Raw genomic sequence first — 72,089 nt, forward strand, 5'->3', positions numbered from 1 at the left:
AATATTGACAGAGAGAAATTTTTCTCTCTTTCTCACAATACTAGAACCAGGGGGAATTCGTTGAAAATGCTGGGGGGAAGAATTAGGACTAATAAAAGGAAACACTTCTTCACGCAACGTGTGATTGGTGTTTGGAAGATGCTTCCACAGGAGGTGGTGATGGCCACTAACCTGGAGAGCTTTAAAAGGGGCTTGGACAGATTTATGGAGGTGAAGTCGATCTATGGCTACCAATCTTGATCCTCCTTGATCTGAGATTGCAAATTCCTTAACAGTCCAGGTGCTCGGGAGCAACAGCCACAGAAGGCCATTGCTTTCACATCCTGCATGTGAGCTCCCAAAGGCACCTGGTGGGCCACTGCGAGTAGCAGAGAGCTGGACTAGATGGACTCTGGTCTGATCCATCTGGCTTCTTCTTACGTTCTTATGTGACATGAGAGCCTTCTCTCTCTTTTCAAGTGGGACCTGGAAATCTCCCAAATCTGATCTTTGGACGACCCAGCCGTTTCCACTGCCGTGCGGAAATGGCCTCTGTTAATGTAACCTCTAACTGTGGGTTCTGTGGGGCAGAACTTGGAAACAATATCCAATAACATCAACATTTAACATCACACTTCAAGGTCCTGCTCAGGTTGCATTTCAAGTCCTTCTAGTTACAGTCTTGTAATGCCAAGTCCATTTCTTCTTTGCAAGTGGGTTGGCTCCTGAAGACTCCAAGGGCTTGGTGTACAGGATTCAACATGGTGAAGGTTTCCAGGAGAACTCTCACCCATTACAAACATAAAAAACCCTTAACAAGGTGTTAAGGGCTTATACAACCAAGGTCCGAGTCTGGTAGCCTTGTCTCCTCCAAACTACATGAGGTCTGCTGCAGCCTCTTGCTGCTTTGGGTCTCCACCCCTTTCTGGGTCAACCCATTCTGAGCATGGGGGTTACATTAACTTTTTTTTTTGTAATCTTTTGTTGACAAAAGAAAAAATATATTTTTAAAAAATCTAATGGAAGCTCCTTTCACATAAAATTCCCCTAATGTTCTTGGAAAGACGGAATACAAATATTTTGTACAGGGTATAACCAACCCGCAAACCAATGCCGTGGATAGACATTCCTTGCATAGCAAAGCAGACTGACAACCCAGAGGGGTGCCTCTTGAGGGGCTTCCCCCTGACGTGACATCCTGTTTGAGCAGCAAAATCCATCAACTTGGAGTCACTTCAGATCGGCTTGTTCGTGTTTGTTCAAATGTCAGACGCTTGTCAGCAATGCAACCTGCGGGTGGTTCGGGAGGAGGGAATTGAGTGTCTTAATCACCCCGAAGCATCCTGACATTCCCTTAATTAAGGCAAATAGGATAAGGGCCAGCTGATTAAATGAAACGCTCCCCAGATATGGGAGGAGGCAGGGTGTTTTGCAAAGAGCGAAGTTTAGATGCTGCCCTTCCCCCATTCATTATTTTAAAAAAAACTATGCAAAGGCCTGTCTGAAGCCACTGCAAATCATCCTGGACTTGAGATTGCAGATAGATTGGGAGATTGCAGAGAAGCTGAATGAATTCTTTGCATCTGTCTTCACCCAAGAGGAGGTGAGGAACATTCCTGCACTTGAACCAAGCTTCTTAGGAGGCGAATCCGAGGAACTAGCGAAGATAGTGGTAGACAAGGAAGAAGTTCTGGCAGCCATTGATAAACTAAATGTTACCAAATCCCCTGGCCCAGATTGCATTCACCCAAGAGTTCTTAAAGAGCTCAAGCATGAAATTGCTGATCTTCTCACTTTAATATGCAACTTATCCCTGAAATCAGGCTCCATTCCTGAAGACTGGAAGATGGCCAATGTCACACCAATCTTTAAGAAAGGATCTAGGGAGCATTGGAAATTTTTGGAAATTTTTGACTTGGAAATTTTTATCGCTGCTTTTATATGTTATCATTTTATATTGTATTTTATATGTTGTGCACCGCCCAGAGCCCTTTGGGGATGGGGCGGTATAAAAGTTTAATAAAATAAATAAATAAATAATAGGGGGGACCCGGGAAATTACAGGCCATTCAGTTTGACATCTGTTCCTGGTAAATTAGTAGAATCTATCATTAAAGATAAAATTATAAAACATGTAGAAAAGCAAGACCTGCTGAGAAAGAGTCAGCATGGCTTTTGCAGAGGCAAATCCTGTCTTACAAACTTACTAGAGTTCTTTGAGGGTGTAAACAGGCATGTGGACAGGGGTGAACCGGTGGACATTGTCTACTTGGATTTCCAAAAGGCTTTTGACAAAGTTCCTCACCAGAGACTGTTGAGAAAACTCAGCAATGAAGGAATAAGAGGGGAAGTCCTCCTATGCATTAAAAACTGGTTGAGAAACAGGAAACAAAGAGTGGGTATAAATGGGAAGTTCTCACAATGGAGAGATGTCGGGAGTGGTGTCCCCCAAGGATCCGTTTTGGGACCAGTGCTCTTTAACTTATTCATAAATGACCTGGACAGCGGTAGGGAGGTAAGGGTAAGCGTGGTGGCCAAGTTTGCAGATGATACCAGAATTATGTAGAATTGGTGGTGGAGAACCACAAAGGATTAAGCTAAGAGCTCCAAGCTGACCTTGATAAATTAGGTGAGTGGGCTCCAGAAATGGCAAATGCAGTTCAATGTAGCAAAATGTAAAGTGATGCAATATAGGGGCAAAAAAATCCAAACTTCTCACATGTAACCACGCTACAGGGGTCGAGTGCTATCAGCTCACAGACCAGGAAAGGGATTTAGGCTGTCTTAGCTGATAGTTCCATGGGAATGTCAACCTCCAATGCATGGCAGCTGTAAAAAAAGAGCAAGAGCTCTATGCTGGGGATCATTAGAAAAGGAATTGATAATAAAACTGGCAAAGATTGCTCATGCCCTTATATAAAAGCAGTGGTGCGACTCACACTTGGAGTAATTGTGTCCAGTTCTGGTCAGCCACATCTCAAAAAAGGATATTGAGGAGATAGAAAAAGTGCAGAGAAAGGGCAACAAGGATGATTGAGGGACTGGAGCACCTTCCCTATGAGGAGAGGCTGCAGCTGTTTGGGACTCTTTAGTTTGGAGAGGAGCGCTGAGGGGGGGATATGATTTGAAGCTCTACAAAATTATGCATGGGGTAGAAAATGTTGACAGAGAGACATTTTTCTCTCTCTTCTCTCACCATACTAGAACCAGGGGCATTCATTGAAAATGCTGGGGGGAAGAATTAGGACTAATAAAAGGAAACACTTCTTCACGCAACGTGTGATTGGTGTTTGGAATATGCTGCCACAGGAGGTGGTGATGGCCACTAACCTGGATAGCTTTAAAAGGGGCTCGGACAGGTTTATGGAGGAGAAGTCGATTTATGGCTACCAATCTTGATCCTCCTTGATCTGAGATTGCAAATGCCTTAACAGACCAGGTGATCAGGAGCAACAGCCACAGAAGGCCATTGCTTTCACATCCTACATGTGAGCTCCCAAAGGCACCTGGTGGGCCACTGCGAGTAGCAGAGAGCTGGACTAGATGGACTTTGGTCTGATCCAGCTGGCTTGTTCTTATGTTCTTATGTTCTTATGATTCCTTTTTTATCTTTTCATTTTTAAATGCATCATTCTTATTCATATTGGGAGGAGGAGGAGGAGGAGGAGGAGGAGGAGGAGGAGTTTGGACTTATACCCCACCTTTTTCTCCAAGGGTGACCTTTGAGATAGGTGGTGCTGAGAGAGTTCAGAGAGAATCAGGACTGGCCCAAGGTCACCCATCCCTCAATAGGGATGCACTGGTTCATACAAATTAATATCACTTTCCTTCATGTCTGTCAGGTCAGGAGAGCCAGCGGGTGTAGTGGTTATGAGTGGCTAATCTGGAGAACAGGGTTTGATTCCCCACTCCTCTCGGTGAGTGGTGGACTCTAAGAAGAAGAAGAAGAAGAGTTTGGATTTATATCCCCCCTTTCTCTCCTGCAGGAGACTCAAAGGGGCTGACAATCTCCTTGCCCTTCCCCACTCACAACAAACACCCTGACGTGGGTGGGGCTGAGAGAGCTCCAAGGAGCTGTGACTAGCCCAAGGTCACCCAGCTGGCGTGTGTGGGAGTGCACAGGCTAATCTGAATTCCCCAGATAAGCCTCCACAGCTCAGGCGGCAGAGCTGGGAATCAAACCCGGTTCCTCCAGATTCGATACACGAGCTCTTAACCTCCTTCGCTACTGCTGCTCCTCCTACGCCACTGCTAATCTGAAGAACTGGGTTTGAATTCCCACTCGTCCACATCTGGTAACCAGATTTGTTTCCCCACTCCTACATTCCTGCTGGGTGACCTTGGACTAGTGATAAAACACCAATCTAGGCCTCCTATCCCAGCCAGTGTGGTGTAGTGGTTAAGAGCAGGTGGATTCTAATCTGGAGAACCGGGTTTGATTCCCCACTCCTCCACCTGGGGTGGCTTATCTGGTGAACCAGATGTGTTTCCACACTCCTAGGTTCCTGCTGGGTGACCTTGGGCTAGTCCAGGGGTAGGGAACCTGCGGCTCTCCAGATGTTCAGGAACTACAATTCCCATCAGCCTCTGTCAGCATGGCCAATTGGCCATGCTGGTAGGGGCTGATGGGAATTGTAGTTCCTGAACATCTGGAGAGCCGCAGGTTCCCTACCCCTGGGCTAGTCACAGTCCCCTTCGAACTCTCTCAGCCACACCTACCTCACAAGGGGTCTGTTGTGGGGAGAGGAAGGGAAAGGAGTTTATAAGCCACCTTGAGTCTCCTTACAGGAGAGAAAGGTGTGGTAAAAATCCAAAACTCTTCTTCACTCATTTTCTTATTGTAAGATCCACCCAACCCCAATCGGTGTCCAGGAGAGACCGGGCAACTCTAATTTCTTACAAAGCTTTTTTGTATGTGCTCAATGCCCCTCCCCCCCCCAAAAAGAAAACCTCTCTGCACATAGAAAATAATGTCGTCAAGGAGAAAAGCTCACACTAGCTTTTCCTATGACATGCTCATTTTCTAGGGCCAATGATTTTGCTTTCCACAGGCCAGGTTTCAAACAGATAAACTATATTTTCATGCAGTTTGGGCAGTTCAGGAAAAATAGAACCATTAGTTTCTCCTGGTTGCAGAAATTAGCTTATAGATGAGAGCCCCATGTACATTTGAGAAAAAAAATCAAGTCAATGTCTCTTGCACTGGAAAGAATGCTAATTGCCTGCCTCTTTAAAAAGTTCCAAGAAAATGTGTATAATCTGCATTCTGTAACCACTCTATCAATAAGGGGTTTTAAGCCTGTCGCCTTAGCTGGTGAATAATTTGCTCTCGTTTAATCGGAAAAAATGATTGATATGAAACGGAGCTTTCGCTTAGATGTTCACTGATCTCTTGGATTTGAATTATGTGATCTGGAAACTATTACATTGATATTTACTTATTATCATGTCAGAGGGCCCCTCGTCTCGCTGGCGGTACGACTGAGTAATCTGATAAACGTTAGAAGTTTTGATTTAGCGCTGTATTTTGTTTTAACTAGCCATTGATAATGGCCTTTTTTAAAAAATTCAAATTATTAAATTTGAAGTCCATTTGGGTACTATAAAGCCTAAGTCCATTTGGGTACTGTAAAGGAGAGACTGTTATCACTTCAGGTAAAAACAGTAACCCAGAAGAAGCTGTTTGATTACCGCTTATAAGAACATATGAAGCTGTCTTATGTTGAATCAGACCATCAAGAAGAAAAAGAAGAGTTTGGATTTATACCCCACCTTTCTCTCCTGTAAGGAGACTCAAGGTGGGTTACAAGCTCCTTTCCCTTCTTCTCCCCACAACAGACACTTTGTGAGGTAGGTGGGGCTGAGAGAGTTCAGAGAGAACTGTGACTAGCCCAAGGTCACCCAGCAGGAATGTAGGGCCCTTTCTGCACGGGCGCTGAGCGGGGGTGCATCGGCATAAATTATGCTGATGCATCCCCTGGGACCATTTGCACAGATGGTCCCATTAGGGGTGCAAAGGAAGGCATAGCCTTCACACAGGCTGTACCTTCCCCAACCAGCTTACCTGCTCCTGCTGGCTGCCTTCGCATTGTGGAGACCAGGGGGCATACCCCCCTGGCCATATGGAGGCCGTGGAGGCATGTCCCCTGGCCTCCACAACATGATGGCAGCCAGCAAGAGCAGGTAAGCTGGTTGGGGAAGGTGAGAGGTAAATGCCGCCTTCTATCCGCTGCTGTTCGCACGGCAGCGGGTGGAAGGTGCCACTTTTGAAAAACCTCGTTCATGGAGCAAGGTTCAAAAGTGGCGTTTCTGCACTGCTTGGGCGGCATGAGCATGGTGCTGCTGCATTGCAGAATCGCCTGCTGTGCGAATGCCTCCCCAGGGACAGCTTTTTTTGCTGTCCCTGGGGCGCTGTATTCCGCCCATGCGGAAACAGCCCAGGAGTGCGGAAACAGATCTGGTTCACTAGATAAGCCTCCACCATCCAGGGGGAGAAGTGGGGAATCAAACCTGGCTCTCCAGATTAGAATCCACCTGCTCTTAACCACTACACCATGCGGGTCTATAGAGATCAGTATTGTCTACTCAGGCTGGCAGCTGCTCTCCGGGGTCTCAGGGAAAGGTCTTTCACATTACCTACCATCAAATTCCAGTGCTAAGGATTGAACCTTGCACCTTTTGGATGCCAAGCAGATACTCTAACCCTGAGTCACTGCTCCTGCACAGATCACAATGGTCCAAAAAACAAGCAGGCACATCAAGGGACAGGTAAAATATTTTGGGAAAGCTGACCTACAGTTGACCTCTGCTGAACAGTCCAAACCCAGCAACTGGGATGAAGGGGTCAGAGTAGTATCAGTTCCCATTGTTGCCACCAGGAGAGCAAATGGAGTGAAATATGCAAAAATGACTCCAGTATATACAAAGTTTCAAGTATACCTCAACACAAAACGTAGAGTTCCCAATCTTGCCCCAGGATATGCCAGAACATAAGAACATAAGAACAAGCCAGCTGGATCAGACCAGAGTCCATCTAGTCCAGCTCTCTGCTACTCGCAGTGGCCCACCAGGTGCCTTTGGGAGCTCTCATGCAGGATGTGAAAGCAATGGCCTTCTGCGGCTGTTGCTCCCGAGCACCTGGACTGTTAAGGCATTTGCAATCTCAGATCAAAGAGGATCAGGATTGGTAGCCATAAATCGACTTCTCCTCCATAAATCTGTCCAAGCCCATAAGAACATAAGAACAAGCCAGCTGGATCAGACCAGAGTCCATCTAGTCCAGCTCTCTGCTACTCGCAGTGGCCCACCAGGTGCCTTTGGGAGCTCACCTGCAGGAGGTGAAAGCAATGGCCTTCTGCTGCTGCTGCTCCTGAGCACCTGGTCTGCTAAGGCATTTGCAATCTCAGATCAAGGAGGATCAAGATTGGTAGCCATAAATCGACTTCTCCTCCATAAATCTGTCCAAGCCCTTTTTAAAGCTATCCAGATTAGTGGCCATCACCACCTCCTGTGGCAGCATATTCCAAACAACCATCACACATTGCGTGAAGAAGTGTTTCCTTTTATTAGTCCTAATTCTTCCCCCCAGCATTTTCAATGTATGCCCCCTGGTTCTAGTATTGTGAGAAAGAGAGAAAAATTTCTCTCTGTCAATATTTTCTACCCAATGCATAATTTTATAGACTTCAATCATATCCCCCCTCAGCCGTCTCCTCTCCAAACTAAGAGTCCCCAAACGGCTGCAGCCCACTCTCTTCATAGGAAGGTGCTCCAGATCCCTCAATCATCCTTGTTGCCCCTTCTCTGCACTTCTTTTTCTATCTCCCTCCAATATTCCTTTTTGAGATGCGGCGACCAGAACTGGACACAGTACTCCAAGTGCGGTCGCACCACTGCTTTATATAAGGGCATGACAATCTTTGCAGTTTTATTCTCAATTCCTTTCCTAATTATACCTAGCATAGAGTTTGCCTTTTTCACAGCTGCCATGCATTGAGTTGACATTCCCATGGAACTATCAACTAAGACACCCAAATCCCATTGTTTTTCAGGGCAGTGCCTGGGCTAGGTGGAGTTAGGGGAGGGTGTGATGTCACTCGTAGGTGATACTCTAAGCTGCCTTCCTTAGTCTCTACATCCTCTACCATAGAGAACATGGGAAATTCCTAGAGTGTCAAGTGGTTAAGAAGGCCCAGCAAAGACTGTACTATCTGAGACTTTTAAGGAAACAACAACTGAATGGAAAACTCCTGGTGTCCTTTTAGCACTGTGCTATAGAGAGTGTCTTAACCTACTGCATCTGTGTATGGTTCTCCAGTTGCACAGTGGCAGATAGGAAGGTGCTCCAAAGGGTGATCACTACTGCTCAGAGGATTATCGGCTGCCCTCTCCCTTCCTTGGAAGAACTCTATAATTCCCGAAGCCTAAAGAAAGCCCAAAATATTCTGAGAGACCCGTCTCACCCAGCACACTCTCTTTTTGAACTGTTACCATCTGGCAGACGATACAGATCTATCAAAACTAGGACAAAGAGGCTTAGAGACAGCTTCTACTCTAGAGCTGTGGCTATGCTGAACTCCGCGGCTTCGTGTTGATGTGTTTGGGGCTGTGTAGGGATGGGTGGAGGAAGGGGAAAGTGAGGATGGGGTATGAGTCTGAAATGGTGTGCATCGAGGAATGCTGCTGTAAATTTCATTGTGCATGCACAATGACAATAAAATGCTTATGCTTATGCTATATGTGGAGGCCATTTTTTCTCCTGTTCCTCAATTCCTCAAGGGTGTCATACAAAGGGAATGGCTGTGATATTTCCCAAATCTTTCATTTCTAGTCTCCTTCTACACAGAGACAAAAGTACTTTCTCTCAAGTTTACCTTCCTTCTGCTTAATTCTTGAACAACATGAACATTTAGACTTTGGCACATGTTTTAGAAAGCAAGACCAGCGCTTTAATGCAAATGTGTATTAAATATTAAAAAGTTCTTCAATTAACTGTTTTCTCCCCTTTTCCCCAATGAAATTGTTGCTGCCTGTATTTAAATTTCAATCGGGCCAACTGGTACTTAGAGGGTAGAGGTATAAAAAGAAAGATGGCTGCAGAATGTACAATTAAGTATACCAAAATATACAGTTTTCCGCATTATATGACTGTCGGCTGGAGAATTCGTTGTGGAGGTTCTCGGCTTTATGTGTTTGAAATTGCTCTTTGCTTGGAATGTTAATACCCTTGGAAGATTAAAAAAATAATTTTTGCACGTTACAAAACAAGAATTTTATTGCCTCGCTGGCAGATGAAATAAATGCAAAAGTGTTCGTTCAGTGAGAGGGTCAAACCTAATTTGTGGGATTGCTAGAACTGCTTTTCATCACCGGGCCCCACTTGACTTGTTTTGCTTGCTTAGAGCAGACCAGTCTCCATAGTGACCTGTATATGAGAGAATCAGAGGTTTAATTTAGAAACAGAGTTGTCTGAATATGCCCATTTTTTTTTGTTTGCTTTTGTATGTTGTTTTCTTGACTCTTTTTGTTCACCGCTCTGAGCCCATTCGTGGAAAGAGGGATATATAAGCCAAATAAATATCTTTTATTTTTTTTGCTTCTTTTGTATCCAAGGCTCCTGGGTCCCGTAGGGGAAAACTTGGAATCAATCTTGCAGTAATTCATAGATTCATCAAGTTAGCTCCATCCTCTGTTTAAAAACCTCCAAAGAAGGAGACTCCATCACGCTCCGAGGCAGTGCATTCCACTATCCAACAGCCCTGACTGTCAGGAAGTTTTTCCTGATGTTTAGGTGGAATTTCTTTTCCTGCACCTTGAACCCATGATTCCTGGTCCTAGTTTCTGGAGCAGCAGAAAACAAGCTTGCTCACTCTTCAACATGACATCCCTTCAATTATTCAAACATGGCTATCACGTCTGAGGGGGGATATGATTGAAGTCTATAAAATTATGCATAGGGTAGAAAATGTTGACAGAGAGAAATTTCTCTCTCTTTCTCACAATACTAGAACCAGGGGGCATTCACTGAAAATGCTGGGGGGAAGAATTAGGACTAATAAAAGGAAACACTTCTTCACGCAACGTGTGATTGGTGTTTGGAATATGCTGCCACAGGAGGTGGTGATGGCCACTAACCTGGATAGCTTTAAAAGGAGATTGGACAGATTTATGGAGGAGAAGTCGATTTATGGCTACCAATCTTGATCCTCCTTGATCTGAGATTGCAAATGCCTTAACAGTCCAGGTGCTTGAGAGCAATAGCCGCAGAAGGCAAGCATTGCTTTCACCTCCTGCATGTGAGCTCCCAAAGGCACCTGGTGGGCCACTGCGAGTAGCAGAGAGCTGGACTAGATGGACTCTGGTCTGATTCAGCTGGCTTGTTCTTATGTTCTTATGTTCCTTCTCCGGACCTGTTCCAGCTTGTCTTTCTTTGAATTGTGGTGCTCAGAACTGAACACAGTGCTTTAGGTGAGGTGTGACCAATGCAGAGTAGAGTGGTAAAATTACTCTCCTCGATCTAGACCAGGGGTAGGGAACCTGCGGCTCTCCAGATGTTCAGGAACTACAATTCCCATCAGCCCCTACCAGCATGGTCAATTGGCCATGCTGATAGAGGCTGATGGGAATTGTAGTTCCTGAACATCTGGAGAGCCGCAGGTTCCCTACCCCTGATCTAGACACTCTGCTGCTATTGATGGAGCCCAGAACTGCATTGGCTTTCTTGGCTGTCGGATCACATTGCTGGCTCATGTTCAGTTTTTGGTCTATTAAAACTCCCAACTCCCTTTAACGTGTACTGTTGTTAAGCCAGGTGTCTCCCATCCCATGTCAGTGCATTTCATTTTTTTTCTGCCTAGGTGCAGTATCTTACATTTATCTTTGTTGAAATTCATTTGGTTAGTTTTAGACCAGCTCTCTAATCTTCTCAGGTCATTTTGAATCCTTACCCTGTCCTCTGGGGTACTAGCTACCCCCTTCAATTTGGTGTCATATGCAAATTTGATTAGCATATCCTCTATCCCATCATCTAAGTCATTGATAAAAAATATTGAATAGCACTGGGTCCACAATGAACATCATTTAGGTGTATACCGCTCATTTATCAGTGCACAAAAAATGTTGAAAAAATACGTGTAACTGAGAGGGGGGTGTTCTTGTGACCAACAAACATAACTTTAACTTGCACCAGGGAGAAATACAACTGCAAAAAAGTAGAGAAGAAGAAGAAGAAGAAGAAGAAGAAGAAGAAGAAGAAGAAGAAGAGGAGGAGGAGGAGGAGGAGGAGGAGGAGGAGTTTGGATTTATATCCCCCCTTTCTCTCCTGTAGCAGACTCAAAGGGGCTTGCAATCTCCTTGCCCTTCCTCCCTCACAACAAACACCGTGTGAGGTAGGTGGGGCTGAGAGAGCTCCGAGAAGCTGTGACTAGCCCAAGGTCACCCAGCTGGCGTGTGTGGGAGTGCACAGGCTAATCTGAATTCCCCAGATAAGCCTCCACAGCTCAGGCGGCAGAGCAGGGAATCAAACCCGGTTCCTCCAGATTAGATACACGAGCTCTTAACCTCCTACGCCACAGCTGCTCCTACAGGTCATTATTGCAAGTACAGGTCATTATTGCAAGCACCAGGTCATTATTGACCTATGGGCTGTTGTCACATCACAAAACATTGATTAGGCAGACATTGTTTATGGAGTGGTTTGCCATTTGCCTTCCCCAGTTGTCTACACTTTACCCCTAACAAGCTGGGGAGACACTTTACTGACCTTGGAAGAATGGGAAGGTTGAGCCGGCTACCTGAAACTGACTTCTGTCAGGAACAAACTCAGGTCGTGAGCAGAGCTCGGACTGCAGTACTGTTCCTTACCATTCTGCGCCATTTGGCTCCTGACATGTTGTTTGTTTGTTTGTTTGTTTGTTTGTTTGTTTGTTTGTTTGTTTGTTTGTTTGTTTGTTTGTTTGTTTGTTTGTTTGTTTGTTTGTTTGTTTGTTTGTTTGTTTGTTTGTTTGTTTGTTTGTTTGTTTGTTTGTTTGTTTGTTTGTTTGTTTGTTTGTTTGTTTGTTTGTTTATGGCACTTGATATACCGCTCCACCCCCGAAGGGTTCGGGGTGGCGTATAACAAAGTAAAACAAAACAATCAGCAATAAGTAAGACCAACATATGGGATAAAACAAAGTTCCAGCATAAATGCATTAAAATCCAGTGATGGTTGGCAAAACTCCATTTAGCGGCGTCCAAGACTCAAACCCTCCCCCCCTCAGGAGGGGACCGGCAATACGTTGGTTCGATGGTACGTGGGGGCTTCCATAGGGGGGTGGTACTGCAGCTGAGCACTTTGCAACCTGGCTTATTGGTTCAACTGAAATGGTAGGGATTGCAAAAATCATCTACCCTTGTCAAGGCCACAAGAAAGTGAGTGTCTGGTGACCAGCTCATCTGATAGGATGTCATGTCAAAGAGGGAGCAAAATGTTTTCTGTTGCCTCAGAGACTAGGACTCGGAGTAATGGGTTCAAGGTGCAGGAAAAGAGATTCCGCCTAAACATTAAGAAGAACTTTCTGTCAGGGCTGTTTGACAGTGGAATATGCTGCCTTGGAGAGTGGTGGAGTCTCTTTTTTTTGGAGGTTTTCTAACAGAGGCTGGATGAACATATGTCCAGAGTGCTTTGATTGTGTGTTCCTGCATGGCAGTGGGTTGGACTTGACAGCCCTTGGGGTCTCTTCCAACTCTATGGTTCTATGATCTCTGTAGTCTGAAGATAGGCTGCAATTCTATCATTCTATGATATACTGAATTGGAATTTAGCCAGATGAGGGATAGTTAAATAGAAAAGCCGTTCTTTATGTATCTCCACACAGCTGATGGGTGAGTTGGTAGCGGGGAAATCCATGGTCCCCCTTATTCTGCAGATATGAGCAACATGAGTTCCAATGAGAAATAACAGGTAAATTTTGAAGAGTGATGGTTATAAGTCACTGGAACGGATCACCAAGAGATGCAGTAAATTCCCCATCGCTCGCAGTCCTTAAATCAAGAACGGGTGCCTTCCACCGGGTACCCTGCTGTCATTTATACTGAATCCTTGACAGAAGCATTACAGAGCAAACCTCTATTGCCACGTTCGGTGGGAAGGTCATAACAGATGATTGCGATAGTATCTTATGACTTTATTTAAAAGAGACCTAAGGATTTATGAAGCTTTCATATAGCGAGGACTTGAAAAGGTATTGCAGAATGTCATGCATCCTGGGGACCAGGAAGTAGCATCTCTAGGTTCTTTAGCAAATAATGGTTCTCCAGCATTGTGCAGTGGTTAAGAGCAGTGTACTCTTATCTGGAGAACCAGGTTTGACTCCCCACTCCTCCACATGAACAGTGGACTATTATCTGGGGAATTGCATTTGTTTCCCCAGACCTCCACACGAAGCCTGATGGGTGACGTTGGGCCAATCACAGTTTTCTCAGAACTCTCTCAGCCCCACATACCTCACAAGGGGGCTTTCCGCACTACAGAAGGGAGATAAGGTCGACTCGGTTCACTTCAGTGGGGGGCAATTCCAGGCTGTCCACACAGCAACTTACTTGGCCCCCTGGAACCGAGCTAAGTGGGCGGGATCATCTTGGTGTCTGTTTCGCTCCTCGATCGTGATTGGAGCTAGTGTTACCATGGGAAACGGGAGCGTTCTTGTTTTTACAGTTTTTACAGTTCACAGTTTACAGTTACATGCCCGCCATGACTCTCCCATTCTGCGCATGCCACAATAGCGGCGCCTGATTGTTTGAACGGATGAGGTGTCGTTTCGATGCATCCGCACTTCGAAGCTTCGAAGTGGTATCGACCTTGTTCCAGCAGAAAGGTGCAGTTCATAGCAGTTCTGAGGGGGGGGAACTGAGGGGGGGGACTGAGGGGGGGGAACTGAGACAAAACAACGTTGAGCTCAGTTGCAGTGCGGATACACTGAGGTGAACCTAGATAGAAACCAATACAACTCTGTCAGTGCGGAAAGCCCCAAGGTGCCTGTTGTGAGGAGAGAAGGGAAAGGAGTTTGTAAGTCACCTTGAGACTCCTTACAGGAAAGAAATAAGTAAAGATAAGTATCAATTTAAACTCTTCTTCTTCTACAGGTTCTGGTTAGCTTCTGAAATCCACATCCTCCTCCTTTTTCTCCCCCTCCTCCCCCTTCTTCTTCACTGAAAAAACAATTGTCCACAACTGTACTCCAGGAATCTGGTTAACTATCTCATGTAGCACTTTCCAGTGAATACTCATGTTGTTCTGTAGTGAAAGAGCAAGATTTGCGTACAATAGCCCCTAAAAGATCAACCAGGTATCCAGAGTATCCAAACTCAGTCACGTATCAAGTTCTTTGTTTAGAAACCGGAGCCAAAGACAATTTTTTCCCGGGTTTGGCTCTCTTTGTTTAAATACTGGCTTCGCCTTCATTATAGAGCCCTCCCGGGCAGTCTCACATATTTTCTGTTAAGCGACCACTTCCACTCCACCTGGCACACCAAAATTATCAAGCAAATAAACAACATAGGTGTATCTTTTGACCAACTCCTACTGATGGACGAAAGACAGGCTTTCGGAGTTTTGAAACAACGTACTCTTGACATTGAAGGGCAGCTTCTCACAGCTGGAGCCTGCAGAACTTGTTCTCCCACATTTTATGGCATTTCACCACCATTGCCGGGTTTTATGGCTAAATATATGAGTAATTTAACCAATCCACATCTCCGCAGATATTCTATGCTTGCTCGGCTAAATGTGTTACCGACTGCCCAAACAAGAGGCAGATATCATGGCATCCCACAGGAGAACAGGACTTGTTCCTGTGCAGCGGGCCTACCCGAAACAACTGAACACGTGCTCCTTCATTGCAAAGATTTGGCAGTCTATCGGTTGCTTTTTCTCGAGGCCATCTTGAAGAAATTTTCAGTGAGATCAGACAAGGAAATAGTTTCACACCTGCTTAGTGACCATCATCCCCACACTACTGAATCAGTTGCCAGGTTTTTAACAAAGGCACTTGGATCAAGAGTGAAACCTTTGTGTAAATTTTAGTCAATTGGTTTTAACATAATCTGTATTTTACCACTCTTTATATGCCATTAAAGGTTTTGTATTTGTATTTGTTGTATCCAGAGTATAAGCCAAGGGTTCCCAGCATGGTGATCCTGGGCACTATGGAACCTGCCACAGTGGTGTACCACAAATGGGGACATGGGGTATCCCATGTCCCCGGGCACACACCATTTGATCACATGGGGTGAAGGACATTGGCTGGGTCCTTGTGGGACCCGACCAGCACTCAACAGCTCCCTCTACTGCTCAGGTGGGCACCGCAGCCGCAGGCCAGCTCCTGTATTCCCCAGCCTCACTGCTGACATGGAGGCAGACTGTGGTGCCTGCCTGAGCTGCCCGTTGTTGAGCCGCGGTTGCAGGTCGGCTCCTGCCCAAGAGCTTGCCTCCCTGTCAGCAGGGAGGCTGGCTCTCAGGCAGGAACCAGCCTCAGGCACCCAACTGATCTGTGAGGGGGGGGCACAGGCTGGCTCTCAGGCAGGAGCTGGCCTGGGACTGCAGCTTAGCAGCAAGCAGCTCAAGAGAGGGGGGACTCCGCTGGCTGAAGGAGCAGCCTGGCGGGGCCAGGCCGAGGGGCAGCCCACAGCAGGATCCCGGCCCAGCTGCTACCAGGCACCCCTTGGCTCAGCCCCACCAGGTCCAGCCCCATCAGGCTGCCTAGGACTGCCGCCACTGGAGCAGCTGCCGGGACCGCTACCGGGACCGCTACATCCAGAGCAGCCGCTGGCTAAGGTAAGTGGGGCACAGGGAATCACCCGGGAAGGTGTTGCCTCTGGGCATCATTTAGAAGAAGAAGAGTTTGGATTTATATCCCCCCTTTCTCTCCTGCAAGAGACTCAAAGGGGCTTACAATCTCCTTGCCCTTCCCCCCTCACAACAAACACCCTGTGAGGTGGGTGGGGCTGAGAAGCTGTGACTAGCCCAAGGTCACCCAGTTGGCATGTGTGGGAGTGTACAGACTAATCTGAATTCCCCAGATAAGCCTCCACAGCTCAGGCGGCAGAGCTGGAAATCAAACCCGGTTCCTCCAGATTAGATACAAGAGCTCTTAACCTCCTACGCCACTGCTGCTCCTCTCTGCCTGCCACTAGCTTTTCTGGTGCTTCCAAGTGTTTTTAGAAATTGAATGAAGCCAGGTGAGACTTTTGGCCAGCAAGTCTTCTGACTGACCATAAAATATTTGATTGGCTATGAAGTTTTTTTTTTAAAAAAAAACACATTGCCTTGGCACACCAGTCTCCACAATACAAGGATCTTCAGTATAGCTGAATGTCAGCTGTGACAGTCATTTTGTTCCTGGTTCTGCCTCCTGCAGCAGCCATTTTGTAGCAGCTATTTTGTGACCGAGCCCACCGCGTTGTGTCAGAATTCCAAAGATGCCTGCAGTCTCAAAAAGGTTGAGGGACCCCTGGTGTAAGCTCTTGAGTGCTAAAACTCCCTTTGTCAGATACAAGTAGGAATGGAGAGCTGCCGTGAAGTCCTATAAGGAAGGGTGCATCAAAAATGTAGCATTTTCCTTGTCTTTCTTCTGCCTTTGTCATCTGTGTTCCAGGTGACAACGAAACTTGAAGCACTGAATCTCTCTCCATGGATAGCACTTTTGTGCATGGAAAACTTCATTGACTTTAGTATCTAGCAACCGAATTAGTAAAACTGAGCCAGATGGCTACTTTGATCATTCCAGATGGGATATCTTCCCTTTACGTATATACAAATGCTTCTGGATCCTGTCCACATGGCCATCTGTAAAGATGGTATTTGAACACTCTCATCAAGGCTGTGTAATTGCCTTGGGGAATTGCCGGTAGGTACATGAGGAAGATTAGAAAAATCCATCACAAATCTCCAAATGTTCAACAGGTTCTGTAGAGCCTTTCTCTTTCACCAAGGCAACAAAATGGTGATGTCATTGCTTAGCTGTCCAAGGTTTATAAAAAGTTGTGGGGGGGGGGATGTCAGTGAGTAAAAATCTAAGAAAGATGAGAACGAAGATGACATGGAGAAGGTCAACTTTAATCTAACTCATAATTCATTCAGCTCTATACTCTTCCAAATCTGACTGAGCTGAGCATCATGTTATCGAACAGCAGCTTCATGTCGAGCTCTTTTCCTTCGATATCCATCCCATGTCTTAATATCATAAAGTGTTGCTAAGTTGCAGTCGACTTATGGCAACCCAGCAGAGTTTTCAAGACAAGAGACTAAAAGGGTTGTTTACCATTGCCTACCTCTGCCTAGTGACCCTGATTTTCCTTGGTGGTCTCCCATCCAAATACGAACCAGGCTACCCATGGCCATTCAGGTTAGAACCCAGAGCCGTAGCAGGGACGAACTGCACCTGGGACATGCGTATGCCCTACGCCCCTGCCACACCCTGGAACACCCTGTCATGCCCTGGAATGCCCCCGCCATGCCCCCACACTGGCGCGTGCCCAATGCATCATGCACCCCCTGTCCCTTTGGAGCTACGCCACTGTTAGGACCTCAGCATAATTACAAGGAGTGTTTCCAAGACAGAAGCTGCTAATAACAGCAGGAAAAAAGATAGATGAATGAAGATAGTTGTACATATGATATCATATTACATAGATAGGAGTTCCAGACTCCTCCTCCTCCTCCTCCTCCTCCTCCTCCTCCTCCTCCTCCTCCTGTCGTTGTCGTTGTCGTTGTCGTTGTCGTCTTCTTCTTCTTCTTCTTCTTCTTCTTCTTCTTCTTCTTCTTCTTTTTCTGGACAGCAAAGGGCCAACTAGCCTTCCCTTGCACCACAATCTGAATTGGGCCACATGCACAATAATGCTTGGGAATGTGAATCACATTTTCAGCATGACCCTACAGTGATGTATCTGAAGTAGGTTGAATAGTTCTCAGGTATTTATATGCTAACTGTTGTGATTGTGATTAATGTAAGACGTTTTTAGAAACTAGTTAGGACTTGAGAATAACCTTGGAATTGATAAAAATACACACTTCCAATACTGCAGGTGGGCAGACAGAGGCAGTTGTCACATACCGGCAAATATTACGAATTTTGGAGCAGACATTTTGCTCGCATTTGTCCTCCAGCTTCGAGCACCAGCACAACACCTTGGGAGTTCCAGAAAACATGTCAGCCATTCTCCGTCACTGCCCACAGCACATCAAACTTGATGCTTGTCTGGATACTCATTGTATCTTAATTACCTTAGTCACCTGATTTCCATAGCTACAATCACAGCCAAGCTTTCAATTACTGGCATACGTTCCCAAATGACATTCTCAGCTAGAACGCCCGCACAATAAATACAGGGCCCCAATTTAAAATCAACTATATTATAAAACACCTCATCTTAATTCAGAGGTTTTTAAGGTTCTCGTTAATCTCAGTTACGGCGGTAATTTGTAATGCAGTGACAGGTTTAACCAGGGAGACTTTGAAGTTAATTCTAATTGATGCAAGAGGAGGGTAATTCCTCATCCCCTTGTTTGTTAGGTAACAAAGCTGAGGAATGTCGAGGTGAAATAAGTGAAAGGGAATCATCATATAATGCTGTAGAGTCCACCTTCTAAGGCGGCCATTTTATCCAGGGGATCTGATCTCTTTTGCCTGGACATCAGTTGAAATTCCATGAGATCTCTAGGAGGAAGGTTACACCATTGTTCCCTTCTTGTCTACCTAGTATCTTACAAAAAACTAAGTGAAACACACTCTGTCCTGCACACATACAGTAAAAGTCCTAATGCAGTTCACGCTATGTAGGAAACATTGACCTAGCCCTTTATTTAGACCATGGGTCTGCATGGCCAATTGGCCATGATGGCAGGGGCTGATGGGATTTGTAGTCCATGAACATCTGGAGAGCCGCAGGTTGCAGACCCCTGAAATTCTAGACCGTTATCCAGCTCGTTATTTATCTTTGGGAGGCAGTCCTAAATATCATGCACTCCAGTCAGGCAGGGGGACTCAACACTGTTTATCTCCCCATGCCCCTGCTCTTCCCCTATGCTCCATTGACAACAACAGCTTCAATTAAGGTATGCCAGCCTCCAAGTTGAACATACGCAGTCCTGAATTTACCTAGAGGCTTGGCATGCTGAAGCATAGGACCTCAAAATCTAGGGGGTCTCCAGCCAAGGCGTATAATATTTTTAACACTGTCATATGCCTTTATTATGCATGCTGTCGTAATGCACTGCAGTCTCTATTTTGTAGCCTCCATTTTGTTTAAAACATTTGTCATCTTCCTCTAGTCATGAGGGTAGGAGATTGGGAGGGGCCTTTCTTCGTCTTGAAGAGGAGGAGGAGGAGGAGAGGAGGAGAAGAAGAAGAAGAAGAAGAAGAAAAAGAAGAAGCAGCAGCAGCAGCAGGAGTTTGGATTTATACCCCACCTTTCTCTCCTGTAAGGAGACTCAAAGGGGCTTTCGAGCTCCCTTCCCTTCCTCTCCCTACAACAGACACCTTGTGAGGTAGGCGGGGCTGAGAGAGTTCCCAAGAACTGTGACTAGCCCAAGGTCACCCAGCAGGAATGTAGGAGTGCAGAAACACATCTGGTTCACCAGATAAGAGTCCGCCGGTCATGTGGAGGAGTGGGGAATCAAACCCGGTTCTCCAGATTAGGATCCACCTGCTCTTTACCACTACACCACACTGGCTCTCTAAATCTAAATCTTACACTGGACATAGGGATCCCCTGGAATTACAGCTCATCTTTGAACTCCTGAGATCAGTTCCCCTAGATCAGTGGTGGTGAACCTTTGGCACTCCAGCTGTTATGGACTACAATTCCCATCAGCCCCTGCCAGCATGGCCAAGGAGCAATTCCAGAAATGAAAATCACATTCAAACTTGAGAGGCATCTAAAGAAAAAACCATTTAAAGCTACAAAATACAAACAGATATGTATCAGAAGGACAAGAGGAGCTTGTTTAGGTTGGTTATATACATTAATGCTCTGAGCCAAACATTATCTATCAGCACAGAAGAATCCTTGTGGTCACAACATCTCTTCAGATAGTCTAGCAGAGGGGTGGGGGGGGGGGGGTGGAGGAATCTGCTCTCTCCCTTTTGCTGCATTGCTCATGGATTTACTTTATGTTGTGTCTCTCACTCAGAGGTGGGATCAACAGGTTCTCACGGTTCCAGTAGGTTACTAATTATTTGTATTGTGCGAGAGGGGTTACTAATTGGTGATTTTGCCATCGCGATTTTTTGCCTTAGTGGCGCCCCTCCTCTCAACAGTACATGAGACTTGAAGCAGTCTAGCAGGAGGTGCACTGGTGAGTGTGTGGCAACCTAAGCCTGCGTTATTCATTTCCTGCCCAGGACCGGTAGCGGCTGTATCCTGCACAGCCCAGCCCAGGAATGCCCGCCCTGGAATCCCCTAGCCATGCCCCGTCGTGCCCCGCCCAGCCCATTGGCTTCATACAGTTTGAATCCCGCCACCACTTGGGAGCCTGTTACTAAAATTTTGGATCCCACCACTGGTCTCACTCTTTCTGAATCTGGTATAGCAAAGTCATTTTTTTGCAGTTGAATTCAAACAGGGTTTTCATTCCCGATATCACCCCTTCTGTCCTTTACTCTGACCTCTGTCTCCCACATCACTTCTGTATATACGGAGCCTTTTGATCCCCAGCATAACATTTTTGGGGGGTGGGGTCACTGGGGATTTCCACTGCTGGGTTAGATCTGGGTCCAGCTGTACCAAATTGTGTGAAGCTGCCACTGGGCCCAGGTACAAGATGTATGCCATCAATTCATAGCCACTATCTCACCTGGGGTGAGTTGCGCCAAATAGCACAGCAAAGTGTGGTCCCAGTGAGTCCCTCTCTCAGGGCAGAGAAAGGGTGAAGTAAGAGAGGCCAAAATAGTCATCAAACAGCCTTTCATCAGGTCTTTTACTGACCAAAGGACCCAAGATGTGAAGGCTGGAATTATTGTGAGTGATATCCTATCACCGCCCAAAATAACCTTCTGAGATTTCAGAGGACATTTGTCTCTTAAGATTTTTTAGGAGCAACAACAGCTGCAACAACAGCTTGTCATCAGCAAATGCAAAGCATTGATTGTAGATTAAAAGCGACAAAGGGAATTAAAACACAGTAAAGCACAAATATAATAAAATTGGGTAGGAACAGTCCAAAAGTCAACTGCTAAAATATATGCCGCGTTCAATTCATAGTATCTAAATTAGCTCTGCTGTAAGAACCTTATGACCGATTATTATTGGGTGGTGGCTGCTCCCAAATTGTAATTTTACCCCAGTCCTAAGAGGCCAAAATTGATAGAAACAGCCCAAACTTGAGACTTCTCTGTCTTTGTCCAATATGTGGATTTAAGGAAATTACCCACAGATGGGCCATATGCATATATATACCTACATTTAGGTCAATGGTTATTGATCATATCATGTTGAAAGAGGGGTTGTAGACCTCCAAGTGGTTGGAAGGAGATCTCCACTATTACAACTGTGGTCTCCAGGTGACACACATCATTGCCCCTGGAGAAACTAGCTGCTTTGGAAGATGGACTGTGTGGCATTGTGCCTCCCATCCCCAGTGCCCTGTCCAAGTTCCAACCCCTCCCCCAAATCTCCAGGTATTTTTTTCAACCCAAATGGGCAACCCTATGTCAAAATGTGTGTACATTTAACCAGGAAAATTTTGCATGGGAACACTGAAAATGGGACAAAAATAAAAAGAAATGGGAGTAGACATCCACGAGGGAATTACAGTTAGTCAAAGAGGCAACAACAAGGTCCAATGGATAAAGGCTCAAATCAAAGCATGCAAAATGTCAGCCGCTCTGGAAGGGATACACACAGAGGTGGGATCAGCAGGTTCTCACAGGTTCCTGAGTAGGTTACCTAATTATTCATGTGTGCCAAGAGGGTTACTAATTTGTTGATTTTGCTTACGTGTTGATTTTTCTTGCCTTAGATTATGCCCCTCCTCTCAGCAATAGCTTACACAGAACTTGGAAACAGTCTAGCAGGAGGTGCACCAGCATGCATGGCAGCCTGGCCTGCGTGCATCCATTCCTGCCCAAGGACGAGAGCAGTGAAACTCGTCCATGCCACCAGCCCGCCAAGGAATACCCCACCCGGAATGCCAGAGCCACGCTTATCATGCACTTTAGCTCCATTGGCTTCACATACAGTTTGGATCCCACCACTGGCATGCACACAAGAAAACTTCTTGTACTGGAATGAAGAAGAAAGAAGAAGAGAAAGAAGAAAGAAGAAAGAAGAAAAAAGAAGAAGAAGAAGGAGGAGGAGGAGGGGGAGGAGGAGGTAGTTTTGGATTTATACCCCCCTTTCTCTCCTGTAAGGAGACTCAAAAAAAGGAGGCTTACAAGCTCCCTTTCTGCTTCCCCCTCATAGCTCATTACTATGGCCCAGTGGGTGGGGGGCTGAGAGAGCTCCAGCTGCTTGAGCTGGCCAAGGTCCCTTGGCTGGCATGTGTGGGAGTGCTGAACTAATCTGAATTCCCCAGATAGGCACTCCTGGCTGTTGGCGGTAGAGCAGGGAATCAAGCCGGTTCCTCAGATTAGAAGGTACCTGCTCTTAACCACTCGCCTCTGCTGCCTCTGGTATGATCCGCATGTTTCATAGAAAACTATGAGGCTGAGGTACAGAGGCATGATGCAAAGCATCTCAGGTTTTGGAGTGCAAGCACTTTACAGGTGTGCAAACCTTATGTACAGCCCAGTCCTAAGCAGAATTACACCCTTCTAAGACCACTGGAAGGCAGTAGCTAGCCAATTCTGGTACTGTGCAACTTGAGAAAGACTGGAGGCATTTCGCGGCTGCCCCAGTGTGTCTGAGCATCTATGCAAGAAGTAATGGAGAGATGATGCTGCATTTTTTTCTTCCCAAGGAATCTTTCCGGCACAGCCAGCCTGCAGGATTTTTTTCTTCAAGAAGCAGATGCTGTCTATTTTTTTCCAGATTCAAACCCCATCAGGTAAGCCCTGAACATGTGATTAAACACCCAGCTTGCCAAGTGCTGTTTTCTTTGGATTGGGAGGTTTTAATTTCCTGTTGCTCCAAAATCCATAGTAAAGAGGATCAGACATCTAAGGCGTGCAATTTCAAGGCTGGTCCAGGAATCCCTCTCAGCTCAACCTGAGTAGCCGCATACTTCCTCAGATAGGAGTCTTGGGTTACAGATAAAAGGTGAAAATTAGGGGAAAGCCACCACAGGAAGGGGCAGGTGGATGCGAGTGGGTCACAATGTTGGACTAAGACTGGGAATACTCAATATCCCCAATCTTTTTGTGAAACTCACTTGGTAAGCAGTGGCATACAGCAGGTTAAGAGCTCGTGCATCTAATCTGGAGGAACCGGGTTTGATTCCCTGCTCTGCAGCAGAGCTGTGGAGGCTTATCTGGGGAGTCCAGATTAGCCTGTGCACTCCCACCACGCTCCAGCTGGGTGGCAGGCCCTAGTCACGGCACCAAGGAGCTCTCTCAGCCCCACCTACCTCACAGAGGGTGTTTGTTGTGTGAGGGGAAGGGCAAGAGATTGCCAAGCCTTGGAGTCTCCTGCAGGAGGAGAGAAAGAGGGGGTATAAATCCAAGCTCTTCTTCTTCTTCTTCTTCTTCTTCTAAAGTGGGGGCAATCTCTGCATATTGCAACCCAACTTTCTGTTATAGGGTTGAGGGTGAAGCTAAAATGATGGGCAAGCTAGGGTCTGCCATTCTTGGGGAGGATTCAATGAACATCCAAAAAAATGTTTGTCCCGCCTCAACATTTGTTAGGTGTTACCAGTCTCCTGGAAGTTCATAAGTAGGAATCAAAGTACCATACAGTATCCTCTGAGGAGGAAAGCATGGAACTTTCCCTCATTCATGAAAATACCACGGCAGTATATCAGGAAGATCCTCCTCATCAAGGTTTACTCAGAAGTATAGATGCCACTTGGTTAAATGGGATTTATTTCCCAAACAAACTAGACAGAGGAATCCATGCTTTTGAGGGGTGGGGGGATCCATTGTTATCCCCTCGAGGGGATAGGGCCCGGTATAGAGATGTCTGTGACAAATAAGCAAACTCGTTGGAATGCCTTTCAGCCACAAAAAAGCAAGCTTAAAGATTACAAGCAAGCAAGATGCAACAAGACAAAAATATGTGGATTGAAAAATGCCAGTGACATGGCTTCCACTGGTAGCGTAATGTTGAGAAACAAAATCCCAAGGTCGAAAGCAAAGGTGGTTTGAACACAGAAAGGTTCTGAGTGATAGCCACAGGCTAACCCTTTCTCCCACTTGCTGTTCCCTTGATAAAAAAAGACCTGGCATGTTGGACCAGGATATGGAGAGCCACAAGGTTCAAGAGCCCACCTCCTCCACCACTAGGAGTTTGCTGGCTGTTGTGGGGGAGTCAGGGACCAATCTCTGCCAGCCTGAGTCTACCTAACAGAGTTGTTGTGGGAACAGAAAAGAAAAAAGGCAAAAGAATGATATATACCTCCCAGACTTTTGGAGGAAGAGTGGCATAAAATGTACTATACTAAATGTTAAAACATTCCTAATAAGCTTAGCTATTATATGTATGCAGCAAAAGAAAAAAAAGGCATTTATTATTATGCCCTGTCTTCTTCCTAACACCCAATGGCTAGTAGCAGTAAGCTGCCATGAAGCAAGAGGAAAGGTGGTATATAGATGTTTTGATAAACAGACAGACAAATAGCTGGACTTTGCTAATAGTCTCACATGCTTGGGAAAGAGACAGCAGACTGACTCTTGAAAGCCCTGAATACTTGAGAGCTGGAGGAGCGAAAATGCATATGCTCATCATAAACCAAATGTTTTTCAAGGTTTACAAATGCAACTGTGAGTCATGTAGACTGTTGAGGACACATGATGTGCATTTGAGGAGAGAAGGGCGCTTTGGCCCTTCCACACCGCATAAAAATAATGCATTTTCAAACCCACTTTGCTTGTTTGCAAGTGGATTTTGCCATTCGGGACAGCTTCAAAGAGCACTGAAAGCAGTTTGAAGGGTGCATTATTCTGCATGTCTTGGTATGAGCCTTAGTGATATAGGAGATGCCTTGCATGTATAGGCTTAGTTCTGGGTATATCATTTCTACAGGAAGCGGTGGTACGTAACACCAGGGGGGGACTTGGCATGGCATGGCGGAAGAATTGTTCCAGGGCAAGGCAAGGATGTAGCAGGGGAGCAGGGGGGGCACGATGTGTCCCCAACACAGTTCCTGCTCACTAGCCTGCAAGACTCCAGAAGGCTGCTGTTGAACAAACTGGCTGCTATTGTTAAGCATAAGATGGCCCTGTGAGATGCCACTCCAGTTTGACTTAGCAGCTTCTTAGGTGCATTGTGCACCTAAGGTACCTTAAGAGTACCTTGTACCTAGAAGCAGCAGTGTATAGGAGGTTAAGAGCTGGAGTGTATCTAATCTGGGAAGGAACGGGTTCGATTCCCTGCTCTGCCGCCCTGAGGCTGTGGAGGGGCATCTGGGGTCAAATTAGCCTGTGCCTCCCACACCCAGCCGAAGCTGGATGGACCCCAGCAGGCTGATCCTGCAGCTTCTCAGGAGACTCTCTCAGCCCACACCCACCCTCCCACAAGGAGTGTTTATTATTTAGCAGGAAAAGAGCCACAAAGGGATTCTCATGCCAAGAGTCTCCTCTGGGAGGAAAAGGGATATAGAAATCCAAACTCTTCTTCTTAATGTGAACTGTCCTTTGTGGACAGGTCTGTATAGCGTCCTTGGGAGGAATAAAATAGTAGCTTACTACTTTTTGTGATTTCCCACTTTCTCATGTTTTCATACTGGTTATTTTTTTTTAAGGCAGAGAGCAAATTTTGATTTCAACCTACTTGGCAGCATCAGAACTCTGGGCAAAAGAAGCTGAGATTCTGCCAGAGATAACAAAAAATTGGCCAAACGAAGACAAGATAATGTGGATGAAAAATGCCATTGACAAAGGTTTCACGGCTGGTAGCCGCGTAATGTTGAGAAACAAAATCCCAGGTCCCAGCAAAAGGTGGTTTGAACAGAGAAGGTTCACCAGTGATAGCCACAGGCTTTATGCTATGGAAACTTAACATGGGACAGTGGCATGATTATATTTCATTTTACACTGTATCTGTTAGCAAAGTGATTTTCTTTTGCCGGTCTAAAATGAAGAAAACCTGGGTCACCCTCAGACAGCTTGGTAGAGAACTGCAAAATGGCATCCAGAAAAAGTTGAGCATTTTTACCGAGAGCCCTGGACCACTGAGAGCACTTGAGTATCAGTTAAAGAAGGAAGGTGGAGAGGAAATTGAAATTGAGCTTTTCTGCCCCACTGATATGATATCTTACAGACTCCTTGAAAGGAGCAGTGGTGAGTTTCAAGCAAAGGTTCGCACCACGCTAGAACTGATTTATTCAAATACATTGCTTGTAAACAACCAGTTGTTAAATTCATTTACGAGATCCCACCACCGGAACTGGTTGTTAAATTAGGTTCTGAATCCCACCTGCTATAGCAGAAATACATGGATGTGGAATTGCTGAACGGTTTATCTCCCCTCCACAATTTCTTGTGTTTCTCCAGCTTGTTCTCACTTATTTCTAGTGTGGCATTTAGTGTTCTTATAGGGAGAAAGGGAATACCCCCCCTCCAATTTACTTGTTTAGCTATAACCATTGATTCTTCTTATTATCTTTAAAATAGGGACCCCCTCCACTTCTTTACCTTAGTGGGATAGTGGTTAGAGCAGGTGTACTCTAATCTGGAGAACTGGGTTTGATTCCTGCTCTGCCTCTTGAGCTTCAACTGTAGAGCTTATCACAGAATTCAGACCCAGCCTGAGCACTCCAACATACACCAGCTGGGTGACCTTGGGCTAGTCACAGTTCTTCTGAGCTCTCTCAGCCCCCCACCTATACCTCACAGGAGAAACAATTTCCACTTTATGCAGAATAATGCACTTTCAAACTGCTTTAAGTGCTCTTTGAAGAAGCTGTGCAAGAATGGCAAAATCCACTTACCAAACAGTTGTGAAAGTGGTTTTGAAAATGAATTATTTTCTAGCGTGTGTGGAAGGGGGGCCAGGGTGTTTTGTTGTGAGGGGAAGGGAAGAAAGAGTTTGTAAGCCCCTTTGAGTCTCCTTATAAGAGGGAAGGGGGGATATAAATCCAACTCCTCCTCCTCCTCCTCCTCCTCCTCCTCCTCCTCCTCCTCCTCCTCCTCCTCCTCCTCCTCCTCCTCTTCTTGGTAAGAGTATATCAGTTCACATGCACCATACATGAAGAGTCATATTGAAATATGCACTCACATGTGTATTTTCCCCAAAAAATGTTGGTGGGGAAGGTACATTCTAAAAAGAAGAGAGAGTGGAAAAAGGTGAGGGAATGGAATCCCAAAGTGTGTGGTAGTGGTTAAAAGGTGATGGTGTCTAATCTGGAAAATTGGGTTCAGTTCTCCCATTCCTCTCTACCTGGAAGCTAACACAGGTGACTTTGGGTGCCCAGTCTCAGTGCCTTTTAGGACTCCCTGCACTCATGTGCAGGAAGGCAATGGAAAACCTACACCTCAGATGTTTCTTGCCTTGAAACCTTATCCCGGGTTGCCATTAGTCAGCTGTGGTTTTGACAGCAATTTCCACTACCACCAAAGCGAGTAATCAGAAAAAAAAAATAATGATGGAATTAGAGCCCTGAACATTTGCTCAACTGGATTGCATTCTGGGCAAATGGCGCGACAATCAGGACTGATCCCTGACTTTGAAATGAAGCGTGCCTATTTAGATTTGAATTGCTGTCACTCGTTATTTTGGTTTGGCATCTTCGTCAGTTGTCAAATACTGATAACCATTGCAGCTGTTTATGTTCAATTTGCCCATTTAAAAAATACAACAATTATTACATTTAATATTGAGGGCATGCTAAGCTAAGAGACCCAGGGCGTTTATGGCCCTGGCCTGCCTGGTGGAATGCTCTCCCTCCCAGCTGTCCCGGGCCCTCTGGGACCCTTAGCTTAATTCATAGGGACTGCAAGACTAGGAGATTATTCTGTCGAGACCCCTGGAGAGTCCAGCTGGTGATAAGGTGCCGGGAAACAACTAAGGCCAGCTGTTCCCTCTTGGAGGAGTTTTAATAGTTGGATGCCATCTGTATTTTAATTGGATTTATAGAAATTGAGGCATGCTTTTAATTTTGTATATGTTTTATGTATCCACTTGTTCTGTGTTAATGTTGTAAACCGCATTTATGAGCCCCCTCTGGTGGGAGGCGATATAAAAGATGGAATAATAAATAAAATAAATAAATAAATAAATAAATAAATAAATAGAAATAAATAAATAAATGAATGAATGAATGAATGAATGAATGAATGAATGAATGAATGAATGAATGAATGAAGAATGAATGAATAAATAAATAAATAAATAAATGTGAGATAGCCAGTGGATTTATTTGGTTGGTTGTGTTGGAAATTCTCTCTGCAGTAAGAGATACCTTTTCATTACAGCAGAGGGGCACAGAGGCTTACCCAGGCCTGTGTATTAGCTGAAAACTAAAAGAAGCTCAGGCAGTTCATGGTTTCGCTAATAAGAGAAGTCTTTATTAGTGAACTCCCGTTCTGGATAGAAAAATGGAGAGGCTTGAATCACTCTATTCTAATCCAACTAGCTGGATGGCAGGGGAATGACAGTGGTATGCACTCTCTCTGCATACAAGAGCCGGCGAGGGGAAATGTGCCCCAGGGTGTGTGAGCACCCTGCGCGCTGCCAGGCACTACCCGAGATGCCATGCCACACCCCCAGAATGCCCTGACCACCATGCCCCGCACCAGCAGCACCTCCAGGTGATCGCCACTGCCCACATAGGCCCTAGCCATGCCCTGCGTTGCACAAGATGAAGAAGTGTGTGCAAGAATGGTGGAGGAGAGTGGAGGAAAGAGCAGGAAGAGGAAGGAAGTTCCCTGAGAGGAGAAATCTACCCATCAAGGGATAGTGTCCCAGAGCAGTAGAGAAAAGGTTAGCAGCGTCTTGACCACCTCTATTTTCTGACTCACTGATCAGACCCTCTTTATCGCAGAGGCAAGGAGAATAAGTACAAAGTCCTTCAACTGCTTCTTTTTCTTTAAATGTTATTTAAACTGTATCAGATATAGGATACACAAAATTGTGAAACCAACTTGAAAAGAACCCACACACAGAACAAGGAGGAATATGAAAAAAAGAACAAGTGCATAATAAAAAAGGGTCACATGAGCCAAGAATGAAATTACCATTTGGCTTGTTAGACAGGAAGCAGTACACAGTCATCTGAGAAACACTATAGTCATTAGCATAACCTGGTTGTCCAAATGGTGTGGAGCTAATATGTAGCTACAACTTGGTAGTGTTTTGTCAGTGATTAGGCTTATAGAGAAGAATTCATCCTCATAAACTTCAAAATGGATACCAGATTAGGTCGCCGGAGAAGTTTTACCTTCCACCCCTGCATCCGCCAAAGGAATTATGGATAACTTTCATCCAGAAATTCTTCTAACAAAAAATCTAACTATGAAAATTTACTGCCGAACAACCAGAACAGGGACTTTTAATGTATCCATAGTCTTTGAAGGATATTTGAATTTGATCCTTTCAGCCATTGCTGGATTTTCTCCATGTCCCCTGAACATCATCCAAGACCAGCTGAATCTTGTCAGATCTCAGAGGCCAAGCAGTCTCAGCTGAGTATTTTAGATGGGGAACCACCAAGAGGAAGTCCAGGTTGCTACACGAAGGTAAACAATGGCAAACCATCTCAGTTTGTCTCTTACATTGGAAACCCTTGGGGGTCATCATAAGTTAGTTGCAACGAAGATCCTTTTCCACCAACTCCTAGCCTTTTCAACCACTTGAGAAATATTATTCCTATGTATTTATTGGGTCACATGTGCGGACAACAGGCCAAGTGGGCTGCAGTGAAAAGAAGGAACTTAATGATGTTGTCCCACGGTTCCATCAAGTAACTGCTTATAATACTACTGAGCACACCACTTTTAAATAGTGATATTTTGCTGGATTTCAAGATTCCTTTGGCGATGTAGTTAGTATGACTTCACATGCATGTGTTTTCCCATTCATCGTCTGGCTTAACGTTTTTTCTCTGTTTTGTTTTCACAGTTATTAGAGAACCCTTCAAAGAAACCCTCCAGTCCTGGGAGAAATCCTCCAAAGCGCCATATAATCAAGACATTTCTTATCTCAAGAGTGACTCATATGATGGTTCCCAACCTTAAGTGTAGGAACCCTAGAGAACCCTAGGAGTTATTGCAAAGGGTTCTGTGAATCCTTATATAGGGAATCCTTATGTAGGAGGTTGTTAAAATGGTGTCACATAACGCAAAATGTTGGGGACCATTGCTTCCTAACATTTCTCTTCCCAACTATCCATAACACACTCGGTAATACACTTTCTCTTAGCTTGAGGACATTTTAGAAAGCTGGGAGGATTTGTTTAAACACTTGTTTTTTATTTAGCAGCTCTCCATTACCCACACCCTCAGCGCCGGGGAAAGGGATTGGAGCATAAGCTAATCATGTATGCAAACAAGTTTACATGGCAGAATAAGCAGTGATGTTGACACAGTTAATGGCTCGGCTTGGCTCTTACAAATGGGCTGCTGTGTTGCTGAATTATTTAAGTCCCAGCAGTGCCCAATTATGCAAATCCGATTATCTGTTTAGGGAAGCTTAGCTGGAACAGCTTATGGTTATCAATGCTTCATATTTCTCTACCACCATCCCCAACCCAACAAGTCATGTAGCCAAAAGGGCATTCTAATAATCTTGACTACATCCATGTCGAAGTTAACATACAAGATATAAAGAGTGCCTTGATGGATTTTAACCATAAGCGGCTTGGCGTTATGTCCAATGGGGGGGGGATGGTTAGCGTTCTAGTAGGACTTGGGTATACCTGGCAGTAGGCAGGATCAAAATTTTAGTAACAGGTTCCAAGGGTGTTGGGATCCAAACTGTGGCGTGGTGCCAAGGGGGCTGGGCTGGGCGGGGGGGGCATGATGGGGGGATGGCTGGGAATTTCAGGGGTGGGGCATTCCTGGGGCGGGGCTGTGGCAAGGGCGCTTGGCCACTGTGCAGTCCTTGGGTGAGTAAGCGAAGATGCAGCATGAGGCTGGGCTGCCGCGCTTGCAGTGCACCTCCTGCTAAGACTGCTTCAGAGTTCTGGCACTACTGCTGAGAGGGGCGTGGCTAAGGCTAAAAATCATTAGGAAAAATCACCAATTAAGTAACCCCCTCTACGGCACACACACAAATAATTAGTAGCCTACTCTCGGGAACTATGTGAGAACCTGCTGGATCCCACCTCTGATACCTGGGCTACATCCAAACCTTGCTGGATGTGCACAGTTGTTTCACCCAACAACTGTTTGCAATGAGAGTGACACTGCCCAGACAGGAACAGTCACACATGATTACTATAAGCGTATCCTTTCGTGCAATATCCAGCGGCGTGGATGCAACCCTGGAGATGTACAAGCAGGCTCTTTTTTCATGTTATGTATTTAAAATATTCCAAACACCCACCTTTCTTCTGGGCATCTCACTTTTTGTTATTGTTTATGTTTGGTTTTGTTAGGAGCCTTTTGTGTCCCCGTTTATGGATTTACTATTATTTCCGATTGATTTGTTTCTGTTTCTTCCATTTTGAGGTGCCATTTTGTTTTCCAAAGAAAACCCCCACCGTGTCCTGTTATCCTCCTCAAGTATGTAAAGGAAGTGCCCATCAAAAGGAGTGCCAGCTTAATGGGTGGCCCCGCATAAATTTCAAGGTAAGAGGGTATTCCTGAGAAGGTTGGACATTGCCGTCCCCTGCATAGCAACCCTGGAATTAGTTGGAGGTCTCCCATCCAAATACTACCCCAACCCTGGCCGACCCTGCTTAGCAGCCAAGAGATTTGATGAGGACAGGTTAGCCTGAAGCAATACAGGTCAGGGTACATCTTTATCTATATTGCCGTGGGATAATAACTGTGAAAATGCCCAAATTTTTCCATCCAACATATGAGAATCCCCAAACAGATGGAGTGTCGCCAGTGAACCTGATTCTCTCCAGTTTTTTTTTGAGGGAAGCAGGTGGAAGCCAGGTGAAAGGTATCCTATTTGTTATATTACACAAAGTTGGTTTTGGCCCCTCAGACTGATAGGGAATATAAATAAATGTAAAACAAAGATGGGATTCTCAGCTGTGTAAGAAGAATCCAGGCATGGTGGTGGAGTGTCTGCTCATCCATCAGTGGCTAACCTTTGGCACTCAGATGTTATGGACTTCTAATTCCCATCAGCCCCTGCCAGCATGGCAGTGTGGCCATGCCTGGCAGGGAGCTATTCAGATGTGTAATCCATGTCTGGAGTGGGAACGCCAAAAGTCTCAATGCCTACTAGTCCATCCCTTTTTGACAGTCCTACAGATGACAGTTGGATCCTGGAGGGAAGGAGCTCTCAGCTGAAGTCAGAAAGCCTGATAAGGGGGGAGGTGATACCTGGCTGCTTTCTGCTCTCTCAAATGACAGCTGGAAGTATAAAATGGAAGGGGTTCTTTGGCTTTACTGGAGTCTATTGAGTGGATGCCCAGATGCTGGTTGCCAGAGGTGCCATTTTGTTAAGCTCTGCTTACCATTGTTCAATTTCAGAAAGCTGTACAGGTGATTCAGAGGCTGCCACTGCTTCTTTGGCCCACTCTGAGCCCACAAGGAGGCAGTAGGTGAGAGCACACTTCAATGGGAGTTCTCACATGCGAGACTACAGTGAAGAAGAGCAGCAGCAGTAGCAGCATTGTTAATTCAAATGCTTCCCAAGTGATATTTTTTTGGTACCTCAGAGTCCATAAAAATCTACTGAAGGACATTTTTAGCGAAGAAGAAGAAGAAGAGAATAGGAGGGAGGAAGGGAGGAGGGAGGAGGAGGAGGAGGAGGAGGAAGAGAGAGGAGGATTGGATTTATATTCCCCCCTTTGCTGAAATGATTGAAGAAGATATGGACTGAATTTGCAGATTGGATAAGAGAAGTTGGAGTCAAAAGAAGAAAAGATGGGAGAAAGAGAGGCTAGAAAGGATGAACCTGCTGCTGCTTACTTAGAAATGAAGAAATAAATTCTTAGGGAGGGAGAGAGAAAAAAAGGAGAGATGTATAATTTGGATAAAATATAAAGTTTGTAATATGTTTTAAGAGCTGGTCCAAATATACCAATCAATCAATCAATCAATCAATCAATCAATCAATCAATCAATCAATCAATCAATCAATCAATCAAATCAATCAATCAATCAATCAATCAATCAATCAATCAATCAATCAATCAATCAATGTATGTATAAGTATATGTATATATGTATATATGTATGTATGTATTTATTTATTTACTTATTTACTTATTTACTTATTAAATTTATAGGCCGCCTCATCCCGAGAGACTCTGAGAAGTGACTCTGTACAACATATGTATATATTTATGTATGTATGTGTATGTATGTGTATGCATGTGTGTGTGTGTGTGTGTGTGTATGTATATTTCCCCTTTCTCCCCTGTAAGGAGACTCAAAGGGGCTGACAATCTCCTTTCTCAGCGCCCCCTCCCCCAAGCAACAAACATCCTGTGAGGTAGATAGAGCTGAGAGAGCTCCAAAGAATTGTGACTAGCCCAAGGTCACCCAGCTGGCACGTGTGGGAGCTCACAGGCTAATCTGAATTCCCCAGTTATGCCTCCACAGCTCAGGCGGCAGAGCAGGGAATCAAACCCAGTTCCTCCAGATTAGAGTACACCTGCTCTTAACCACTATCCCACTGCTGCTCTCTTAGAGTGTGACCTGGGTATCTAGGAGGCTTAGGTTCAAATCTCCATTCTGCCATGGAAGTTCACTGAGACACCTTGACCCACTAAGCCCTAATCAGCACTCATGGGGTTGTTGTGAGGATAAAATAGAGAGGGTGAATGGACATGGCAATAATGCCCAGCAGAGAGCTCAGACCAGTACTGTGAGGGGTACCAGGGACCCCAAGACATGGACTTCCCTTTATGCCCTTCATGTTCAGAACAACACCTGTGAAATGATTAGCTTAACAGCAGGTGGCTGATACAACTATCCCTGGCTGCACCTCATCAAGGTCATCAGACCTGCAACACTCAGAGTTTACGTGGCAACCTTAGGCTGCCTGTTTGGCTGCTCTGGCTGAAGCCAGTCACCAAGCTACCCCTCTGTGTCCAACAAGAACAAAGATGCAACAAATCAGAATGGAACTACTGAGCAAATTCTCAAAGTGGAACCAACTGACAGAGAAAAGCACTCCCTCTCAGTGTGCTTTGAAGTTAGATCACCCTCCCATCCGTATGAGAGGCATCCCCTGGAGAAGTGGAAGACAGACGTGCTGCAGACATCAAGCGGAGTTTCTGAGTATTCTCCCTATTCTGTCAGCTTTGGCTAACAGCAGGCTCCATCTAGGGTTTCAGTCTCTGAAAACAAGCCTTCAAGGTACTTAAGGTTTCAAGCTTGTGAGTCTGCCGTTATAAGCTGTCCCCTTGTCACATGTTTAAGTGATCATTTTCCCTGTAGGCTCAAATGACTGATTTGAGGGAACTAGTCAGTGATCCTGATTCTTCTCGTTCCTTCCCTCTCCCATCCTCCACGAGAGAGGAGGAAACTTATTATAGCATACTCTACGTCTTCAGTTTTTCGGTTTTTTTTCCCCTGCATTGGGCTCCTATGGCTCCTTTGAGCACCCCGCAACTCTGTGAGAGTGGTTTTAACTCTGCACTCCTTCCCCATTTCCCCTCTTTAGATCTTGCTTCTCAATCTGAGATTTCCTCCACTAGAGGAAGAAACATGCAAGGTTTTATATAGGTTGTTTTCCTCCAACTGAGAAAGTTCAACAGGGGATATTAATAGAACTGATGGAGGGGCAAGAACCAGTCCCTTCCCTGTGTAGTGGCCCAGTTTAGATAAAACTTACAGTGTACCAAAGAAAGCCACAAAGCAGAGAAAGGAAAAAAGAGCCAGGGATTCCTGGACCACACTGACCAACCACTATGTCAGACTACACAGAGAGACCCTTGAAATCCCACAAGAACATGGACAATTTCAAGAGAAAGGAAGAGAGCATGAAAATGAAGAGGAGTTGGCTACAATTGCTAGAAAAACACTAGAATCAGGACAGTGACTAATGAACTTCACTTTGAATAAAGGATGTCTTTCCAGGCAGTAAGCAATCAAAGGGATCAAAGGCAGTGAGCTACTACAATGCAGATGACCTCCCCTAATTGATTATGCTATCTTCATGGTTTACATGGATCCCACCCAACACATACAAATCAAGCTTGCTAATTGCACCCTTTACACTTCTTAACAGGCAAATGGTTCTTTCTCCCCACCCTGGGACATTCCCACAGGTATATATACTCCCACTTGCTTTACTACCATCAGGTCCTCTGAAGATGCACCACCCACAGATGCAAAGTGGCGAAATGTCCAGGAGAAAATGTTGCCATTGAAAACCCAACCCGACAATACATAGAACCATGGATCCTAACAAGTAGTTATCAATGCTGACTGAAATGAGAGAAGGCATTCAGCTCTCCCAAAATGGTGAGTGATGGTGGAAAGTGTTGGCAACTTGCAAGTGAGCCCTTTCAAAGCAAAAAATGTCATAAGAACATAGAGAACATAGAGACAAGCCACTTGCAAAGGTTTGGGGTAATGGGAAAAAATTTATTTGGTTCGGATTCGGGGTTGGATTCGGATGTGAGGGTCCAGGATCCCCTATATCCTGAGCCTGCCAGGCTCAGGATTTTCAATTTCGAGATTCTCGGGTTACGTTTTATTTTTTTTGATGTTTTCCCTGTTTTGGCCTGCAGGGAGGCGCATTTTTGAAAGATATTATGTAGAAAGAAAGTTCAGGGTATCTTCCAAGAATACTGTTCTGATTATGCACCCCAAGTTTGGTGCAGTTTGGTTCAGGGGCCCAAGTTATGGACCCTCAAAGATAGCCCACATATTCCATTGTTGTCCAATGGGAAGCCAATGGGAATATAAAGGGGCTATCTTTGAGGGTCCTCTTTATCAAACCCCTGGTAAGCTTATATAACACAGGAGTCTATGTCAAGGCCAGTGTCCTGAATACCAATTCTCATGCTGATGCAACCTAAAATGCGCCCCTACAAACACCAAGACTGCCACATAAGATTCTGTGGTTTTGCATTGAATTTTTTTCGAGTGCTTTCAATGGGGGAATTCCTGGGGTGCCTGCAAGAGGGCGCATTTTTTAAAATTATCATCACCAAACTTTTCAGGGTGTCTCCCCAGACGCTTCTTCTGATCATACACCCCATGTTTAGATTGCAGTTTGGTTCAGGGGGGCCCAGAGATTCATGGACCCCACTAGAAAACCCAAGGTCAGTCCATTCTATCCACCCCATCAAACCAGAGGAGAGGAGGATGAAAATACACAAAACCAATTTTAAAACCCTTCCAACAAAATACAGCCTGAAGCTAAAGAGACACCCAAAATTTCAGAATTATCATCTGGAGACTTTTCATGATCATACCCCTAGGTTTCAGTGCAGTTTAGTTCTAGAAGTGCAAAGGATCGCTTGAGGAACCTTGCTTTTTTAAACAGATTTTTTGTGCTACTGTGCTTTGCGATGTTTGTGTGATTTTTTAGAGGGTGACCAAGAGAAAAAATCATTAGGATTCGGTGAGGATCCATTCTTTTTGATCATGTTTTTGGGGGCACTGTTGGGCCATGAAGCGTGGGATGTGTGACTGCTTTATTGCACGGAACATATGTCTAGGACATGCCATGATGGTGGTGGTGCGTTGACCAAGTGAAAAAAACCATCACGAGGATCCTTGAGGATCCATGCTTTTTTAACCATGTTTTCTTGACACTGTTGGGCCATGAAGCATGGGTTATTATTGACTGCTTTGTTCAGACATGTGTCCTAGGACTTGTGCCATGTTGTAGTGGTGATTTTGGGTGACCAGAGTGAGAAAAACCATCTCGCCGGATCCCTTGAAGGGATCCATGCTTTTTTAACTCATGTTTTCTTGACACTGTGTTACAAGAAACTCCCAAGGCAAGGAATTGGAATTCACACATAAATTTATTAAAGTTTTTAGTTAGTTGTTCAGATTAAAGTAGTTGATTTTTCAGATTAAAGGTGTTGTTTTACCACATTTCTAACGTGGGGATGTGGATTCTCTGCTTAACATTTCTTTTTCCCCCAGCACTTTTTCTTCCAGCCTTACTGTGCTGTCCTGCCTTCCCACTGGGGTGAAGCCTGTGGACGAAGTGGGCTTTCACCTCCCTTCCATCCCCCCCCTATACGCTGCTCTCCAGCGTAGCGGCGTAAATCTTTAGCGATCCGAAGCGTCCCACGACCCAGCGTAGCGTCCTACGACCCCAGCGCTCTGTGCGGGGAGTGCGTCCGCGCCGTTCAGAAGAAGCGCCTGGGATGCCAGCGGCTGAGAACCGACATTTAGCGACAGCGGTGAAAGCGACTGCGCTGTAGCCGCCCCTGCCGTGGGGAGGAGGAAGAACGCTTCTCATCCTCAAGTGGCGGGGCTTCACCTGATGAGTGGAAGAAAAGGCCCAGCAGCAATGAAGCGGCTGCGCTGTAGCACGCGCCTGCCGTGGGGAGGGAGGGAGGAACCCAGCTACTCTCCCCTCAAGTAGCAGCGGGTTTTACTGCATTAAATGTAGGGAAAGGCCCAGCGGTAGCGGCTGCAGAGGCACAATGCTGTGGCCGCCCTGCCGTGGGGGAGGAGGAGGTACCCAGCTACTCCTCCAGAGTCAAGCTAGCGGGCTTACCTGATAAAGTGGGGAAAAGGCCCAGCCCCGGCTTGGCAGCCGGGGCCCGGAAGCGATGCGCTGGCAGCCCTGCCGTGGGGAGGAGGAGGAACCCGGCTTCTCTCCTCCATTAGCCTTGGGGCTTCACCGATCTCAAAGATGGGGAAAGGCCAGCTGGCAGCGGCAAATGACTGCATTGTGGCTGCCTGCCATAGAGGAAGGGAGGAACCCAGCGCTACTCTCCTCAGAGACTTCCCGGGACAAGGGTAGGGAAAGGCCCAAAGCGGCGAAGGCGGCTGCTGTACCCTGCCGTAGAAGGGGAGGAGGAACCCAGCTACTCTCCTCCAAGTAGCGGGGCTTACTGACCTCACGAAAAGTGGGGAGAAAGGCCCGAAAGCTGACGGCCCGAAGGCGTGACTCTTGTGGCGCCTGCCCGTCGGGAGGAGGAGGAACCCGGCGCTACTCTCCTCAAATAGCCGGGGAACTAATTAAAGTGAGAGAAAGAGCCCATGGCAGGAGAGAAGCGACTCGGCTCATGCGCCGCCCTGGGCTCGTCGGGAGGGAGGAAGAACCCTGCCTACTCTCTCCTCAAGTAGTCTTGAGGGCTTACAAGGTAGGAGTGGGGGGGGGAAAGGCCAGCATGACAGTGGCAACAGAGTGACTGCATTGTGGCTGCCTGCCCATGGGGAGGAGGGAGGAACCCCGGCTACTCTCCTCAAGAGTAGTCGCGGGGCTTCACGGTGAAGATGGGGGGGGGTCCAGCGACGGCGAGGGGCGTGGCAGCGGGCGCCCTCGCCTGCAAAGGGAAGGGGAAAAGGAGGAACCCGGCGCTTCTCCTCAGTAAAAGCAGGGGCTTAAGTCAAAAGTCGAGGAAACCCAGCTGACTGACGGCCCGGCGGCTGGCTGTGGCGCCCTGCGATGGAGGGAGGAGGAACCCAGCGCTACTCTCCTCCAGAAGTGGCCGGAGACCTTCACGATAAGTGGGGGAAAGCCCAGCGGCCCGAGCCCGACTCTTTGGCTGTGGCAGCCTGCCGCGTCAGGGAGGAGGAGGAACCCAGTGCTTCTCTCCTCCAGAGTAGCCTTGGGGCGCGCTACGGTAAGAGGTGGGGAAAGGCCAAGCGGCCTTGGCGACTGCGGCTGTGGCCCGCGCTGCCGTCAGGGAGGAGGAGGAACGCCTTCTCTCCTGCGCAGAATAGTCACCCGGGGCTTGCGATTACAGATGGGGAAGGCCCAGCGGCAGCGGCGCAGGAGGCTGACTTTCATTGCTGGCTGCCCTGCCATCAGGAGGGAGGAGGAACAGCGCTGCACTCTCCCCTCAAGTAGTCGCGGAGGCTTACATTAGAAGATGGGGAGAAAGGTCCAGCGACGGCTGACAGCGGCTCTGGCGCTGTGGCACGCCCTGCGTCGAAGGGAAGGAGGAGGAATTTGGCTACTCTCCTCAAGTGGCCAGCGGGGCTTCTGACGGTAAGTGGGGAAAGGCCAGCGGCAGCCGGCGGCTGCGCTGTGGCGCCTGCCGTCGGGAGGGAGGAGGAACCCCGGCTACTCTCCTCAAATAGCCCAGGGGAGAAACTTCACGGTAAGTGGGGAAAGGCCCGAAAGCGGCAGCGAAGTGACTGCGCTTGCTGGCGCTGCAGGTCGGGGAGGAGGAACCTGGCTACTCTCCTCCAAGTGGCAGCCCGGAAAAAAGCACGTAAGTGGGGGAAAGGCCCAGCGACGCTGGCAGGCCAGCTGCTGTGGCCGCCTGCTACTGAGGGAGGAGAGGAACGGCGCTACTCTCCTCTCAAGTAAGCGCGGAAGGGGCTTACGGTCAAGTGGGGAAAGGCCCAGCTGGCAGCGGAAGCGGCACTGGCTGTAGCGCCCTGCACCCGTCGAGGAGAAGGAACCCAGCTACTCTCCTCAGAAGTAGTCGCGGGGCTTCTACGGTAAAGTGGGGAAGGCCCAATTGACACTGTAAGGTAAGTGGGGTCTCTTTTAGGGTGGGAAACTTTGTGGGACCATTCTGTGCGTTTTTTATTTTTGTAATTTGAAGCCCCTCATCCCACCGCCACTTACCAGGGCTGGCATGGGAGTTCGAGGTTTTAGGGTTTGTGGCGGGTTGGGTGGGAGAAATGAGGCTGGGTGGGGGGTGGGTGCTTGTAGGACTTGCGGGGTGGGGTGGGGCTTGGCGGCTAGCGGCGGAGTAGGGTTTGTTTTGTTTTTACTTGGAAGCTGCTGCGTCCCAAGCTTGCTTAGGAAGCTCCGCTGCATTAAGACTTGCCAGGAGAGAAGAGCTGGGCCAGAAGAGTTAAATTTTATTTTCCCCAGGGCTGGCTCGAGGGCCTGGCTCGAGGAAAAGGCCGCTTCAGTTGCGTTTAGTGAGGAGGGGCAGGCTGCGGCTCCTCACGGCCCTCCCGAGCCCCCTCCCGAGACTGGCTGATCTCTGGCCTGATTGCCGTTCGGAGGGAGGGCAGACCGCCAACCCCTACAAACCTTCTGGATCAGACCAGAGTCCATCTAGTCCAGCACTCTGCTGCTACTTGCAGTGGCCCACCAGGTGCCTTTGGGGAGCTCACAATACAGGAGGTAGAAAGCAATGGCCTTCTCGCGGCTGTTGACGCTCTCGAGCACACCACCTGGGCCTGATAAAACATTTGCAATCTCAGATCAAAGAGGATCAAGATTGGTAGCCATAAATCGACTTCTCCTCCATAAATCTGTCCAAGCCCCTTTTAAGGCTATCAGGGTTAGTGGCCATCACCACCTCCAGTGGCAGCATATTCCAAACCACCAATTACCGTTGCGTGAAGAAGTGTTTCCTTTTCATTGAATCACAATTCTTCCCCAGCATTTTCAATGTATGCCCCTGGTTCTAGTATTGTGAAAGAGAGAAAAATTCTCTCTGTCAGCATTTTCTACCCCATGTATAATGTTATGGGCTTCAATCATATCCCCTCAGAGGTGTCCAGAAGGTGGTTTCTGCTTCTGTGTATAGCAGTAACCCTGTAGAGGTTTCCCATCTAAATCACTACCTGGGGACGACCCTTCTTAGCTTAGATCCGGCTAGACAGGTGCAGTAAGAGAAAAAGCGAAGATACCGATTGGAGGACAGGTCTACCCAATGCTTTTCAATAGGAGGCGGACCCATCTTGCAAGCAGCTAGGATTCTCATACTCATGTCTGCATATCTTCAAATTCATCTCCTCCAATTTTTTTTTAAAAAGGAAAACTACATATTGCAGGAATCAGCCAGATAAGCTGAGCACAACCAGGTTCTCTTTGGGCTGAAAAGGCACCCAGGATCGGAGCCTGCAGAGCAAAACATTTTTTGGGGCAACCTTCAGCAAATGGCGGCAGGAGAATCCCTTCCAGCAGCACACAAAGTGTCAGGTGGAGGCTGGGGAGGAAACTTGACCAGGCAGCTTAATGGTTGGGTAGGAAGCATAGGATGCCACCTGAGGCTCCCCTGAACTCCATGCGGCCAGGAAGGAGCACCTTGCGAGACAATTTTGAAGGAGAAAGTTCTCCTTCTAGTGTCTTAAAATAAAATGGAGTTGGGCTGAAATAAGGCACCTGAGGATGTCTTGGGAAAAATACTGGGCAGAGTTCTTCCCCAAGATGTCTTTTTTGCATCTTCAGGGATGTCTTATACTGTGCAGAATGGACCTATATGTATCTAAAGAGATTGCAATAAGCACTTAATATATATAAACATTATATATTCAATAAAGAGGGACTTCAATTTATGCAATTTTGTACTGTACTGTATCCTGAGTTTCTTTGAGCAAAATTCTCTCATAACTGTAAACCACTGTGGTCCCAAACTTACCTTGATGACATGGAAATTGTGAAGTAGGAGGTTAAGAGCTTTCAGCGTATCTAATCTGGAGGAACCGGGTTTGATTCCCCAGCTTTGCCACCCTGAGCTGTGGAGGCTTATCTGGGAAATTCAAGATTAGCCTGTGCTACTCCAACACACGTCAGCTGGGTGACCTTGGGCTAGTCACAGCTTCTGGGAGCTCTCTCAGCCCCACCTACCTCACAGGGTGTTTGTTGTGAGGGGGGAAGGGCAAGGAGATTATAAGCCTTTGAGTGTCCTGCAGGAGGAGAGAAGGGGGGGGGGATATAAATCAAGCCTCTTCTTCTTCTTCTCTTCTTCTTAAAAACAAAACAATGTTATAAAATCCCTTCTGGAGAGGTACATGCTCCCTCTCCTACCGATGGTAAGTGTCACTAATTTCTGCCAGTTCTCCCATGTTGAGCAACAGACCACTCATTTTAAAGGCAACATTTTTGCTCTGAGAATCTTTTTTATAATTTCTGGCTGGGTGTCGCTGTACATCCCAGACCCGAGAAGGCACTGATTTCCCGTCGAAGGGCCTGAAACCACCCAAGAAATGGTTTCATTTGGTGACTCCCCATAGTGTCTGGGGAAGCACTTACAGACTTTAATTCATCAGAAGATTATTCACTGCCGTTGAAATTCATCTCAAGTTCCTCCTAGTGCTCCAGCTGGCTAACTAAAGTCTCCCATGTGACCCTCAAGCAAATGACAGATGTTTCAATCGCCAAAGACCAGCCCTGTGACATCAGGAGTCATCCCTCACAGATCGTTCTGCCCATGCATACACTTTACTGGCTGTTGCAGCATTTTGCTGCCATGCTTAGACTCACATTTGGCTTCCCTGTGTGACACATGGAAAAAACTGAATTTAGGACTTGGTTTTTTTCATTTTCAAAATCATTTAATAGGCCTTAACCCATTTTGGAATTGTTTACATCGTGCAGGTTGCACAATGCAATTAGCATGTTGCAGCTGGAATACCAAATCCACTTACGATCACTACTCCACTCCAGCTTTACCTCCACTGTTTCCTATCTCCATCCAAGGGAAGTTTGGACCACGGGGGCTTACAGTTAGGAGAAGGTGCTCTAGTATAGAAAGTGTCAGACAGCTGCCTATGCATTCTCCACAGATGTTCTGTACTGCTGTTGGATCCTGTACTAGGACTAAGGGAAATTTTTTGTGTCAGAATCTAAGCTCTTGGTTTTTGCAATTTCTCAGAAGCTGTAATTGTAACCCTCTACACATGACATTCAGTGCACTGGAAATGATGTATGTAGAATGGAAATGGACACCTTTAGACAGGCTGTGCTTTTCCATATGTGCTAACAAACTTGTAACTTCATGGAGCATAAGCCCTTTATGCATGTAGAATCTCTTACCCCCCCAAGGCTGTTTGCTATACAGGGGTTTTCCCACATTTTCACATTTACACTTGTGTTTCCTACCAAAGGCAACCATTTTGCCCTACCCCCTCCCTGCGCTTAAGAACATAAGAACATAAGAAAAAGACCATAACTGGATCCAGACCAGAGTCCCATCTGGTCCAGCACTCTATCCTCGCAGTGCCCCACCAGGTGCCTGTGGGCTAAGTCCGTGCAGAATGTAGAAAGCAATGGCCTTCTGCTGCCGCTGCTCCACGCCTGAAACCTGGTCTCTTAAGAGCATTGCAATCTCAGATCAAGGAGGATCAAGATTGATAGCCATGGAGAAATCTGACTATCCATAAAATACAACAAAGCCCCTTACCCAAAGCTGCAGGATTAGTGGCCATCACCCACCTCCTGGAAAAGCATTTCTCCAAGCACCGATCCAGCATGGAGTGTGAATAAATGCTACTTTTATTAGTGTGCTTCCCCAGCATTTTCAGTGTGCATGCCCCCTGGTTCTAGTATTGAAAGAGAGAGAAAAATGGCTCTCTTTCAATGGCATTTTCTCCCTCATGCACATTTTATAGACTTCAATCCTGTCCCCCCTCAGGCGTCTCCTCCTTAAGCTAAAGAGTCCCAAAGCTGCAGCCCTCTCCCTCATAAGGAAGGTGCTCCCAGTCCCTAATCATATAGTTGCTTTTCTCTGCACTTTTTCTGTCACCAGTATCCTTTTGTTTCCTTGTTGTTTCTGCATTCTCCAATGGGAAAAGTTCCTGCTGCCTTTGGCAGGGGAGTTTCAGTGGTCTTCAGGCTTCTGCAACAGACCTATATATTGTTTAAATAAAAATAGCAAAACCTCACTGTTCTTCCTCAAATGCCAATCAGAGGAGTGGCATTGAGCTGCTGCTTTGTGAGCAAGGGAAGAAAGGGAGGGCGAATGTGAAGGAAGCTGCATCGTGCCGAATACCTTAAGCTTCGGTGGAGAGGACAAAAGTAGATCTTTAAGTGGTTTGAGAAACCATGTGGAGAGTCTGTTCTGAAGCACAGTGAATTCCGAAGAGGGGAAATGTGCATATCTGAGAATCCAACCCGAGAGGAATGTACAATGAATGTGACAAAAATCACAAGTGCATAAGCTGGCCTTAGTATACAGAAAGAAACATAAATGTGTAGGTCCTGCCAGTCAGAAATGTTCCTGGTAGATCCCTTACCATGATCAAAACTGCCTTCCTATTCATTGGGTGAGAGGCTAGACACATATATTTCCTCTGCGCCAATCCTCTTTGCTCTTGAGCCAGTGATTGAGCCCATAAGCAGAGGGCAGGTCCAGAATACGGTCCCTGCATGCAGTGGAATGGTGATGTGTGATCAAGGGTGATTCCTAATTTTTTAGGACTGCCCATATGACCTATGTAGGAAGTGTTGCTCTCATTCCAACAGGGCTTCTTGACCATTACTGACATGAGCAAATGTCCAGATCTGGTTGACATGATGTCATCAAATCCAGCTCATGAACTCTGATTGGCTGGGATGAAACAGGGACCAGTTACCCGTAAACAGCAGCAGCAGCGGCTGGTGGGGGTGGCGCTGTGAGCAGTTAAAATAGTCACTAAAGGGGCAGGATTAAGGGTTCGAGTTTGCCCTCCCCAGTTTGAATGGGACCTAGGGCGATTATTCCTAGCCTGGGGATAGCGTACACCTATGCAGCAAAGGCTGATGTTTTTATGCTTGTTTTTATGGAAATTAAACCTGACTTTTTAGGAATCTGGCTGACATTCCCATAAATCTAATCACCGCAAGCCATCAAACTGCATGAAGAACAGTCTTTTAAACATCTGTTCTTCTGCGTTCCTAGCAGTGAAGGATACCCTGAGCCCTGAATTTTGATCAATACTTGCTAGCCCTGCCGTTCCACATGACGGCTTCTTTCTTGTTTTCTGCAGTTGTGTTTACACGAGAGCTTCAGGCAGCCTCTTCCACGTGGATATATTGGATTTTCTTAGTGAAAGCCTCCCTTATCAGATGCACAGAAGAAAGAGGCTGGACTCTCGAGTTTCATGTTTTAATACAAAGACTCCGGGTCCCAAACATGCAGCAGGTGGGAAAAGAATACAGCTCAATTGCCTTCCTCAGAAAAGCCCAAATGAGACAGCTGAGACCTTCATCAAGAAACAGATCAAGAAAGAAGTAGGCAGAGCCTGTGAGCCTTTTGGATAATAAACATCACATCCTCCTCTCTACTCCACAGGGCTCCCAAAACCTCTTTACAAAGAAATCATACAGAATGTACTTCAGCGTCCTGCCTGAGAAACCTGGGACACACAAAGCAAGCAACTGGGCGATCCATTTTTATAAAATAAAATTAAAAGACTTCCTTGTTATTCCTGATGGAGAGTGTTGCAAAGTTTTCCTCAAACATGTTCTGCATTTGAACTTGTAATTGTTTAGGAGGGTTGATCAGATGTGGAGTGTTCCCATGTCAATGAACACAAATGCCTGCCATTTGCATTAGGTTTTCACACAGAACTGCACCTGTGCAAAGTTGTTGCCCATTCACACTGATCAATGTCCATTACCATCACTGGCTGTTTCCGCACAGCACAAATAAAATGTTTTCAGGATGGAAAATACGCTGCCACAGGAGGTGGTGATGGCCACTAACCTGGATAGCTTTAAAAGGGGCTTGGACAGATTTATGGAGGAGAAGTTGATCTCTGGCTACCAATCTTGATCCTCCTTGATCTGAGATTGAAAATGCCTTAGCAGACCAGGTGCTTGGGAGCAGCAGCAGCAGCAGCAGAAGGCCATTGCTTTCACATCCTGCATGTGAGCTCCCCAAGGCACCTGGTGGGCCACTGTGAGTAGCAGAGTGCTGGACTAGATGGACTCTGGTCTGATCCAGCAGGCTCTTTCTTACATTCTCATGAAGAAAAGTATGTGGGGGTGAAATTCCGCACAGTTCTCTACCCCCAAATGTTTTATTTCCAATATTTTAGATGAATCCCTCTTCTAGTGATTCTTTTGGCTGAAATGGTTTTTAAAAGGCTTCATTTGTCTGTTGTTCCTTTAAGGTGGCATTTTTTCAGCATTGTTGATCCTCTTTGCCTGCAAATGCTTGTCCTGGTTTTGAGCATTTCCAAGGCATTTTTTTGAGATCTTGCGGGGCTTAATCTTCACAGCATTGATTACAGAAGACTCTGGGAACTGCAGCTTGAGGTTGTGTCCACAAACTGGGAAAAACAGAACATGGCCGCCGGAAATCATGTGAAAAGGGTGAATGCAAACAAAAGGAGAGAATTGAAAATGTTTTGCAAACGTTTTAGGAGATTTGTACAGAAAGGGCCCGAGGACAAACACTGGTCAATTCTGCACAAAGGCCTTAAAACATTTGCCAAATGTTTACACAAACGTTTTGAAAAGAATCGTTTTAGGGTTTTTGTTCCACACGGTACCTTTTCAAGTGTTCTCAGACTCTTTCAGCTGTTGAAAATAAAAATCTTTCAGCTGTTGAAAATTTTAGCTTCTCCACACAGAAAGCAGATATTTTCTTGTATTGTCGAAGGCTTTCATGGCCGGAATCACTTGGGTGCTGTGTGGTTTCAGATCCTCTGAAGATGCCAGCCACAGATGCAGGCGAAACGTCAGGAGAGAATGCTGCTAGAACACGGCCATACAGCCCGGAAACCACACAGCACCCAAGATATTTTCTTCTTTTTAATAGGAATGTGTGGATATGAAGGCATGAGGGCTGGAAATGTCAAAATCATGCCAGTTTTCGGACTGGATCTTATTGTGACCTATGCTCTGGTTGGATGTGAATGTTGCTGCCCATCTCCTCCAATTCTATTGGTCAGGGCACAAACATAGCAGAGGAGAACTTTGAACTCAGCTTCCTGTGTTATTTCTGGGTGCCATTTCCACTGCTTCTCTGTGCTTTGGTTTTTATACAAATCTTTGCAGCAGCTTGGAAATGGAGCTTGAAGATACGCTTTCCTTACTCGCAGTGCACCTGCGAGAATCTGCTTCTCTGCCTGCAATCCTTCAGAAGAATGTAGTTCCAGCAAGCCAAAATGCTTCAGGAAGCGAGACCCCTGAGGAAGCCAGATACCTGTGGAGCTAGCAAGACAACCAGGGATTTTCAGGCTGCCCAAACCCAGGTGCATTCTTGCAGGAGGGTCACACAGGCTTTATATTTTTATTTATATATCAGATTTAATATACCCCCTGTGACAAATGCCCATATTTGGGACGTTGTTTCAATTGAATGACAGCACAGAAATGGTTAATCCCTGCCTGGTCCTGATTGGCTGAGGGGAATTGCCTGCAGGTTGAAAATGAGGCAGTAAGGGTTTTTTTTTGTTTGTTTGGTGTTCTCTGGGGAGAGTCCCAGGAAGGGAGACTCTGACAAAGGGGTCTGAGTCTAAAAAAAAAAACCCTGAAAGGGCTAAAAAGAAATACAATTTGGGTGACCCTAGAAACGTGTCCTAAACGTTTGTCTATGCGCCTTGCAGTTTTGGGCTTACCTGACATTTTGCCAAAAGTACTTTTGCTGAGGGTGACCATAAAATATAGCCCGACAATGCGCCGCGGACAACTTTTTGGAAGCTTCTTGGCAGGTGTCATAAAATGCGCATAGAACGTTGCCCCTCTATTAGAGTTCACTGCTCATCATTTCAGGTGTTCCAGTTTCTGTGTGTTTCTGTGTAAGTGATTCTCTGATGAAACGGCTGCAGGGCTATCTTTGGACCTAGTTGAACCGTCTGCCAGCCACGCATTGTGTCATTCTGAATGGAAAAGTGCGTTCTATATTGTATTTATGTCCTCAGTATTATTTCCCAGAAATTGATTACCTTTCACTAAATTTCACTCTGTGTGTGTGTGTGTATGCTGGAGGTGATTTCAAGTCTTAAACGTAACACCTCTGAAGCAGCTTTCTGAAACAACGGCCCCAGCCCTGTGGAAATGTATCGCTCATAACTGTGTGACAGATCTCCCCCCTGGCCACCTGCATTTAAGCTGTACCGTTCCATGTTGCTTTATAATGCGTTGCTTTAAGTGCTTTAAGTGCAGTCGGGGACTAACAATTACTGTCTCATTGATCCACAGGTGATGGCTGGTTTCGCGCACCTCGGCTTTCCCCATTGTGTGGGAGCCCTGGACGGCTGTCACATCCCCATCAGGAAACCAAGAAGGAAGTCAGGAAACTACACAAACAGAAAGGACAACTCCTCAGTTCTGCTGATGGATGTTGTTGACCTCACCGGGCAGTTTTATCAAGCAGACATTGGCTACTCTGGCAAGAGCCATGATGCCTTGCTTTTTGCAGACTTGAACATATGCAAGTAGAAGAAGTAGTGCGGGGAGTCCTAAAAGCACTGAGACTGGCCCAAGGTCACCCAGCGGAGAAAACTCAGGTGGGAATGGAGAACTGAACCCAATTTTCCAGATTAGACACCACCACTCTTAGTACTACCCCAGTGAGTTCCATTCCTCACCTTCTCCTCTCTTCTTTAGAAGTGCCTTCCCTTAACATTTTTTGGGGAAAATACGCATGTGAATGTATATTTCAATATGACACGTCATGTATGGTGCATGTGAACTGATATACTCTTACCAAGAAGAGGGAGGAGGAGGGCAGGAAAGAGTTAGGATTTATAATCCCCCCCTTCCCTCACTTATGGGGGCTCAAAGTTGCTTATGAACTCCTTGCCCTTCCCCCTCACAACAAACACCTGTGGTGGGTGGGGCTGAGGAAATCAGAAGAACTGTGACTAACAAGGTCACCCAGCTGGCGTGTGTTGGAATGCACAAACTAATCTGAATTCCCCAGATAAGCCTCCACAGCTCAGGCAGCAGAGCTGGGAATCAAACCCAGTTCCTCCAGATTAGAGTACACCTGCTCTTAACCACTACGTCAGGGACATGGACCAGGGACATGGACCAGGATGCATATTTTCTAGGCAATCCCACGCTCACAGTCAAGGATGTTACAATACCATCCATCATTTTGGGAGATGGTGCTTTTCCTATGAGGAAGTGGCTGATGAATCCCTCTACTGAAGGCCAGGTGGAGATGCTTGACATCAAAGCTGTGTCCCTTGAGCAATAATTCCATCATTGTTGCCTGTGCTGTGCTTCACAACATATGTGAAGACAAGGTCCACATGGTTCCAGAGTCTGAGATGTCCTGTGGACCCACACTGGATATGTTTGAGGCTTGGGGTGGCTGCCCTTGCCAGAGCATCCATCCACCCCACTTTGACATGATGTGGCCATTGCAGGAGATGCTGTGAAGCCCAGAATTGAGGATAGGTGGCCCGATGGTAAGCTTTTGTGGTGACAATAGCAAACTTTGTCAACAACAAAGAACCTTTATTGGCATAACAACATTATATACACAGATCCACTTAACCAAGTAGAGGGAAGCTAAAATAAATGTACAGGTAGAGAAGGCTGATGTTCAGAGTTTATCCTAAAAGCTGCTTTATATACAAATCCAAAAATTTGGTGACTGCATCGTTTGCATCACTACTGGGGCTGTCCAACAGAAAGGTAATCTTTTGCAAGTCAGATGCATACTCTTTTTTGAGTAGCAGGGGTGACAAGTATTTGACTCTGGGCCCTGTGTAAAGTGGACAATAAAGTAAAATGTGGTCTATAGAGTCAACACAATTCCCATTGCATATGCATAGCCTTTGATGGTAAGGGTTTTTAGTGAATCTCCCTGTTGATACGGCTGATGGAAGGGCATTTACAGCGAGGCCAACATCATTATGTAGACCTAGGCACGGTTATCTGGTGCAGGTGTGGAGCCCCTTATTACCAATGTAGGTGATACCTAGAGGCTAAAGGAGAACAAGTCCTGGAAGCCTTTAGTGGGATCTAGAGTTCCTGGTCAAACAGCCTTCTCTTCACAGAAGTTGAAAAGTCTCTTTTAGATGGTAGCATGGCCAGATAATCCAAAGAATAGCCTAATCTGTTAATTTTTTTGTTTCTATAATGCTCCAGCAGTTAAAGTGACAAGAAGTCTTGAGGGGTTTATATGACAAGGAGGCTGCATCGCGGTTGAAACAGATGCGCAGCCAAACTTTGTCCATTTTCTGCATGTCGTTACAAATGCACAGCGCAAATCATACAGATTACTGAGAATGAGTAGATGGAAGTTGGCTGGCTGTGGTGTTACAGGTGATTTCTGTGGGCATTCCAACCCACTCTGCACAGCTGCAGGTTCTTGGCAAGAATGGACACCTGGCCTTTGAGACCTAGCAATATATCTCAGGTCTGTTGCACAAAGGAGGAAGGGTCCTTCCTGGAATAAATAGAGAATCTTAATACGTGGTAATCCCCCACAAATGCAAAAGCATCTTCAAAGGGTGGCTGCCCTTCTTCCTTTTCCCTGTTTCCATTACCTCATGTATTAGGAAGCTATTAGGTGTAGACTAGGTGTGGCAATTATTTATCTTGCTTAATGGTTACTATTAGAGTAGAGTTAGTTTAGTGGCAAGAATAGGTCCACCAGTGGTGGAGTTTAGTGGGAGTTTTAGATAGAGGTTGGGACGGAAACCACCTATGGGAACTGAGGATCCCAGTGTTGGTGGAACAGGGTAAGTATGTGATGGCTTGTGACCATGTGAGAAAGCGGTGAGATATGGTTATGCTGGCTAGCCTTCCCCGACCTCCAATCCGATCCCAATATGCGATGGGTGCAGGGTTCAGACATCCCCTGCTCCGTCCCTGGTGTTGATCAATGCCAGGTCCATCAACAATAAGACCGCACTGCTCCGGGACTTTCTTGGAGAGCTGCAAGATGGACTGGCAATGTCACGAAAACCTGGAGTGCGTGAAAGCGGGAACCGTTGCCTTCTTGGCGAAATTAAGCCCCAGGTTTAGCGTGCCTCCACGGTCGAACTCAGGGCGGGGTGGTGGTGTGTGATGTTCATCCGATTCTATACCCTTCAGGGCTGCCCCTGTCGGAGATCCAGTGGTGCATAAGTGTGTTGGCCTAAATTAGTTGGCCACCGGAGAGGTTAGCTGTCCTCCTGGTGTACCCGGTGCCCTAAGCGCGCGGGGAGGTAGCCCTACTACAGCTGCTTTAGAGGTGCTGGCCCGACCCCAGGCATTCGCGGTTTCCCAAACCTTATTGTTTGGGGACTTCAATGTCCATGTTGACACCGCCTCCTGTACAGTGGCGCTCACCGGACCTGGTGTCATCCATGGCGACACTAGAGCCTCTCCTTGGTGAACTCTGGCCCCACTCATGAGGCGGTCACACTCTGGATCCTGAGGTCTTTAGTTCAGGGGTTGATATGGCCCATTATCCTCTATTGACAGAGTGCCATGGTCCGACCATTATGCCCCTGAAGGTTGGTGGACATGCCCGCGCCCCTGTCACAAGGCTGACGGACTGATTTATGTCGCCAGCGAGGAGACTTATGAGATCCAATTGGTTTCCCTGAATGCTCGGGGAATCTGAACCTGCGGCACACTTTCGATGAGCAGGTGGCTGACTGGAACTCCCGTCTAGCCCGATGCCATCGAGGTTGTTGCTCCCAGCGACCTCGCGTCCACGTTCCGGCTGGCCCCTGGTATACCGAGGGGAGCTCACGCCCGGATGGGCTTAGGAACTCCAGGCGTCTAGGCGAGAAGTGGAGGCTTCGTGGCCAATTGAAGCGCCCGGAACTGCTATCTTATAGGGCGTTTATGAAGGCCTATGAGTTGGCGATAAAGGAGGCAAAGAGTTTTCTTTTCCTCCTCTCTCAGCGTCTACTAGCTCATGCTAATATTTCGTGTGATTGGGTCCCTGACCTCACTACCTCAAGAGATATACAAATGATCAATTGGCGATTGGCTGTAGAGGCATTTACTTAGGCTTCTTCGCAGATAAAGTCCGTCCTCCATGGGACCTCCCGCTACTTTGACTACAATTAGTGAACTGGAGGCTCCTTGCCGTCTTCGAATCATGTTTGGCCCAGGTTTGCCCTGCTCTCTCTGAGGCGCTGTTGACAGGGCCCGGCTGCTGTGAGGCCTACCTGTCCTCTGGATCCGTGCCCCTCCTGGCTTGTTAAAGAGTTTGCGGGGAGGCTTCACGACCCACACCTGTTGAATATCATCCAATGAGAAAACCCTTGAGCAAGGGGAGTCTTTCAGGTGGGTTGAAGGGAGGCAGTGGTCGCCCACTCTTAAAAAAAAAAAGACCACCCGCAGATCCTGGAGATCTGGCCAATTACAGCCCGTCGAATCTCTTTCGTTTCTGGGAGGTAGTGAGAGAATGAATAACAAAGACTTCAGGGCTTCCTGGAGGACACATCGACCTTTGACCCTTCCAGTCCGGCTTCCGTGCTGGGCATGGGGCCGGAGACGTTCTTGTCGCCGTCCACGAATGCGCTCCGTATGCAGCTGGACGGCGGATGGCTGCTGGTATTGTTAGATCTTACATGGCGTTTGATGTGAGTGCGACCGACCTTTTTGGCCCACCGCCTGTGGCGGCTTCAGTGCGGGGCATTGTCCTTCAGTGGATTGTCTCGTTTCTCGGGACCGAGAACTCAGCAAGTGTAGTGCGGAGGAGATCGGCCTCCGGCGGTGCCGGCTTCAGTGCGGTGTGCCCAGAGGCTCTATCTCGCTATTATTTGTAATCTATATCGCGACCCCTTGCTCGGTTGAGTGCAGACTTTGGGCTGATCTGTCACCAATTAAGCTGATGACACTCAGCTCATTCTGTTAATGGAGAGGAGGCCGCCAGCCCTGCTGTCTACAGCATTGTCTGGAAGGCGGTTGCTGGTTGGTTGCAACAGGCGGTTAAACTAAACCCATCGGTGAGTCCTCTGGCTGAGGCCCAGCGAAGGTCGAGGGGATTTCCAGCGGTGTGGGAGGGCCTCGTGGCGCGGCCCCTCTGTCCGCAACCTGGGGGGTCCACCTGGATTAGTCTCTTTAATGGAGACCCAGGTGGCCCATACAACCAGACTGCATTTTTCCATCTCCGACAGGCTGACGGCTGGCCCCTTCCTCTCCCAAGCTGACCTGGCCACTGCTTGATCCATGCAGCGGTCACCTCCAGGCTAGACTATTGTAATTGGCTCCTCTGGCTGGCCTACCGCTTAGCCTGATCGAGGCTGAAGCTGGTCCAGCATGCAGCAGCGTCTGCTTACGAATTGGTGCCCTGCAGTGACCCACATCAGCCTGTATTAGCCAGCTGCACTGGCTTCCAGTGGAAATTCGGATCATCCACCTGTCTGTAAGATTATTAACCTTTAAGGCCTTGTGCGACCTGGGGCCCTCGTACGCCGGGACCGCCTTACCCCATATGTCCCTGCACGGCCTCTGCGTTCAGCAGAGGCCAATTCCTGGTGGTCCCTGGCCCTCAATGTCTGACTGGCTTCCACCGAGCCAGGGCCTTCGGCCCTGGCTCCAGCCGATGGAACGCTCTCCCACCATCTGTCGGGCCCTCGCGGGATCTTGGAAGTTCTGCAGGACCTGTAAGAGACCAATTGTTCCACCGGGCCTTTGGAAGCCGGCCGTTGATGGTCAATAGCCCTTCCTGTAATTTCTCCTTTACCATCTTGGGAGCCTATAACATCTATACGCCTTCTCTCCGGGAGGAGTCTTTTATCTACTGATAGTTTATATTGAATCATGGCGGAAGCATGGAGCAGCTGTAATTTTTATGTAACTTATGTATTTATTTATTGATTGATTTTAAATGTAACTGATATTGCTGTATTGTTTTATGGCGGCTTGTTGTCCACCGCCCAAGAGCCCTTAGGGGATGGGGCGGTCTACAAATATAATAAATAAATAAATAAATAAATAAATAAATAAATAAATAAATAAAATCCCCCCTCCCCTCAAATAGTTCACTTAAGAACATAAGCAAGAGCCTGCTGGATCAGACCAAGAGTCCATCTAGTCCAGCACTCTGCTACTTGCAATAGCCCGCAGATGCCTTTGGGGCTTCCCATACGGCTCATTTTCTTCATGGGATTGGAACCCTGTGGGTAGAATAACTGCCTAATTTCTTCATGAATGAACTTCTGTTTAGTTGCGCAGCTCTACCAACTGGCAAGAAGGGCAAGGGAGGGAACAAACCCCACCTGCGGGGAGGGATCTGAGGAGAACAGTTGGCTGCAGGTAAGTGCCGCTTTGCACCGGGCCTGAATTTGTGAATGGTCAGCTTATTGCTGTTTTTCAACAGAAAGGGATCTCCAGGACTACAAGTGCGCTGTCCATAGTACTGGTGAGAACTTAGTGAGCCAGGAGCAGATTTTTACTTCTGGAATGGTCATTGTCCTCTCAATTGTTTCTGTGCTGCTGTTTCCACACAGAAGGTGGAGAAGGAGAGGTGGAGCCTGTAGCTCCAATTGGAGCCGAACAATACATCAGAGGATGACCTGTACCACCAATAGACAGGTTGCCACCTACTACATTTTCAGGAACTCACAATATGTACATTCATAATAAAAGTTAAATTTTTCTAAGCAATCATCGTTTCCACAAGGATGGGGTGACTTATTTTTAACTCACCAAACTAGGAAATCTTACCAAATGGCAACTTGTTTTCAAACGGTAACAGCTAAATATAGAAAACAAATCATTTCAACAGTTAACATTTCAACATTAGAAGTTAACGGGAGGAAGGGCCTAAAGATTTTGGGGGGGAGGATCACTGTATATTATTATTATTAATTATTATTGTGTGTGTATTATTATTATTATTATTATTATTATTATTATTATTATTATTATTATTATTATTATTATTATTATTATTATTATTATTATTATTGTGGTGGTGGTGGTGGTGGTGGTTATTATTAATTTGATTTGATAAACCGCCCTACCCCCGAAGGGCTCAGAGTGTACAGATATCTCAGATGTCCAACTGATCGACCCCTTTTCTATTTCTCTTGGGTCTGCTTACAGCTTTGGGGGGGCATTTATTGTGCTGTGGGAGGTTGATGGTTCTGACGTCCCAGGTTGTGCGATTTTTGGCAGGAACCTTATTCCCCTGATCTTTCCTGCTTGGATTAAGGGGCTTGTTATTAGGGACAGTGGAAGTGGAGAGCTGTGCTATGTTATCAGACACAGCAAAGGTAGAGAGCCAGGGAGTGATATCAGGGACAGTGGAGGTAGAGGGCTGTGACGGTGTAGGATGGTATAGGACAGGCACTTCCAGTCAGATCTGGGGAAGGGGTAGGGTAGTGGTGTTGTATGGCCTGCAAGCTTCTGTGCCATCAACCCGGTTTGAGTTTCAGTGACCCTAACAGCTCTGCACATCATATTGTGGTTGCTATCCATGACATGCAGAAATGCCTGTCTGTCAAGTCTTGCAGCTTCCAGCATGGCATCCCTTCCCCTATTCTCGTAGGTCAGCCAATGTCTGTTAGCCTCTGGGATCTCTGAGTGGCATACTTTGTCCTTTGCCTGGAATGGATTTCTCTGTTTCATTCTAGAATTTGATGGTAGAGCTGCTGGGATCTCTGGCGCCTTCTGCTCAGACTGGCTCAGCAATTTCCAGGCCGCATCTGTCAATATAGAGACTCATCCTTTACAATTTTTTTTGCCAGATTCAGTCTTCTTTCAGGAGACAGCTCAATAAGATTTGGGATCAGATCTTGAGCTGCATTAGGTAAAATGTATTAGGTAAAATGAAATAAGTGCAGAATGGATTAGAATGCATGTCAATGTTTGTATAAAGTGACAAGTTCTTCATATGGACAGAATTCTGTCTACATGGCGTACCTTGGATGACCCTACAGCAATAATCTTTCTATAAAGGAGCAGCAGTGGCGTAGGAGGTTAAGAGCTTGTGTATCTAATCTGGAGGAACCGGGTTTGATTCCCAGCTCTGCCACCTGAGCTGTGGAGGCTTATCTGGGGAATTCAGATTAGCCTGTACACTCCCACACACGCCAGCTGGGTGAGTATAGTGTTTATTTGAGTATAGTGTTTATTGTCTAAACTATTGATACCATACTGTTTTGAGATAAGTGTATTACTTTCTATTTGTATTAATAACTAAATTCATTTGATGTGTGTATTCATCTATTAAAATAATTTTTTTTTTAAAAAAAAAATCAGGTCCCTGTTTGCAAACTGAAAAACAGGCAAGTGTTTATGCACGTTTTTTCCTTTCTTGGCAAGATGGACCATCTTTCAGAAGAAGAGATGATGATGAACAAGACAAGACCAAAAAAACAACAACCCAGGGGAACTGAGACACCTGCGGTCCTTGAGACAGAGATGATTTTGAATATCTCACCCCTGCTGTTCTAGCCACCAAATCCCCATTTTGATTGTTCTCTGCTCCAGATTAAGCCCAAGGCTCTCTATGGTGTTACCATTTTCTTTGTTGAAAAAAAAATCGTATTTCTATAGCTATAAAATTATTGTAAACAGCAACAGGACACCAAATCAAAAACAGCAAACCAACAGCGTGAAACAGCAATTCATAAAAATCAAATGAAAAGATGGCCTCATATCTTATCATTCCAAAACATATGACCCATTCATAATCTGAGCTTTGAAAATAACTTCTTAGGGATCCGTGATAGTACATCCGTTTAGTTAGCAGTACAATACGGCAAACACAATTGAAGCAGTTCTACCCAGGAGTTCCGTCTTTCTCCAATTTACCGCTGCAGCCATTGTAGGCGCCTTAAGTCGCCTCAAGCCTAGTTCTGTATCTGAATGGGACACGGGTAGTCTTCTGAATTACCTAATCAAATCACTGTTTGATCTAAAGCAATTTTGATTTTCTGATACCGGCTTCCAACCTGAAAATCCCTACTTTGATTTTTTTTTGCACCCTGCTGCAGATCGAACCCGTGATTCTTTATTTTCACACCGCTTTCTGTATCCTCATCCCAAATGTATACCGTAAAATGTACCTTTTTTCCCAAGGTTATTGGTGCATCAATCAATGAGCTTTATACGTTGATTATATGTATAGTACATACGTATCAACGGTGCACGAAAAGCCATGCGATATTTCTCACATGATCTAAAAACGTTTCAAAATCAATGACAAACGAAGAAAACCTAAACCACTGATAAAAATATCAATGAATATATATAAACAAGATAGCGATCAAATGCTTTAAAAGGCTTCTTAGTAAACAGTTTAACCTGAACTGTGGTTTCTTTTCACACCTCAAACTACAAAGGCTGACAGTAACATTCTTGCTGGACTTTTCAATTTTCCGTGCACAATTCCTGAAAGAGAATGTCTATTGCAGAGTTATTTTATAAGCTAAAGGGCCCCAGGCTTATCTGGAACCTGTTTGTGGGTCTGCAGAGTGGTGGGCAGGAAGGAGGGGATATCTTGGTCTTATTTAGGGGGCTAGTGGCATGACTGTTAATGGCTATGCAGGTATGTCCTTCTCCCTGCCTCCCAGGCCTTTCTGGACTTCTACCCCTCCCTGCCCTTGGCCAGTTGGGCTCAGCCTGGCTAGGTCAGGGTAGGTGGGGCTTAGGACTGGCTGCTTTCACTGGGAAGGGTTTCCCCTCTGCTCTATCTGGCCAGGATATTGCTGTGGGACCATCAGAATTCGTCTTAATGTCAGACCCCAGGTCCAAAAATAATAGAAACTACAGATCTGCTCTAAAGTCTTTATTTCGAGGTGAAAGGTAAACATTAGCAAAGATGATTCCGAAGATCCCATGCAAATCACTTGCCTATATTCCCCAAAGCTCTCTGCCCCCCTGCAACCAAATGGTTTCTTCTAACCCTGGAACAAAGCATAAAAGAGGTGGGAACATTCACACTTGATAGGGGGTTGCTCTTCCTGGCTCCAAGGCCGCAGACAGTGGGAGCGTGATAGCTGCAGTGAAGCAGCTGCAAAGAAGAAAGCCTTACCGTCAGGCCTACCAGACAGCCACATTCAGCCTCAAAAACTTTTCCCTCCCTCTGTGTGTGGATTTTTCTCCATTTGTTGTGTTGGATGCAGTCTTACTTTAGGGGCGGAGCCATGCGGTGTCCCCCCTCCCCCCAAACATGTTTTTTCCTGTCCCCAGCCCGGGTTTATTGGCCCGTGTGGAAGGGGCCTTAGTTTTGTAATACACATGTATTGACCTCATTTCCCAGTGACTTGGTGCTCCAGTGGAGATTGTGTTTTGGCAAATAAAGATCTTTTCCTTTCAAAGAGCTCGCAGTATGGATGATGTAGGGGTGAGCCAGCGAACCCGGCAGAGCCTCAGACAGAGGACAGGAATGCCTGCACCATCTGTTGCCTTCTGGGCGCACACACTCACCTGTCACAAGACCCCATGACTCACGGGTCACAAGATGCCCCGGACAAAGGGACAAACCCCCAGCTATGGATTAGGCCCAGACAGGAACGTTTCCTCCAGCACGTACGCAACCCCTATGAGTCATGTATTGTGCAACATCCTCCCGCTCTCCCGCCTTCCCCAAAACCCTAATAAAAGGTGCCAGGGACCCCAGCTCGGCAGAGTAGCCAGATCCACGGATCACGCTATATCGCCACTGGCTTCTCTCCCCTGGATGATATCGCTGCATCTCGTCTCTTCATTGCGTCGCCTGTAACGACTTCAGCAAATAAAGATCTTTTCCTTTTAAAGAGCTTGCAGTATGGATGAAGAATCTCACACAGAAACATGGCTGCTCATTTTAAGCACAGGTTAGACATTCTTCACTAGGACACAGACACTTATCACGAAGAAGGGTGTGTGTGTGAGGCAGTGCGTAGACGCTCATGAGCAAAGCTCCCCATCCTCAAGGTGGGAGGAGAATAAGGCTTGGAATGGTAATGGCAGCTAACTTAGGCCCCTTCCGCACACGCAAAATAATGTGTTTTCAAACCACTTTCACAACTGTTTGCAAGTGGATTTTGCTATTCCGCACAGCTTCATAGAGCACTAAAAGCAGTTTGAAAGTGCATTATTCTGCATGTGCGGAATGAGCCTTAGGGAGAGAGAGGAGGATGGGTTTCAGAAAGAAGAAAATCCCTTTCAGGCAAGCAGATCCGCCTCTTGAGCAAAGACAGTGAAGGAGAGGAACTTTTCAATACTTCCCACTCACACTAAGGTCTTAAACACAAGCTCATGCCAACTGCAGTTAAATAGTCACAGGAAGGCTTTTACTGTTGTGAGATGTAACACCCTACCATCTGTTTCTTTTTTTTTCTTTTTTGGATGGGTGATATAAAAATATCCCTATCGTGGAAAGGGTCTGTTCTTGCAACCCAGGAGAGGTTGAAAATGTTGAACATATTTTTGCTTCGTTGCCTTTTTATCATGATGTTTGCATTCAGTTACTTACTCCATTGTTAGACAATAACCAGGGCTGATCGGGTCTGGAGTATTTAAGATTGTTATTGGAGGACGTGGACCCAAAGATAATAGCACTGGGAGCATATGCAATAGCTTGGAAAATTCGCCAGATGACATTGAGTTAGGTGTGTGCTGAAACCAGGTTATTTTATTTAAGTATCAATATATAAATTTTAACATATTTAACTGTTTAAATCGATATTATGTATGCCTTTTAACTGCTAATGTGCGTTGAATATTATGATTTTATGATTCCTGTGGTTTGCGGTTATTTAATTGTTGTATGTGCCGGTCTAGGACTGTATAAATAAACTTGACTTGACTTGACACAAGCTCATGGATTAAACTAAGTTTTATTGCTGGCTGATCAATAAAATATTAAACCTCCCCTAATTCATGTGGATTTGCCACTTGTGGATAGTCTTGATTGACTGATTAGCACATTGAACAATCCCACCTTGCTCCAAACTCTGCAGGCAAACTCTGCTCCAAACTGTCAATCTCAACCCAACCTGTAGGGAAGGTTTAGTTGATAATGTGCTCAGCATCAAGGGAATCCTCTCCACAACCTGCTGCACAGGTCAGTGAGGTATTGGCTGGAGGTATTGCCTTAGCACATAGGTGTCAAACTCGCGACCCTCCAGATGTTATGGACTACAGTTCCCATCATCCCCACTGGCAGAGGATGATGGGAACCATGAATACTCTTTATCCTGGAGGCTATGAGACTGACACCTGTCCTGCTTATGTTGTGAATGATCCCTGATTCTGTACTAGTTACCTATTCTATACCACCTATCCCTAATTAGAATAGTGATGCTGGAGCACTCAGAAAAGTTCTATGCTCTCTCTCTAGTGACTTGCATATTAAATAAGAAGTAAATATAGAACCTTATGACCCAGGTGGTAAGCGTTCACGGTATTGCCGTCAAAGCTTCTTGTGGCCTGAGTTCAAAACTCAACACAAAGTCAGTTTCAATTAGCGCTGTCTCAAGGTTGATTCAGTCTTCCATCCATCTGAAGTCAGTAAAATGAGTACCCAGCTTGCTAGGGGTAAAGTGTAGATGATTGGGGAAGGCAATGGCAAACCACCTTGTAAAGATAGTCTGCCTAGTAAATGTCATGGTGTGACATTATCCCATGGGTCAGTAATGACCTGGTGCTTGCACAGGAGACTACCTTTACCTTTAAGTAAACATGCTTAAAAGGTGGGATGAATCTGAATTTTGGAAGCTTCTCAGTTCCAATAGACATATTTCCATCTTCTCTGCAGTGAGAACAGAGTTTCTACTTTTGCAACATGGTGCCAGGTTTTTCCTATTAAAATTAAAATTAATACATTTTCAACGTTAAGTCAATGGATATGAAAGCATTTTAAGTGCTGTGTGCCCATAAGAGGCACCAAAGATGCCAATGAAATGAGATAGTCCTAACCCAGTAGACATGCGAATAGAGCCAACACCGAAGCCCCTTCCCACATGGGCCAATAAATACCTGTCAAAGTTGAATAAGAAGAGCCTGGACTGAGAACTTCATGTGGATCCTGATCCTAACACTGATCCGCTCTATGCCCCCCCCCCCCACCCAGGGTTTTCAAAAAACACATTATTTGCAATTCTTTTTTTTTAGTAAACACCATGACTCGTGAAAGCGAACAGTCGGGCAGGAGGCTCTTTAATATCCCAGGCTCACATCTGCAGAGCCATGCACGCACAAAGGGGTGTATTATGGCTGTGGAGGTTCATTCATGCTTGCCTGTGAAGCTACACATCAGTGAAAGGTAAATGTTTTCCCAAATCCAGCCTCCATGCAAGGCAGATACCCAGCCAATGCACTGTGTCCATCAATATCTTGAAAGGCGGAGCCAAGGATCAGGTTCATTTATCCTGCTTGCAACCCACTTTAGATTCGCTGTGCAGAAAGGGCCAAATAGCTGTATCAGCTCATTGTGGCAAATTCGTCTAGCTCACAGACCCACCTGGTTTGAGCATTCCATACTCCTGAGTTACTGATCAATTTGCAATTAAAACAAGCTTCCGTTTGAGTGTATTACATCTGCATGGTTGATTTTATTTGTTTCCTGTTTAAAAGAAGAAGAGTTCGGTTATGCCCCCTTTCTCTCCTGGGAGACTCAAGGGGCACCCTGATCTCCTTGCCCTTCCCTCACAACAAACACCCTTTGAGGTGGGTGGGGCTGAGAGCTCCAGGCTGTGACTAGCCAAGGTCACCCAGCTGGTGTGTGTGGGAGTGTACAAGCTAATCTGAGAGATTTCCCATAGATAAGCCTCCACAGCTCAGGCAGCAGAGCTGGGAGTCAAACCCGGTTCCTCCAGATTAGATACACAAGCTCTTAACCTCCTATGCCACTGCTGCTCCTGGAATTTAGGTAGGCTTCTGATAGTCATTGCGAGTGCATTTCAAAACTTCTCGGATTTCTGGGGATTCAGAATTCAGATTCAGTTCAGGAAAAAATGTACAGTGCCTGTCTACCCATCACGCTGGGAAAGACTTGGCCTCCATAGTCCAGAAATCCACATATAAATTAACTCCTTCATGTCCAGGAGTGATAGGACCCAATGGGAGTCTGTTCTCCGTTTCACAAACTTCCCGGACAAGTTTTTCTTCCTCCTTCGGAAAGTTATGGTTTGTGGCAGCGAGATGGTGTGCCTGCCCATATCTGTTCTGTTGAGCAACCCATCAAACACTGACATGTGCTGTGTGGTTATATGCTGTCAACATGTGAGCATTTTTTTTAGGGCTAGTTGATTGGGTTGCCGTAAGTCGACTGCAACTTGACAGCCCTTTACATACACCCAGTTGAGTTGAACAGGGATGCTAAAAAAATCCCATTGGTTTCAGATGAAGCATGGTGATGTTCATTCATTATTCTGCTAGACGGACCATACTAACACACATGTTTTGCATGCAGAAGTGCTAGGATCAATCCCGTCTGCAGTTCATTAATCTCAAGCAGCAGGTGCTGGGAAAGGCTGTTTTTCTTGCAAAAGGTTCCAGGTTAAAGGATCTTCAACAGCAGGACAGGGAGAGCTCTGTCTGGGGCGAAGTGGACCGATGATCCGGTGTTAAGCTTGTTCATAGGAGCCAAAGCCTTTCTATTTATTTATGCATTCAATAACAGTCTGCCTTTCTCACAGAGACTCAGGGCAGATTATAAAAATGAAAACCTGACAGTACAATAAATACCCTAAATCTTAACACTGTTGTTGCTTGCTAGCAACCCCCACAAGGGCCCCTGAAACGGCCTTTCCTAAATGTGCAGGTGCTTCTATTATTTCTTTGGGTGTGTGTGTGTGTGTGTGTGTGTGTGTGTTAAACTCAACATATATTTTTTTAAGATCTCTGATTTTTCTGCAAACTTGAGGCTTTTTTCCCAGATGTGTAGAAAAATCTGTTTGGTCTGTTCATAGCCTCAATCTCTAGATTTCTCATGATCCACCGAAAAAGCCATGCTGAGAATCACAGCCCAATCCAGATCCCAGGCTCATTCCGCACATGCAGAATAATGCACTTTCAAACTGCTTTCAGTGCTCTTTGAAGCTGTGCGGAATAGCAAAATCTACTTGCAAACAGTTGTGAAAGTGGTTTGAAAACGCATTATTCTGCGTGTGCGGAAGGGGCCCCAGAGGTGGTAAGGGACAGTGCTGCTCCTTGTTCTGCCCTGCCACCTGCACAGGGAGGCAGAAGACACGAAAAAGCTTCCCTGGTCACCCGAAAGCCCTCCATAGGGGAAAACAGAGTAACGCCGCCCAAAAGGGTGATGTACATCCATCCCCCCAACTGCGGGCATTCCTGGGGCAAAAGTCAGGTGGGAGTTGACTAAAGTTGGCTCCACCTTCAGAAACACCCCTGGGATGTACCCAGTTGCACTAGCCTGCAAAGCAGACTGACACCACTCTGGAAGTGGTGGCCAGAGGCAAATCAGGTATCGTGGACCTGTGCGGCGCTCACCTGCCCATCTTTCTGTTTGCCCTCATGGCCAATAGAATTGCCATCTACTCAGGCCAGGAGAGCAAACACATCATTTTCATCCTGGCAGTTTGATCCTTCGTTGATGGAAGTAGCTCTCTCAGCTACCTGGGCCTTTCTTCTGACCTTGGCGATATTTCTACAATTAGCCAGAATTCTCAGCTTCCGTTTGCTTACTGTGCTTCTGCTAATCCAGCTCCACCGGCAGGATGGGATTTGTTGTGACAGGGAGTGAAAGAAGACGAGACCGAACAATATAACAACTCTTGACTTTAATAAGCCATTTTGATACAGTGTCTCACAAGACGTTCCTTAACATTGTAATTTATATTGACATGGATGGATGCAAAATGAAAAATGAGGGTGGAAAACCAGATAAATGGCCAAGGATCAAGCTGGAGCCTGTACTTTGCTATAAGTCCATGATAAATTTTTATCCTGGCTCGCACTGAAGTAATAAACTTGCCTCGGGGATTTTAACCCTTCGTATGATCGTGGGTTCATGGCTGACTGCTCCTCCTCCGTAGAAAAGGGAGTTCTTTGAACACTGAATGCGAGCATCTCCCACAAATTCTCTGCCAATGTCTCTGAAAGCAGAGACCAACAATGAAAAGATGAAGCATCTGTCACTCATCAGAACATCTAAAAACAGCCGTAATCATAAACAGGCACAGGTCAGTTACTAGAAGTAGACCCTTAGTCCAACTTGAGTGGAAAGCAGAAAAAATGCATGGTAATTATTGCAGCAATCATCTTAGAGTCCTCTTCATGAGGATAAGTGGAAATAATTGGAATGTATATGCACACACTTCTCCAGAAACCTAGAATAAAATAACAAAACCAGGGACATAAAAACAGCATCAATCAAAATTCAGAAGCCTAAACCAATATCCTTAAAAGAGACTAGAGAATCTTCTGAATAACGTACTGATGGTAATAAAAGGGAATATAGAGAGGAGGAATCGGAAAATCGTTGGTGCCTTGACTCCCTTCTACCTTTTAGCTTGTTCAGAATCATATAGAATTATTAAAACAAAAATTGTTGGTGAGAGAATGGAACTATTTAACTCTGTGTGAGAGAGAAAACTTGTTCACCTTTACATCTATCAATCCCTTACAACATAACAGAATGGCCTCCCTATCTGTATCATTTGACCAATCCAGATCAGAGAGGGAGTTTTTCACTCGCTCACTTCAATGTTTTCCTTCTGCCATACTCACGAGGTGGTTACTTAACAATCTAGAAATGTGCAAAAGGGTGTGTTCATGTGGTGCAAATCAATTAGAAACATTAACTTCGCCAATTATTCCGTTGTCTAAATCAGCAGAGTATTAGAGTCAAATACTCCAGGTTGCTTTTCCATGATACCTAGCGAGGCGGCTGGATGAAGACTAAAACTTTCAGACTAAGTGATTTCTGTTAAATAATTCACAGATGCTTACGATTTCTGTAGAATGGCTGCAGGAACTTTCTGCTGGAAATATCCATGACAACAGTATGTATGAATCAACTTCATTTGTTATATGTTGCAAGCTTGTATTTTGATGCGATTTAGAGGTGATTTTATACTGTTTATGCCAAATAAAGGCTAAATGAATAAGTTTGAATAAAAGAGAGTAGAAGCAGAATATTCAAAAGAAAGAAAGAAAGAAAGAAAGAAAGAAAGAAAGAAAGAAAGAAAGAAAGAAAGAAAGAAAGAAAGAAAGAAAGAAACTGGAGCAAGGTTTTGGGTTGCCATCTAAAAGAATGTTATGTAGGACTCAGGTGGGCCTTGAAGGGGCATTCCAAACATGTGATGCCATTACTGAATAAAATAAAACAAAGGAAAAAATATCCCTGACAAAAGGCAAAATCGGGTCAAAATAGGCATAGTGATATGCTGACGATAGCTACAAGAAATAAGGGATTTTCCTGGTAACATTCCTGTTGCTTCCTCATCCCAACCCTTTCAATTTTGCTTCTCACTGGTGTGACTTGAACATGTGGGGTGTTATTTCCATGACATTTTCAAACTGTGCATGCCAAGGTTTTTCTGGTTATGCGTGTGCGTGTTTTGGTAAGCCATTGCTAACATTATTTATGCATCAATCAATTGCATTATAAATTATACATTGAAGCACAAATTATGTAGATTGTGTTGCATTTTGCCAAGATGACTAAGATGAATCATCTTGTCAGATTCTTCTACTAAATGCAGGGCCTCTTCCATCTGGCTTTTTGTCCACACAGGTCCCACGACTCCTGGAACGGTCTTTCCAAGGATCAAAAGCCTCTCCTCCGCCATCGAGGAGAGCAAAAAAGTTTGGAGGATCTAAGCAACTGAACCTATAAATTCCATAATAAAATGTTTATGCAGATGCAGATGCAATATAAATAAATCACCCAAACGACAAGTGAGAAGCAAAGAACCGAAAAAAATATTAAAAAGGAACAAAGGAGGGAACGTTCACTTTTACTTACTTGGCATGATAGGTCTTGAATTTTAGAAGGAAAATTTTCCCTAGCACTGAAGACAGAACTGTGGTTTGGAAGGAATATTTTTCTTTCTCATATTGCTTTGTCCATATTTCACAGATGTCACCCGTAATGGTGATGCCAGCAATATAAAAATATATTAATAGACAAAAAAAAAAATTCTTATCACTTGCTTAGACAAAAAAAGAGCCGATCATTATGCACAAAATATGGCCCTTAAATAGCAATGAGTAAAATAAAAGCCGTGCGATCTCTGGCATTTTTTTTTCAAGAGATGATTTCTCTCTCCAAAATGATCGCGTTAGAATGATGTACCAAAATAAAACAATTGCTTTAAACATTAAGGGGATTAAAATGGGAGCGACTTGTTTTAATATTGTTTTAAAGCCTCCGAACATTTATGCTTGAAGGAAGGAGCAGATAATAAATAATAGCCCAGCGTCCTTCTTACTAAACTGTATGTATTAAAAGAATTAAAAAAAAATCCTTTAATATTTCCAAGAGGCTCGGTCGATACCATTCATTTTACTCAATCCAGGCAATGCTCCAGTGCGGTTTTATGTGCTCATAGTTTAGGACCAAAACACAGTTTCAGTTTTCAAAAGCTTCACGGCGTGCATGCACGCTCAGGTTGCTTGTATATTTTGTTTTCAAATAGTCCAGTTTTGTCAGTCAGCCCTCATAGGGTTGGAGCTTTTGAAGAGATACCACAAGTATGGTTGGTTAATTCAAAGCCCCATCAAATCACAATGAAAGTAAAAGCAATAGTTTACAAGCCCCAACTGAAGCCACTTTCTCACTGTGATTTGCCAGCAGATGAAAAACTATAGTTTTGTCAAGCCCTTACACCACACACCAACACATAGGGAAAGCTTCTATTTATTTATATTTTATTTATTTTATTTATATTTGTTGGACCCCACAGGGGCTCAGGGTGGCAACAACACAAAATCCAAGGAGCATAATAAAATAACCAACACTGCAGTGTTAAAACAGCAAGACCAACCATGGATGGTGAAATCCCACCTCTTTGTGCACCCATGGGAGTCAATGATAGTACTGGTCAGATTAAATTTGGCAGTGGAAATGCCTAGTAAGAAAGCTCTGTTTTACAGGCCCTGCGAACTAATTCAAGTCCCTTGATCTCACTGGGAATTTATTCCAGCCAGGTAGGGGCCCAGGGCTAAGAAAGCCCTGATCCTTGTAAAATCAACTGGACATCCTTCAGGCCAGGGATGTCCACTAAGTTCCCTCTGATGAGCAGGAGGGGCCTAATGGGGGGCAGTATGGAGAGGTGGTCCCGTGGGCATGCAGGTCCCAAGACGGCTCACAGCCTTAAAGGTTCACACCAACACTTAAGAACATAAGAACTAGCCTGCTGGATCAGACCAGAGTCCATCCTAGTCCAGCACTCTGCTACTACTTGGTGGCCCACCAGGTGCCTTGGGAGCTCACGTGCAGGATGTGAAAGTAAGGGCCTTCTGCTGCTGCTGCTCCTGAGCACACCCTGGTCTGCTAAGGCCTTTGCAATCGAGATCAAGGAGGATCAAGATTGAGCTGACCATAGATCGACTTCTCCTCCCATAAATCTGTCCAAGCCCTTTTAAAAGCTATCAGGTTAGTGGCCATCCTGCCACCTCCTGTGGCAGCATATTCCAAACACCAATCACATGTGCGTGAAGAAGTGTGTTTCCTTTATTAGTCCTAATTCTTCCCCAGCATTTTCAATGAATACCCCCCTGGTTCTAGTATTTTGAATATGGTCTGGTACTCCAGCAGCCAATGGAGATGGCACAGAACCACAGTAATCCATTCACTGCCAGTGCTCCAGAAGAAGCCTGGCACCGCCATAGATGTTTGGATGAGTTTAATTTCAGGAGTCCACTTTGGGGCAAGGGAGGCCAAGCATTTAGCAAGTTGCAATAGCCAGTCACCAAGGAGTGCAGCTGTTTCATGGATTACTGTGGCCAGGCACAAGAGAGATAAGGAGAGTCAATTGCCATGCCTGTTGCAGATGGTCTTGGCAACCTGGGTCTCAAGCAACAAAGCTGAGTCTAAGGTCACCCCCAGGCTCCTGATAGACGAGGCCAACTTCAGGACCTCACCACCCAGCATAGGCAGGCAAAAGTCAACCAGTCTCTTCCCCGACCCACCCACAGAACCCCCATCTTGGCTGGATTCAGCTCTCAACTAGCCTGCCACGGCTTCTAAACAATACTGGAGAGCACCAGGGACAGATGCCAGGTGGCCTGCCATTGTGAACACAGGCGGGTGTCATCCACATATTAGTGACATTGCAGCCTGAAACTCCAGACCAATCCAGCTAGAAGGTGCATGCAGATGTTAAAAGCATTGGAGAGGATCCCTGTGGCACCCCACAAATCCTTGGGGTGGCTGCTAATCTCAACATTACTTGCCAAGTCCAATCTTGGAGAAATGGGGACAACCAAATTAGAACTGTCCCACGGATGACCCCGATCACCGACAAGGCAGTAGACCAGTGGTGGCGAACCTTTGGCACTCAGATGTTACGGACTACAATGAAATTCCCATCAGCCACTGCCAATTGGCCATGCTGGCGGGGGCTGATGGAAATTATGATCCTCTTTAGCCTCTGGAGTGCCAAATTCCCTGCCAACAATGGGCTCCTCAAGGTTATAATCTACGGTATCAAATGCTTTGAGGTGAGATCTAACAGCATCCAACAGCCCGAGCCACCTTGATCTACCTGGGGCTGGAGTTCATCCACATGATGTCTACCAAAACCGTCTCTGTCCCATGGCCAGTGTGGAAACTGGACTGGAAGGGATCAAAACCTCAATATCATCCAGAAGACCTCCTGGGTGGTCCACTGCTGCTTCGGCTCAATTACCTTAGCCATAGTCTGGCGATGTCTGGTGGGGCAGTGTCATCTGGGACAGGAGGAATACTGCTGAATGGACAAGCACCTGATTTTTGAGTGCAGACTAGAACAGTGTGGAGCCTGCTCAAATTAGAAAACATCAGAGACTTTTCTTGTCGTGAATGGATTTCCTGAGCTGCAGTTTGCTCTCTCAGACCATGGCAGGAGGAGTTTGAACAAGTGGATTAGCATGTTTAAAAGGCATGCCTTTGGTGGCTGCTCTGAGGCACCACAATTGAATTCTACCTCTTACCGATTAGAATGGAGCCCAAGTTCTGATGGCTGCCCAAAATCCTACAACCTCAATGGGACAAAGAGGTGTGAATCCCAGTGCAGATGAGTGAATATTTCCCTATGTTTTTTCATGTTCATGAATGGCACACAAATAATAGTTTGTTTGGCCCCACAGTCCAGACTGAAGACATAAGGCACCCAGTAAAGTTAACCCGGGACTTTGTTTTGGAGTCATCTTCACAGAAGTTATTTTTATTGTCTTATCACCATTTTTGCCCACATGAAATGGATAATCTTTCCACCAACTTATTCCAACCCACCCGACTTGCTCCAGAGGAGTTGCCAAATTTTCTATTCCCCATAGAGTTGAGACCCGGTAATGGGAGCTTGTGGAATGGGTATGATGTCAGCTTAGCATGGCCAGCAACACTGCTACTTCTAGATACAATCTGGAAGTGCAATGAGTAGCTCTGGAAACTGAATAGGTAAAACCACAGAGCTTCCAGCAATTCCTAGAGCTGATCCATTGTTTCAGGAAGTAGGCTAGCATGGAGGTAAGGGAAGCATTTTAATTTTTTCCTGCCACTGCTTGTGAGCAGTGGGCAACTGCAGCAATGACCCCGGGATGGTGGGAGGCTTGGAAACCCTATTGTCATCTCTCTTGGCCACACAGAAACTTAATCCTGCCCATCCAATAGGGGTCCTTTCCCTGTCTCTGGGCAACCAACACACACCTGAATTGGGTAAACTGTCACTTTGCCCTTAGATGCCTCAGATGCTAATCAGGTTTTCCCTAGCTATATTACAGCCTACATTTCACTAGTAAAGCCTTCCCAAGTCACAATGGACCCAGTTATCTCCAACAGCCTTTGGTAAAAGTCAACAGTAGAGTTGGCAGCTCTGGCCGAATTCCTGGAGATTTGAGAGCGGTATCTGGAAAGGTATTTCAATTTTCCATAGAGCCATCCCTCTGAATCTGTTTTTTCCAGGGAACCAATTTCTATCATCTGGAGATCAGTTGTAATTCAGAGGGATTCAGAAGGAGATCAGTTGTAATTCAGGATTCCAGGGAGATCAGTTGTAATTCAGAAGAGTTCAGAACGTAAGGCACAGAAAAACAAACAAAAAGACACATCACTGCCAATTTGGCCGGGGAATCTAAAAATGCTGCGCTGGGCCCAGTAGTGACCAGTATATCTTTACTTCTCCCTTTCCAAAGGTAGGGAGGCCGGGGAAGATGCAAGAACTTTACTGCTTGGAGGGAACAGCCTTAAATAATTTATCCTAGGCTTTCCATGTCAAAGAGAAGGGTTGGTTTTATACATCTGGCTTGGGAAATTTGTTGATGTGTGGGGAAAGGGGAGCCTTATGTACAAGTATACAGTGCAGCCCAATGTCAAGCCCTGGATCTGTAACTCAAATCCAGATATACCCAACTTGATGGTTTAGAAGTCCTTATTGGCAGACAGCAGTGGGCTAGAGAAAAAAGCCAATTCTAGCTGCATAGCCAAAGCACCCCCATTGTAAGGCTAGAACACACTCATACAAAGCTAACTTTAAAAAGGGACTTTATTGAACTATGTAAGCCCTAGCTACAGGGGTGCTGGAACTGAGGATTCTTGCCAACGGTTCCAGTATTTATTCTATTACAAAAAAACAGGCAGCAACCAATCAACTTTCCCCTCCTCCCAGCTCCTGGCCTCTCATTGGTTCCTGAGCTCCGGTGTGATGTAGCTTCTCAGTTTGTTTTCCTGCTCTTTTGGGGAAAAAAGGCAAGAACCCGGTGCATGCTGGGAGTTGCAGTCCTGACACCATTATATTCACCCCTGTTCTCCTCCTTCCCTTTGCCCATGCTTATCCCATACTACAGAAAGCACAGAGGAAAAGAACGCAAACAACTCAAGGTCAGGAGACTGAGATAAAGGCACCTGACCCCGGATACCACTTGGGGAAGCGATTTAGCGCGAGAATTGACATAGAATTGACTCATCAGGCTGAAAAATTAGGCCTATGTCAATCCCCTCATAACTTCCCACAGCAGGATTCAGAAGCGGAATCACCTCAGTGCATCATTCTTCGTTATTGCCTGTATCTGGCTGCTGCGTTTGGGCGGGAATGTGAATGTCGTCCCTTTTTCAATTTTTTACTTACAGCTACGTAGCAATACAGCAGCTCAGCTGTCAGCAGTCGGATCAAAATGGCAACTTCCTCAAAATGACAAGCGTTTATAACCACGTCACCCAAAGGAGGAGGGATGAGATCGCGATTGATTAGGCAAAAGCGGTGCTGTGAAGGAAAAAATATTGCCGGTGTGAGTCTTCCGTTCTCGCATACCCAAAACGGTAGTCTGTGATTAGCTGGAAGCAGGCGAATGACCCGGCCGAAGATTCCCCCCTCCCGTCAGCTTGGCAGAGTTCAACCTAGCAGCCAGTTTGCCCCACCTGAGGAGGTGGAATTGAAAATTTAATGGCAGAACAGAGCAGAGCAGGACGAACCCGCGTCAGATTCACGCGTGTGGGGAACGCAGGTTGAACATAAGGTTGAACTTGAGTTCACGAGGAAAAATCTGGCTCGCCCTTGGTTGCCCTAGGCAAAGTGAAAGTAACTGTCCATCAGCCACACGCTCCTGGTGCTCCCTTACGGTGCCAGACTTCCGCTGACACCCAAGTCATCACTCAGGGTAAAATGCTCCTGTTATTCCAGGGGGTTCCAACAGCTGTGCAGGGGTCCAAAAAAGGCCTCTTTGGTGAGTGAAAGGGCCTGCATGAATGACAATGGCACTAATGACCCGAGGGCCTGATCTTAGTGCTGGCTTATTATTTGTATGTGCATGTTGAATAATGCATATATTTCACAGAAAAAAAAATCCAGTGCAAAGGAATGGGCAGCACTGTAAAATAGAGGATCTAGGTCTGATTTACTAAAGGTGATGTAAGATGAAAAGAGAGGAAATTGTTATAAAGCAATGTGAAATTCAAAATCACTCCTAGTCTCCAAGAGACATGGAAGGGGACCAAATTTCACAGAGATTGCGAGACACAACCAATATGAAGATTGCAGAAACTGGAGAGCGATTTGGCTTTCCCTCATATATTTCTGCTGTAGCTGAAGCAACTCAGGATGAATAATAAATGAAAAGAAATGGTGAGGGCTGTCTGCCACTGACCC

Source organism: Sphaerodactylus townsendi, linkage group LG10, assembly GCF_021028975.2.
Source record: "Sphaerodactylus townsendi isolate TG3544 linkage group LG10, MPM_Stown_v2.3, whole genome shotgun sequence".
NCBI classification, from domain to species: domain Eukaryota; kingdom Metazoa; phylum Chordata; class Lepidosauria; order Squamata; family Sphaerodactylidae; genus Sphaerodactylus; species Sphaerodactylus townsendi.